This window comes from Schistocerca serialis, chromosome 10 (genome assembly GCF_023864345.2).
Source record: "Schistocerca serialis cubense isolate TAMUIC-IGC-003099 chromosome 10, iqSchSeri2.2, whole genome shotgun sequence".
NCBI lineage: Eukaryota > Metazoa > Arthropoda > Insecta > Orthoptera > Acrididae > Schistocerca > Schistocerca serialis.
This window is the reverse complement of record NC_064647.1, coordinates 200,444,906-200,516,994: the sequence shown is the minus strand read 5'-3', so window position 1 is coordinate 200,516,994 and position 72,089 is coordinate 200,444,906.

Below are 72,089 nucleotides of genomic sequence, written 5' to 3'. Positions count from 1 at the left end.
CAGTTGGAGGTGAGCCGCCAGCAGTGGTGGATGTGGGGAGAGAGATGGCGGAGTTTTGAAATTTGTCATGAACTGCTATATTTGTATATGATGATATCGAGGTAAATACATTGTTTGTTCTCTATTAATATCTTTCATTTGCTAACTATCCCTATCAGTAGTTAGTGCCTTCCATAGTTTGAATCTTTTATTTAGCTGGCAGTAGTGGCGCTCGCTGTATTGCAGTAGCTTGAGCAGCGAAGATTTTTGTGAGGTAAGTGATTTGTGAAAGGTATAGTTTAATGTTAGTCAGGGCCATTCTTTTGTAGGGATTTTTGAAAGTCAGATTGCGTTGCGCTAAAAAAAAAATATTGTGTATCAGTTTAAGCACAGTCATGTATAAATTGTTCAAAGGGGACGTTTCACTATACTGTTGTTCTATCTTTTACCATGGGCTGGGGGGTGGTTTTGGCGGTCGGTGGGAGATGTGGGTGTCCCTTATCGTAGGGCCTTCTAGCTTACACGATTCTGCTATCGACTTCTGTTCTCGTTTCTTCCCTCGGAACTGCGTCTGTTTCACGGTGTGAAGGTATGACATGCATTTAGGCGTTCTTGTGTTAGTCTGTGGTATTGCATTTGCTCACTCGTTGATCGTATTACTTTGGTTAATTTAATGCTAGGATTCATTCGGAGCTATGTGACATACTGCCGGATTTGCTATCACGTCAGGGTTTTCATAGAGGGTGTTGGATTTGCCTGACACCTTACAAGGCAATTTCGAACTTTTTTTCTGCTTTAAATGCGTATTTGCTCTAGTAATACGACACATATGGCCTCGTCAATGTAACTTGTTTTTTGTTGCTATATCTCGATTAGCCAAGAAAAAACGGAAACGATGTGAAAAGCATGCTTTCGTAATCCATTTAATTCCACTTTTACTGTACTTGTATCGATAGCAAGTGAAGCTGGTAGTCGGAAACCTACCCTTATTTCTTACTGGTATTCCATCTCGTTCGGTTCATTTTCAGCTTTCAACTCGTATGCACAATGTTTTTAAGGTTCGCGTTTGCAAAAAACCTACCTATGTGGTCTTTGCTAGACCATTAACGTGTGCAATGAGGGAAGAAGCAAGGATGCTATAGTGTCTTGCACATGTCAACAAAGTGAACTATAATCGAAATGTCAAAGAAACAGAACTGCATAGAGGTATATCTCCACACAGAAAGGAGTTCTTGTTTTATTAGATTGTTAGTGTATTAGCCTCACTCTAGTTTACACATCTTCTCACTTTGAAATCTTACCTATGTTGCGTCATTCATTGTATGGCCAATAATAGCAATTTACGGAGTAAAACAAACGACATAATTTTTTTAAACTTCATCCAGCATTGTGGAATGTTATAAATGTGATCAAGGGAATGGTCTCAAACAGTTAGCCCTCGTAACTGGTTTACCATGTATGTAATTAATTTTTTTTGTATGATAGCCTAGCTTGTGTAACATATAGGCGTCTACCTTTCTGACAGCCATTTTGCTGCACTTCCAGGAATATTCCTCATCAGTAACTCTGTCAATATGTCAGGAACAACCAAACACATCACAACTGGATTGTACATCTACTGTGATCACAAGCTTCATTTTACTTCTGAATTTCATTTTGAGGATTTCAAAGTATAGAAGTCCTTACCACGCATTGTCATATAAAATAGTTACTTTCATGTTACCTGTATCATTTGCACGATAAATTTTGAGATGTGGAACGAGTCATTTTATATTAACATCAATCTTTTTTGTAAATATGCTTCCACACTGACCATTTATTAGTATTTCTGCTTTTTACTGGAAGACAGACATTCATCACCATTTACACATCTGTGGGACAGAAGTAGTGAAAGAGAAACGTTTTCTGCTTATTTCAAATTTTACTTTGCTGTCTGTCAGGCATTTTACATCACAGGATAAGAGATCAAAACATTTGGCTGCAGCATTGTGAACTCCTGTTTTTGCTACAGACAACCTTAATGTGGCGTAATGAATGTCATTCTTTTCCTTTTAGTATTATAATTATGTACATCATTATTCCTCTTGAGGTGCAGTGGACTGTTTACAACAAACTTCATGAGGGAATAACTAAACTGTGAAACCGATAGATTGCTACTCACGCACTGAACAGCAGGCAGCAGGAAGAAAAGTGTGTTCACATAAGTTTCCAGCGAAGGCTTGTTCAGAAAGGTAGAAAAGCACACATGCACATTCATACAATCGTATATCATACACAAAAAACTTAAACACTCGTGATCGCTTCTCCGATTGTTCTATCCAAAATCTTTTTCATATGAGAAGGAAATGTGAATAATTACACAGGTGAACGAAAACTTTTTTTGAAAAACTTTTTTGCTTTGATAGATTTTTACGAGCTGAATTCAAATCTAGACTTAGTTTTTTTGTATCACCCATAGTTTTCGAGCAATATGCTTTTTAGTACATAGCATAAAAATACTATGCTACATGGTAAACGGGGAAATTAATGAAACGCTTCGTTGCAACATAAGCATGGTTTGTGTTTAGAGTAATCTACTTAAAACAATATGTGTTAACATAGATTTCACTTGTCAGCTGGGACTGGTTTGTATTTCATTTCTCTTTTTTCTTTAAAGTTTCTTGTGTAGCTTTTTCTACGATGAGTCGCTTGCTGAACTTCTCAGTGAAGTGACAAACAGTATCCCCCATCATGCTGGTGTTCCAGCTGCCTTGGTAGCGTTTTTCCATCACTTTAATGTCCTGATGAAAACGCCCTCCTTGCTCCTCACTAACATCTCCCATATTGTCCAGGAAGTAATCAAGGTGACTGTTCAAAAAGTGAACTTTCAGGCGCATTAAACATCCTAAAGTTTTAAACTTCTTTAACGTTATAGCTATAATAGAAACAAATTCTGGGTCCTTTACATGTCCTAAGAACTTCCCGCCCCCCTCCATGAACCATGGGCCTTGCTGTTGGTGGGGAGGCTTGCGTGCCTCAGCGATACAGATGGCCGTACCGTAGGTGCAACCACGACAGAGGGGTATCTGTTGAGAGGCCAGACAAACGGGTGGTTTCTGAAGGGGGGCAGTAGCCTTTTCAGTAGTTGCAGGGGCAACAGTCTGGATGATTGACTGATCTGGCCTTGTAACACTAACCAAAACGGCCTTACTGTGCTGGCACTGCGAATGGCTGAAAGCAAGGGAAAACTACAGCCGTAATTTATTCCAAGGGCATGCAGTTTTACTGCATGGTTAAATGATGATGGCGTCCTCTTGGGTAAAATTTTCCGGAGGTAAAATAGTCCCCCACTCGGATCTCCGGGCGCGGACTACTCAAGAGGACGCTGTGGTGTCACCGCCAGACACCACACTTGCTAGGTGGTAGCTTAAATCGGCCGCGGTCCATTTAGTACATGTCGGACCCGCGTGTCGCCACTGTGTAATCGCAGACCTAGCGCCACCACCAAGGCAGGTCTCGTGATACGAGAGAGCACTCGCCCAGTTGTACGAGAACCTAGCTACCGACCAGATGTACGAAGCCTTTCTCTCTCATTAGCCGAGAGACAGAATAGCCATCAGCTAAGTTAATGGCTACGAACTAGCAAGGCGCCATTAGCCATACAGTGATTGTACTTAAAGTCTCCTGTGTATCGTCAAGATCGATGTACCACCATGATTGAGTAAAGTTAAGTATTAAACCTGCTCCGTACTTTTCTTCCTAACATTAATTACGTATCCTGTTCCAGTACTTCACGCCCGTCTGGGTTAGTCTAGCTTGCCTTTTCAGCCATCTCAACTTCACGGTGTCGGCCCAGCTACCGACACAACAGACGCCGTTATCAGGAGAAAGAAAACTGGTGTTCTGCGGGTCGGAGCGTGGAATGTCAGATCCCTTAATCGGGCAGGTGATTAGAAAATTTAAAAAGAGAAATGGATAGGTTAAAATTAGATATAGTGGGAATTAGTGAAGTTCGGTGGCAGGAGGAACAAGACTTTTGGCCAGGTGAATACAGGGCTATAAATACAAAATCAAATAGGGGTAATGCAGGAGTAGGTTCAATAATGAGTAAAAAATAGGAGTGCGGGTAAGCATAGTGAACGCGACATTGTCGCCAAGATAGACACGATGACCACGCCTACTACAGTAGTACAAGTTTATATGCCAACTAGCTCTGCAGATGATGAAGAAATTATTCAGGTAGTGAAGGGAGACGAAAATTTAGTAGTCATGGGTGACTGGAATTCGAGAGTAGGAAAAGGGAAAGAGGGAAACATATTAGGTGAATATGGATTGGGGGTAAGAAAAGAAAGAGGAAGCCGTCTGGTAGAATATTGCACAGAGCATAACTTAATCATAGTTAACACTTGGTTCAAGAATCATAAAAGAAGGCTGTATACATGTAGGAATCCTGGAAATACTAGAAGGTATCAGATAGATTATATAATGGTAAGACAGAGATTTAGGAACAAGGTTTTAAATTGTAAGACATTTCCAGGAGCAGATGTGGACTCTGACCACAATCTATTGGTTATGAACTGTAGATTCAAATTGAAGAAACTGCAAAAAGGTTGGAATTTAAGGAAATGGGACCTGGATAAACTGACTAAACCAGAGGTTGTACGGAGTTTCAGGGAGAGCATAAGAGAACAATTGAGAGGAATGGGGGAAAGAAATACAGTAGAGGAACAATGGGTAACTCTGAGGGATGTAGTAGTGAGGGCAGCAGAGGATCAAGTAGGTAAAAAGAAGAGGGCTAGTAGAAATCCTTGGGCAACAGAAGAAATATTGAATTTAATTGATGAAAGGAGAAAATATATAAATGCAGTGAATGAAGCAGGCAAAAAGGAATACATACGTCTCAAAAATGAGATCGACAGGAAGTGCAAAATGGCTAAGCAGGGATGGCTAGAGGACAAATGTGAGGATGTAGAGGCAAATATCACTAGGTGTAAGACAGATACTGCCTACAGGAAAATTAAAGAGACCTTTGGAGAAAATAGAACCACTTGTACGAATATTAAGAGCTCAGATGGTTCAAATGGCTCTGAGCACTATGGGACTCAACTTCTGAGGTCATTAGTCCCCTAGAAATTAGAACTAGTTAAACCTAACTAACCTAAGGACATCACACACATCCATGCGCGAAGCAGGATTCGAACCTGTGACCGTAGCGGTCTCGCGGTTCCAGACTGCAGCGCCTAGAACCGCACTGCCACTTCGGCCGGCCAAGCCCCCGGGAGTAGACAACTTTCCATTAGAACTACTGCCGGCCTTGGGAAAGCCAGTCCTGACAAAACTCTACCATCTGGTGAGCAAGATGTATGAGATAGGCGAAATACCCTCGAACTTCAAGAAGAATACAATAATTCCAATCCCAAAGAAAGCAGGTGTTTACAGATGTGAAAATTACCGAACTATCAGTTTAATAATTCACAGCTGCAAAATACTAACGAAAATTCTTTCCAGACGAATGGAAAAACTGGCAGAAGACGACCTCGGGGAAGATCAATTTGGATTCCGTAGAAATATTGGAAAACGTGAGGCAATACTGACCTTATGACTTATCTTAGAAGAAAGATTAAGGAGAGGCAAACCTATGTTTCTAGCATTTGTAGACTTAGACAAAGCTTTTGACAATGTTGACTGGAATACTCTCTTTCAAATTCTTAATGTGGGAGGGGTAAAATACAGGGAGCGAAAAGCTATTTACAATTTGTACAGAAACCAGATGGCAGTTATAAGAGTCGAGGGGCATAAAAGGGAAGCAGTGGTTGGGAAGGGAGTGAGACAGGGTTGTAGCCTATCCCCGATGTATATTGAGCAAGCAGTAAAGGAAACAAAAGAAAAATTCGGAGTAGGTATTAAAATCCACGGAGAAGAAATAAAAACCTTGAGGTTCGCTGATGACATTGTAATTCTATCAGAGACAGCAATGGACATGGAAGAGCAGTTGAACGAAATCGACAGTGTCTTGAAAGGAGGATATAAGATGAACATCAACAAAAGCAAAACGAGGATAATGGAATGTAGTCGAGTTAACTCGGGTGATGCTGAGGGAATTAGATTAGGAAATGAGACACTTTAAGTAGTAAAGGGGTTTTGCTAATTTGGGAGCAAAATAACTGATGATGGTCGAAGTAGAGAGGATATAAAATGTAGACTGGCAATGGCAAGGAAAGGGTTTCTGAAGAAGAGAAATTTATTAACATCGAGTATAGATTTAAGTGTAAGGAAGTCGTTTCTGAAAGTATTTGTATGGAGTGTAGCCATGTATGGAAGTGAAACATGGAGGATAAATAGTTTGGACAAGAAGAGAATAGAAGCTTTCGAAATGTGGTGCTACAGTAGAATGCTAGAGAGTAGATGGGTAGATCACATAACTAATGAAGAGGTATTGAATAGAAATGGGGAGAAGATGAGTTTGTGGCACAAGTTGACAAGAAGAAGGGACCAGTCGGTAGGACATGTTCTGAGGCATCAAGGGTCACAAATTTAGCATTTGAGGGCAGCGTGGAGGGTAAAAATCGTAGAGGGAGATCAAGAGATGAATACACTAAGCAGATTCAGAAGGATGTAGGCTGCAGTAGGTTCTGGGAGATGAAGCAGTTTGCACAGGATAGAGTGGCATGGAGAGCTGCATCAAACGAGTCTCAGGACTAAAGACCACAACAACAACAACAAGAACTTTTTAACGACTTGCTTTAATGATACCCATGCGTTTTTCTCATTTAAGGTCATTGTGAATTGAAAGTTACCATCAAACATCAGTTTTCTAATGTCAGGTCCGGCAAAGACGCCATCTTTCAGTTTAGTTTCTGAAAGGTGTGGAAACTTTTGGCAGAGATGCTTAAAACATGGTCCATCTTTAGGTAAAGCCTTTACATACTGTTTCATTAGGACTAACTTTATATGTAGAGGTGGTAGGAGTACGAGTTTTTGGATCTCCAAGGTTTTTGCGTAGAATCTTCTTCTCACCAGGTTTTAAAGACTCCCTCAGAGGCCAATTCTTTCTGCACCAGTGTTGATCCCTAGCCCTACTGTCCCATTCACACAAGAAACATGGAAATTTGGTAAAGCCAGCTTGCTGACCAAGAAGCGTACATGTTACTTTTTGATCACCACATATCATCCAAACATGAGCAGAATAGCCTATTTTACTTAGCACTGTTTCTAGGTTTTCATAGCTTTCTTTCATAAGCACAGAATGTCCAACAGGTATAGATGCATACATGTTACCATTGTGTAATTAAATAGCCTTTAAAGTAGTTTTCGATGAATCAGTAAACACCCTCCAGTCTTTCTTTTTGTATTCAATACTAAACTCATTCATCAGGCTGGGAATGTCTGAGTAGTACACTAAATCACCTTATTTTAAAAAGCTTGGAAAAGTTGCTGATCTCTCTTTCTACACATGTATAAGCTGGTTCCAACTGCCAAAAAAGTTCTTTTCTTTTAATCTAGAGCCGAGCAGTTCAGCTTTTTCTTTCGTTAAGCCCAGATCCCTAACCAAATCGCTAAGCTCGGTCTGAGTAAACAATTTGGGCTCTAGACTTTCTTTATTACGATGGCATTCATCATCATCTGGTTCATCTAAATCACAGTTGCAGTACAGCACTCGTGGCTCCCGCATCGCGGTCGCGAAGTGGGGCCGAGGCAGTTTCAGATAAGTTTTTACTGTCTGGCGATAATTTATGGATTTGTAGTTTTAACTTGACGATGTCCACTATGGACAAACGGTAGTTACTGTTATTCTGAAGAAGGTTGGGTTATCCCAAGTGAAACCTAGGTAAGTTCTAGGTAAACTGTGCAACTGAGGCTGTTGATTATTAAAATTAAAATTAATATTTATACAGTTGCTGACAGGGCCGCGAAATGTTGAAAATATTTAAAATATGGTAAACATACTATGTTTCTGTATTTTGCAGTTTATAGATTAAAAACAGTTTTTTCTTTATAAAATTGGCGTACAGTTTACTTATGGTGTTTATTGCTCATTTCCAAATGTTCTGGTTCACGGCTCTTTCCATCGTTGTTAGAGGAGCTTACAATCCAAATCTTCGATGGACGTTCACCTTCCTCGACTTTTCGGCTGTTCGCACGCTTTCTGTTTTGTTGTATTTACGTTCTTTGTACTTCAATTCAGTATTGAAAAGTTTAGCTTTTCTAAATCTTCACAAAAATTGACTTCGTACACATATTACTGAAGTTTCACCTTTTACGGACTCAGTATACTCTTTAGATGTGTTCTCTGAGTTTTGGTGCAGGTTGTATTGTCAACCTTATGAATTCAAATAATATGCTCTTTTAACACTTTCGTATTCATGCGTGTGTGTGTGTGTGTGTGTGTGTGTGTGTGTGTGTGTGTGTGTGTGTGTGTGTGTACGTGTGTGTGTGTGAGACAGAGAGAGAGAGAGAGAGAGAGAGAGAGAGAGAGAGAGAGAGAGAGAGAGAGAGAGAGAGAAAGAAACAGAGAGAGATTCAAATGGCTCTGAGCACTATGGGACTCAACTGCTGAGGTCATCAGTCCCCTAGAACTTTGAACTACTTAAACCTAACTAACCTAAGGACATCCATGCCCGAGGCATGATTCGAACCTGCGACCGTAGCAGTCACGCCGTTTCAGACTGTAGCGGCTAGAACCGCTCGGTTACGCCGGCTAGAGAGAGAGAGAGAGAGAGAGAGATAAGACTGAAGGGAAGGAGGGGGAGTTACTGTGAAACACATCTTTTCAACACATCTTTTCTGAACAAGTGCTGAGAGCATTTGAGGTATTCATTTTAGTGCCTATGTTTATCACATGTTTTTGCTTCTAGTCTCGTGTAGTTTCAACAGTACGCGCTTGAGCCATTAATTATGATACACCCTGTATACATAAGGTTTTAACAGTCGTCAGGCTCATTTTCTCTGATGTTTCGGGGGATAGCTGCAATTTCGTTTATGCAATTTGTAGCTGGAGTTAGCCCAAACATTGTTTCCCAGTACAAACAAAATTATTTGTTAAGCGCAATTTTTCGTGTCCATTACATACACTAACAAGAAATTAGTGTGGTGCTGTATTTGCTTTATCGATATGTATTAACAGGGTCAGTAACATCTACATCTATATCCACATTTATACTCCGCAAGCCACCCAACGGTGTGTGGCGGAGGGCACTTTACGTGCCACTGTCATTACCTACCTTTCCTGTTCCTGTCGCGTATGGTTCGCGGGAAGAGCGACTGCCGGAAAGCCTCCGAGCGCGCTCGAATTTCTCTAATTTTACATTCGTGATCTCCACGGGAGGTATAAGTAGGAGGAAGCAATATATTCGATACCTCATCCAGAAACGCACCTCTCGAAACCTGGACAGCAAGCTACACCGCGATGCAGAGCGCCTCTCTTGCAGAGTCTGCCACTTGAGTTTGCTAAACATCTCCGTAACGCTATCACGCTTACCAAATAACCCTGTGACGAAACGCGCCGTTCTTCTTTGGATCTTCTCTATCTCTTCCGTCAACCCGATCTGGTACGGATCCCACACTGATGAGCAATACTCAAGTATAGGTCGAACGAGTGTTTTGTAAGCCACCTCCTTTGTTGATGGACTACATTTTCTAAGGACTCTCCAAATGAGTCTCATTCTGGTACCCGCCCTACCAACAATTAATTTTATATGATCATTCCACTTCAAATCGTTTCGCACGCATACTCCCAGATATTTTACAGAAGTAACTGCTACCAGTGTTTGTTCCACTATCATATAATCATACAATAAAGGATCCTTCTTTCTATGCATTCGCAATACATTACATTTGTTTATGTTAAGGGTCAGTTGCCACTTGCTGCACCAAGTACCTATCCGCTGCAGATCTTCCTGCATTTCTCTAGAATTTTCTAATGCTGCAACTTCTCTATATACTACAGCATCATCCGCGGAAAGCCGCATGGAACTTCCAACACTATCTACTAGCTCATTTATATATATTGTGAAAAACAATGTTCCCATAACACTCCCCTGTGGCACGCCAGAGGTTACTTTAACGTCTGTAGACGACTCTCCATTGAGAACAGCATGCTGTGTTCTGTATGCTAAAAACTCTTCAATCCAGGCACACAGCTGGTCTGATATTCCGTATGCTCTTACTTTGTTTATCAGGCGACAGTGCGGAACTGTATCGAACGCTTTCCGGAAGTCAAGGAAAATAGCATCTACCTGGGAGCCTGTATCTAATATTTTCTGGTTCTCATGAATAAATAAAGCGAGTTGCGTCTCACATGATTGTTGTTTCCGGAATCCATGTTGATTCCTACAGAGTAGATTCTGGGTTTCCAGAAACGACATGATACGCGAGCAAAAAACATGTTCTAAAATTCTACAAGAGATCGACGTCAGAGATTTAGGTCTATAGTTTTGCGCATCTGCTCGACGACCCTTCTTGAAGACTGGGACTACCTGTGCTCTTTTCCAATCATTTGGAACCTTCCGTTCCTCTAGAGAGTTGCGGTACACGGCAGTTAGAATGGGGGCAAGTTCTTTCGCGTACTCTGTGTCCTGTGGACTTTCCTCTATTGAGTGATTCCAGTTGCTTTTCTATTCCTTGGACACTTATTTGGATGTCAGCCATTTTTTCGTTTGTGCGAGGATTTAGAGAAGAAACTGCAGTGCGGTCTTCCTCTGTGAAACAGGTTTGGAAAAAGGTGTGTAGTATTTCAGCTTTACGCGTGTCATCCTCTTTTTCAATGCCATCATCATCCCGGAGTGTCTGGATATGCTGTTTCGAGCCACTTACAGATTTAACGTAAGACCAGAACTTCCTAGGATTTTCTGTCAAGTCGGTACATAGATTTTTACTTTCGAATTGACTGAACGCTTCACGCATAGCCCTCCTTACGCCAACTTTGACATCGTTTAGCTTCTGTTTGTCTGAGAGGTTTTGGCTGCGTTTAAACTTGCAGTGAAACTCGCTTTGCTTTCGCAGTAGTTTCCTAACTCTGTCGTTGAACCCCGGTGGGTTTTTCCCGTCCCTCACAGTTTTACTCAACACTGTCAGTGTCGGAACAGAAATTTTCGTTTTGATCTGTTAGGTAGTCTGAAATCTGCCTTCTATTACTCTTGCTAAACAGATAAACCTTCCTCCCTTTTTTTATATTCCTATTTACTTCCATATTCAGGGATGCTGCAAAGGCCTTACGATCACTGATTCCCTGTTCTGCGCTTACAGAGTCGAAAAGTTCGGGTCTGTTTGTTATCAGTAGGTCCAAGATGTTATCTCCACGCGTCAGTTCTCTGAGGAAGAACAATCAAGACGCCAGCAGCGCCTGCCCAGCGCTGTGACATGGCGGTAGCAGTTAGACCACTTAGGCCACTACTGTCGCTGATGGAGTACTCGTTATTCTTCCTGTTTACTGACCCTGCTCTTACATATCGATAAGAAGAATGTTGGAGTGCACTAATAAGGAAACGCTCTGTCGAATGGGCACATAAAATCTCGCTTTAGAAATCATTTTATTTGTAACGGTGAAATACACTCCTGGAAATTGAAATAAGAACACCGTGAATTCATTGTCCCAGGAAGGGGAAACTTTATTGACACATTCCCGGGGTCAGATACATCACATGATCACACTGACAGAACCACAGGCACATAGACACAGGCAACAGAGCATGCACAATGTCGGCACTAGTACAGTGTATATCCACCTTTCGCAGCAATGCAGACTGCTATTCTCGCATGGAGACGATCGTAGAGATGCTGGATGTAGTCCTGTGGAACGGCTTGCCATGCCATTTCCACCTGGCGCCTCAGTTGGACCAGCGTTCGTGCTGGACGTGCAGACCGCGTGAGACGACGCTTCATCCAGTCCCAAACATGCTCAATGGGGGACAGATCCGGAGATCTTGCTGGCCAGGGTAGTTGACTTACACCTTCTAGAGCACGTTGGGTGGCACGGGATACATGCGGACGTGCATTGTCCTGTTGGAACAGCAAGTTCCCTTGCCGGTCTAGTAATGGTAGAACGATGGGTTCGATAACGGTTTGGATGTACCGTGCACTATTCAGTGTCCCCTCGACGATCACCAGTGGTGTACGTCCAGTGTAGGAGATCGCTCCCCACACCATGATGCCGGGTGTTGGCCCTGTGTGCCTCGGTCGTATGCAGTCCTGATTGTGGTCGCTCACCTCCACGGCGCCAAACACGCATACGACCATCATTGGCACCAAGGCAGAAGCGACTCTCATCGCTGAAGACGACACGTCTCCATTCGTCCCTCCATTCACGCCTGTCGCGACACCACTGGAGGCGGGCTGCACGATGTTGGGACGTGAGCGGAAGACGGCCTAACGGTGTGCGGGACCGTAGCCCAGCTTCATGGAGACGGTTGCGAATGGTCCTCGCCGATACCTCAGGAGCAACAGTGTCCCTAATTTGCTGGGAAGTGGCGGTGCGGTCCCCTACGGCACTGCGTAGGATCCTACGGTCTTGGCGTGCATCCGTGCGTCGCTGCGGTCCGGTCCCAGGTCAACGGGCACGTGCACCTTCCGCCGACCACTGGCGACAACATCGATGTACTGTGGAGACCTCACGCCCCACGTGTTGAGCAATTCGGCGGTACGTCCACCCGGCCTCCCGCATGCCCACTATACGCCCTCGCTCAAAGTCCGTCAACTGCACATACGGTTCACGTCCACGCTGTCGCGGCATGCTACCAGTGTTAAAGACTGCGATGGAGCTCCGTATGCCACGGCAAACTGGCTGACACTGACGGCGGCGGTGCACACATGCTGCGCAGCTAGCGCCATTCGACGGCCAACACCGCGGTTCCTGGTGTGTCCGCTGTGCCGTGCGTGTGATCATTGCTTGTACAGCCCTCTCGCAGTGTCCGGAGCAAGTATGGTGGGTCTGACACACCGGTGCCAATGTGTTCTTTTTTCCATTTCCAGGAGTGTATGTCAATAGAAAATCAACCAGGCCATGAAAAATACAGGGTGCGTCAAAAAAATGTATACACACTTTGAACCGTCATAGAAAATTTATCCTAAAATGTTAAATTTCTGGAAATTGAAAGCTTAAATTCCAATTGGAAAAACAAATGTACTTTGCAAATGTGATTAATGTTCGAACTGGTGGCCTTCAGCATCAATACATTTCAGAGTACGAGTCACCACTGATTCCGTACATCGTACTGAAGTGTCCAATGAAATTTCTGCGCACACCGTCTGAATGTCATTCCAAAGTGTGTCCAGGTTACGTGGTTTACGTTTGTACACCTCATCTCTTACTGTGCCCCATAAGAAGAAATCTAGCGGCGTGAGGTCTGGAGAGCGTGCAGGAAACTCGATTGGTCCCCTACGTCCTATCCACTGGCCTGGCACATTGTGATCCGGTATGCTCGTACGTCCCTATGATAGTGCGGCGGGTCGCCATCTTGTTGGAAATAAAACTCATCATTACCGTATAATGCACGAATGGCAGGGAGTATGGAGTCAGCAAGCACTGTTAGGTATGTTTCACCAGTAACAGTACCTTCAAAGCGGAAAAGCCCAATGAGTCCCCTTGCAGACAAACCACACCACACTTTACACCAGGCATATTCACAGCCTTTTCAACTGTAATGTGAGGATTATCTTCAGCCCAGTGCACACAATTGTGCCTATTGACAGTTCCATTGAGTTTGACTTGGGCTTTATCCGACCAAATTATGCTACCCATAAATCCCGGTTCAAGTCTCAACATCTCCTGAACCCATTCACAAAATTCTAACCTGCGATCTGGATCGTCGTCACTTAGCTGTTGCACAAGCCTTGGAATGTACACACGAAACTTGCCTTTCTTCAGAATGCGTAGCACACTACAAGCACTTACATTACTCTCACGTGCCGCTTGCCTTGAAGATTTTTGAGGCGAACGCTGAAACAGTTCCAAGACCGCAGTTGTGGAATCATCACTTGTAGCTGTAGGAGGTCGCCCTGATCGACCTTTATGCACATCACACACTGTTCCATGAATTTCGAATTTGTCTCGTAGACGTGTAATTGTTAACCTTGAAGGTGGTTCTGTATCATACTCACTTCTCCACTGTCTTCGAACCGCAGCTACATTCTCAAACTTCCAGTACCACTTAATTATCTGCTTCCGCGCTTCAAAGCTCAAACGCACGTCCGACATGTTGCAGTTACTTCCTTGCCACTGCTGCCACCTGTTGAAGAAACATAACATTACTTTCTCACAGGTATTTAACCTTGTAGAACGGGAAATAAACTGTCTATGACAGTTCAAAGTATGTATACATTTTTTTGACGCGCCCTTTATTTATAAGCTAAGAAATATGTAAATAACAATTATAGTGTGTAAGAAAAATGTTAGGAAAAATGTTTTGTAACATTTATTTAAGTTCTTTGCATATCGATGGTGACAGTGAAGTAACCGCACCAAGCTCTTTGTTGGCGGGAGAGCCCGCGCATTGATACATAGGTAGAGCGGCGAGAAGCGCGCGGCATTGACGATAGAACACTCTTGAGTCAACTTTTGTGCACTGAAGTTGTGTGTAGTGACAGACCGATGTGCCTGTTCGCCACCAGCTATATATTACTTGAAGAATACTATAATTATATAATTGGTAATTATTTATGAATTATTAAAAATCGACGTCATGAAGACATCAAAGGTATTTAAGAGCTAACTGCATATTGTAAGTTCTTTGTTACATTTTTAATCTGTTTTATGTAAACGATCCCCAAACTAAAGTTTTTTAACTTGAATCATTATAAAAAGTTAAAAATTGATATTCAATCATTTTCAGAATAGATCAGTTTACCTCAGTCAATATCTTATTATATTTCATTGAACCCAGTAACCACAAGATTTAACTTTTGTTGAGTTTTCTCAATTTTTTTATTTAATAATGACATTGAATTTCGCTCCAGTAAATTCAATCAAAAAAGCAAATGAATAATAAGTACAGTTTTAGCTCACATATTTGCAATCCTAGTTAATGAATGCCAAGCCAAATAATTATCAACAACAGATCAGAGTGAGTATATTCAGACATGCAGTCAGATTACGTTATCCAGAGACGACCCACTAAAATAAAAGGTAAGGAAAATATATATGTATGTTTTTAGGTTCACTGCATAGACAACCAGTACTAAGAGCCACGGCGTAATCTTAAGTGTTCATGTCGAAATAATTTTCTTTTGATCACTCACATTAATATTGCTACCAATAAAGGCAAAAGGCGTACAACGTTGTGTACGCTGAAGACTATCAGATCAGACACGTCGTCGGAAGCAAGTCCAGACAGGAAAGCTGCAAGGCACAAAAAGTTCATTTCTCTTTCTTTCTTTCATTAGACGGAAAGTAAGTTAAATTATTTTATTCGAGACGGGAAGGTTATCGTCTAAATGCATTAAGTTCAATCATTATCTCCTTTGTTTATTCGAAGGGAAGGTTTCAATGGGGAAAAAAAAACTTTTTCCGTCGGCACGGGGTGTGGCATGAAAGGCGTGGGAGCACTATTTGTTTGGGCTGACTACAGCTACACACTGCAAACATTTAATTGCAAATGTCTGCCGAAGCACCAGAGAAAATGCGCCTGACGGTTCTTAGGAAGACTTTCCAAATCTATCACACACAAAAATTTGATTCTTGTTGGTCAATTTTTATCTTCCCTCTCTTGTTACTTTTCAATATTCTACATCACCCATCTTTCCCTAAATCTTATACATATTTTTCAGTGAGTTTCATACATCGTGCACCATTTTACGTCGTCGAAAGCGCTTTTTAAGTGAATAAATCTTTTGAACCTGTCTTGATTTTTCTTACGTGTTGCTTCCTTTCCTAAAGACAAACTGATTTTCTTCTAGCAGGTCCTCAGTTATCTTATCCAGTCTTCAACAAGCCTTATTAGGTGCAACAGGCAACAGAAACGGCCAGACGTATTAGCAATAGACACGCCAACTAAATTGCAAGGAATGGTGGAGTACACGTCAAGACCCGAGCAGACTACGTTTCATTTGTCCAATTAGGAGCCTTGTAAGATTTCCACAGAGCTTTTGACACTGTAACTCACAAGCGGCTTGTAATAAAATTGCGTGCTTCTGGAATGTCATCTCAGCTATGCGACCGGATTCGTGGTTTCCTTTCAGAGAGGTCACAGTTCGTCGTAATTGACGGAAAGTCATTTAGTAAAACAGAAGTGATTTCTGGCGTTCCCCGAGGTATTGTTAGAGCCCCTTTGCTGTTCCTTATCTATATAAACGATTTAGAAGACAATCTGAGCAGCCGTCTTAGGTTGTTTGCAGATGATACTGTCGTTTTCCGTCTAGTAAAGTCATCAGAAGATCAAAACGATTTAGAAAACGTATCTGTATGGCGTTAAAATTGGCAATTGATCTTTAATAATGAAAAGCGTGAGGTCATCCACGTGAGTGCTAAAAGGAATCCATTACACTTCGGTCGTACGAGAAACTAAAGGCTCCAAATTCAACTGAATACCTAGTAATTATAATTACGAACAACCTGAACTGGAACAGTTGAAAAGAAACATAGAAAATGTTGTGGGGAAGTTTTAATGAGACTGCCTGCACTAAGCTTGTCCGTCCTCTTTTGGGGTACTGCTGCGCGGTGGGGGATCTTTACCAAAGAGGATTAATGGAATATATCGAGAAAGTTCAAAGAAGAGCAGCACGTTTTGTATTATCGAGAAATAGGGGAGAGAGCGTCACGGACATGATACAGGATTTGGGGTGGATATCATTAAAGCAGATGCGCTTCTCGTTGCGGCGGGATCTTCTCACAAAATTTCAATGGCCACCTTTGTTCTACGAATACGAAAATATTTTGTTGACGCCGACCTACACAGGAAGAAACGATCATAATAATAAAATAAGGAAATTCAGAGCTCGCACTGAAAGATATAAGCAGCGCTTTTTATCTAAAAAAAAAGTTTCAGGATATAATGCAGCGAAAATTACTAAAAACTGCTTTTAACCAAGACGTCATCAACATGTCGAACTACAAAAAATGGTATCGGACTCTTCAGTTGACTTTACTGCTCAAACGAAGCAGGCGATACCGGGAAACACCCATAAATGAGAATGTGGTATCGAACACTTCAGTTTACATAATCTCAAATGAAGCATGCGATTCCCATCAACCCCTGAACAATAAAAGAAAATGGTATTGCACACTTTAATTGACCTATAATACACCTAAAATGAAACAGGTGAGTTCAGTCAACCCTCCGGCATACAAAACAATACAAGTAACTATTACTGAACACATTTCAACCTATAAAACACCGCTAAAAGACAATACAACAAAAACCATCCACACCTATCATGAACAACAACAGAAACTATACTACAAAAATCTTTCGTAACCTTGTTTGGCTCCCGAAATTGCATAGATGATGGATGGTATCCTGTTCTTCAACTGACCCAATTTTTAATACAGCTGAAAGTTTATTTAACTACAAAACTACAGCGTAACTTACCTTGATAGCATTACAACAGTTTTCAAACTGACTTTAGTTCATGGCTGCTGTAGTCTTCAGGCCTTCTTACTTTACTCTTGCTATCAGTAGCAAGATGTCTGCCTTTCATGAACCAAGAGCGTACATAGTCCATGGACTGGAACAACATCAGTGGAGGACCAACCAACTTTATGAACATCAGATTGCTGACTGTGGAAAGATGAAATGAAGCTCTTGTTGGCGAGACGGTCATATTCATTTGGGAAAACCCACGTTCACATTCACTCGTCGATATAGGAACACATTTCAGTACATTCTGAAGAGGAAGGAGGGATACTGGAATTTTCTTCTCCATCAAATACTCCCGAACTGGATGTCAGCGATTCAGTTGTCGAGAACGGTTGCTGCAGCTTCGAAATGCTTGAAACAGTCAATGAAATCGCTTTTCCCACCAAAAACTGCACTGGTATCGTTCCTATTGAAATTACCAACACAAAAAAATGAAATAAAAAATTTACGTCCTTGAAATAAATCTTTGGTACTCTTCCAAGTTCTCAACATCGTAAAAAAATTACTTTGTCGACGAAAAAGTTTAGGGGTACGCATCCCCCAGCGTTCCCCCAGAAAAACAGTTCTAGATATAGGCGTTCGTTCTTTCCGCAGGCTGTTCAGGAGTGGAATAACAGAGAATTATTGAAAAGGTGATGCGATGAACCCTCTGCCAGGCACTGAAGGGTGATTTGCAGAGTATCCATGTAGATGTAGATATGTCACCTGTATGAGACTTGAAAGGCAGGTAACAGTCGACGGCTGCGGCGTAAACCAGCAAACACGCGCTGCGGCACGAGGAAGCAGAAAACTGCCCACACGCAGACTGGTGTTTTTCACGAGGAGCCGCAAACTGGACAGTGGACCGTGCGGGTTGCAGCGTTACCGGGGGACCGCCACTCCGTGAAGCATACAGGAGGACTCTCCCCCCGTTTTCCCGATACCAACGAGTGTACGTGATAACTAGGCCGCGGATTTTACCACGTGCTCATAAAACTCATGTATTATATTTTAACTGTATTGTTGTAGTTCTTGTGTTCAGTCTGATGACAGGTCTGATGCACCTCTCCGTGCTACTCTATCCTGCCCAAGCCCCTTGACCTCCGAATAACAGCTGCAGCCTACATCCTATTGCTGTGTTCATCTCTTGGTCTCCCTCTTCAGTTTTAATCCTCCACCCCGCTTCCCTCCATTATTTAATTCATGATCCCTTGATGTCTCAGAATGTGTACTATAAACCGATGCTTCCTTCTAATCAACTTGTGCCACAAATTTCTCTCTCCTCAATTTTATGCAGCATCTTCTCAATGTTTACATGATCCACGCATCTCATTTCCAGTATTTTTCTGTAGCACCACATTTGAAAAACTTCTGTTCTCTTTTTTTTTCTAAACTGTTTATCGTCCACGATTCATTTCCGTACATGGCTACAGTCCACACAAATACCTTCATAAAAGACTTCCTAATAGTTAAACCTGTATTCGATGTTAACAAATTTCCCTTCTTCACAAACTCATTTCTTCCGACTGTCAGTCTACACTGCATATCCTCTGTTATTTTACTGCTGTAATCGCAAAACTCATCTACCAATTTCAGTGTTTCGTTTCCTTATCTAATTCCCGCAGCATCGCCTGATTTAATTCACCTACATTCCATTACCTTTGTTTCGCTTTCGTTGATGTTCATCTTATATTCTCCTTTCAAGACACTGTTTATTCCGTTCAGCTGCTCTTCCAAGTCCTTTGTTGTCTCTGACAAAATAACATTACCATCGACAAAGCTCAATTTTTTTTTTATTTCTTCTCCTCGTACCATCATTCCTTCAAATTTTTCTTTCGTTTACTTACTGCTTACGCGGTGTACACATTGTATAACGTCGGGGACAGGCTACATCCCAACATTACTCCCTTCTCACTCATTGCTTGACTTTCAGACAGTATAAGCGTTTCAGATGTGGAGTTACAGAAGAGTACTAAGTATTAGATACTTAGATCAAGTAACTAACGAGGACAGCAAACTTCATAATACGAGCATCCGCAGCTAAAGATGCGCATTCTTGAAAAATAAAACCGCAAACATCTGTTGTAAGATACTTTAATAGGACTGTCGGTTTCACAACGTTAAAGTTGCATCTTCAGGTACATCTAATAAAAAAGAATAGCACATGAGGGAATTAAAAATTATAATTTTTTTAGTAGGGGCAAGAATCTAAGAAGAAACATTATACCGTGATGTACAAAATACGTAACTGACAAAGAAAATTACTTATTTTTATATCATGTACAGGAAAAAGTTAAGCGCTTTGGACGTCGCATCAAACTCGTTATAATAAATCCGTCGATTAGGGGCTAATTTTAAAGCAGCTACAATGAAAAAAATGGCTCTGAGCACTATGGGACTTAACTTCTGAGGTCATCAGTCCCCTAGAACTTAGAGCTACTTAAACCTAACTAACCTAACGACATCACACACATCCATGCCCGAGGCAGGATTCGAACCTGCGACCGTAACGGTCGCGCGGTTCCAGACTGACGCTCCTAGAACAGCACGGCCACCACGGCCGGCAGCTGCAATGAAGCAGATGGCGATAGGGCGATAGAGGAAGGTCAGCTGTAAAGAGAACAATGAAGTCGTGAAACCAGAAAAAGAGACTGAAGAATGAACAGCAGTGTTAACCCTTTGAGTACCAGCGGTTCCTCCCTTATACTACTACTGTATTATTATTGTTGTTGTTTGAGTACCAGTGCTTTTAGCATGAAAGCACTGATGCTGTTGCAAGACAGAAACATCTAGTGGTATGCTGAGATACTTCTACGAATGTAGTGCATTGTAACAGTCCCTTATAGCTTCAATAACAACATCGGCGCGGAGATTGTTCTACCTCATTGTAAGAGGTTGTGATAAGGTATCCTTATCATAGCAGCCATACTAAGGTGATCATTGACAGAGAATGTAAGTACATGTAAAGTTATCGTAACATTTGAGCTTGTACTTCTGCTGTTAGCAGTGGTTCCGAAATGAAACCACTGGTGTAGTTAATGCTTTTGATACAAAGCTTATTAAAGTCTAGTCCCCTTTGTGCTTCTTATTCTGAACTGTAATTGGTTTTTGTATCATGAGTTCATGGAGGTAGCGAGACTTCGTTTATATTTTAAATTACCTCGTTGTGATCTTCAGCTCCGAGTAGTCTACGAATCCCCGCATTGTTAAATATTCGTCTTAGCTGTAGAATAACGAAATTTTTTACTAAAACCAGCACTAAGCAACTCAGATCTATTAAAGCTTTTACACTGAAGCGCCAAAGAAACTAGTATTGGCATGCGTATTCAAATACAGAAATATGTAAACGGGCAGAATATGGTGGTGCGTTCGGTAACGCCTTTATAAGACAACTGTATGGCGCAGGGTTAGATCGGCTACAGCTGCTACAATGGCAGGTTCTCAACATTTAAGTGACTGTGAACGTGGTGTTATAGTGGACGCACGAGCGATGGGACACAGCATCTCCGAGGTAGCGATGATGTGGGGATTTTCCCATACGACCATTTCACGAGTGTACGGAGGAAGGGAATCGTTCAACGTGACATAAGTACAACCCCTCCGCAACTGCTGCAGATTTCAGTACTGAGTCATCAACAAGTGTCAGCGTGCGAAATGTTCAACGAAACCAGCAGTATACCTTGGACCTTCACATTGACGATGAAACACAGAAATTGCATCGGAATTAAATACAAAAGGCACAATGCCAACTTAAGTACAAGAGGACTGACTTTGCTATGAATCCTGCAGGGCTGAGCATAAATCCGTAAAGTGTCAGTTCCCTCCAGCACTACTTCAGACATTAGTCGGGACCACGCCGCGTCGTGTTGCGGCAATTCAGCGTGCTCGTGGGGGCCCTATGCGATATTAGACAGGTGTAGCTGCTTGGTTGGTTGGTTGGTTGGTTGTTTTGGGGAAGGAGACCAGACATCGAGGTCATCGGTCTCATCGGATTAGGGAAGGATGGGGAAGGAAGTCGGCCGTGCCCTTTCAGAGGAACCATCCCGGAATTTGCCTGAAGCGATTTAGGGAAATCACGGAAAACCTAAATCAGGATGGCCGGACGCGGGATTGAACCGTCGTCCTCCCGAATGCGAGTCCAGTGTCGAACCACTGCGCCACCTCGCTCGGTGTGTAGCAGTTTGTTTGGCTCTTAAGTGTATTACGCTTTTAAACGCAACACATGTTATATGACAAGTATCTTGTTACAGGAGACCATCTGGGTAACGAATAACAAGCGTTTTTTTAAATACATACATATATACATTACTAATATAAACTTCTGGACCTTGGTATTCCTTGATAGGGTGGCGGTCGCAGAAGACCGTCAAGACTCCAGCTATATCTTCAACCCCCTGGAACGGCAAGGGGACCAGGAGGAACACCTCACGCAAATAATAAAACACGTAATAAATCTTCTTACATAATAATGAAAACTTTATTTTCTGGACTACAAAAATGCCTATAATTCTACTAATAAAGCTTGGTCACTTATATTCAAAATTGGTACCTGATTTCACTTCGAATCAGCTAAATTATTTATTTCCAAATCTGGAAAATCTCGTCCCCTCACAAGGTTAAAAAATGTGGAATTGTCTATAGCAAAAAAAAAAAAAAAAAAAAAAAGCGAATTTGCTCTTAAATATAACACATGAAATAGGGACTGGTTGGAAATTGTATCTCCTAGTAGTTCGAAAACGAAAACACCTGCTTAAAACTGATTGTTTAGTTTCTGCAAAGTTCTTGTTGTATTCGTTGCTTAATATGATGATAAAGGTTAATTTTGTGAAAAAACTGATTTTTTTACTGTTCGGTCTCATAGCGTTAAGTCACGAACAAAAGATAGGACGTACCGAATAGCACCGAAAAGGACCATAGAATAAAATTAGAACGGTAAAGGGATGAAAATAAATGAAAGACGTCTTACGGGAACGGACGTGGGGCTTGTCGGTGAGCGCCGCCACGGGCGGCAGCCAGCAGAATACTGAGCAGCTGAGAGCATGCGCGAGTCACAAGTAAACAGTGCGTCTCTTTGGTGCTATTCACCACGTCCTGTCTTTTGATCGAGACTACTGTTCATTTTTTAGTCCATTTTCTTGGTTTTACAGCTTTATTGTTCTGAAAGCTGACCTCCTTCTATCGCCAATGGGTTGGGGTTGGGTTGTTGTGGGGGAGGAGACCAGACAGCAGGTCATTGGTCTCATCGGACTAGGGAAGGATGGGGAAGAAAGTCGGCCGTGTCCTTTCAAAGAAACCATCCCGGCATTTACCTGGAGCGAGTTAGGGAAATCACGGAAAACCTAAATCAAGATGGCCGGACGCGAGACTGAACCGGCGGCCTCCCGAATTTCTATCACCGTCTGCTTCATTGAACCTGTTTCAAAATTTGACTTTCGCCACTATTCGACGAATTTACTATAACCTCACTGGGAATGAAGGGTCATCCAAAGCGCTCAACTTTTTTCTATATATGATTTGAAAATAAATAAGTTGACTACTATGTTCAAATTTGATTTGCCAGGTATGCACAGGGCGACAATTATTCAACTGTATGTAAAAAACGAAAATTATTTACAAACTACGCCTTGCACACACTTTATTCAACATATAAATGTATTTAGGTTACGACGTGCTCGATACGCCTGCCATCATTGGTGAAGATGTGGTGCAAACCAAAGCGAAATTCTGCATGACCCTCTGAAGTGTTGGAACATCGATGTTGTCGATGACCTCCTTAAGGGTTTTAGAGTTATTGCTGTACATCTCAATACAGCCCCACGGAAAGGAGTCGCACGTGTTCGGATCCGGAGAATATGGCTGCCAATCGATGCCCATGCCAGTGGCCTCTGGGTACTCCAGAACCAAAATGCGGTCCCCAAAGTGCTCCTCCAGGACATCAGACACCCTCCTGCTTCGATGGACTCGAGCTCCGTCCTGCATGAACCACATCCTGTCGAAATCAAGCTCACTTTGGATAATGGGGATGAAATCATCGCCGGCCGCTGTGGCCGAGCGGTTCTAGGCGCTTCAGTCTGGAACCGCGCTACCGCTACAGTCGCAGGTTCGAATCCTGCCTCGGGCATGAATGTGTGTGATGTCCTTAGGTTAGTTAGGTTTAAATAGTTCTAATTTCTAGGGGACTGAGGGACTGATGACCTCAGATGTTAAGTCCGCTAGTGTTCAGAGCCAATTGGATTTGATGAAATCATCATCACGTACCGATCGGTAGCCATTGTGCCATCAAAGAATATCTCACTAAAGTTTTCTATTCCAGTCTTTGATCACAATATCAATTCTTTAGACGATGACCGGTTTCACTCCGTAATGAACATCCTCAGATCTTTTTTTACACCATGTCCTAAAGTGATAAGGCCATGGTGTAAAAAAAGATCAGAGTCTGGTCATTACGGACGGAAACCGGTCATCGTCTAAAGAATTGATATTGTGATCAAAGACTGAAATAAAAAGCATTTGACAGTATTGGATCACTGTTTGTATACGTGACTATGTCGCAGTTCGTGAATATCACACTAATTACTCCGTAACTGGACATTGCACACCACACAGTCTTTCTTTGAGGGTGGAGAGACTTCTCGATCGCGAAATGCGAATTGTCGGTCCCCCAAATGCCCCAATTTTGCTTTTTGACGAACAAAGCCAGATAAAGGAGGGCTCTTCGCGAAACCAAACTATGGATGCGCATTGTTGTTGTTGTTGTTGTGGTCTTCAGTCCTGAGACTGGTTTGATGCAGCTCTCCATGCTACTCTATCCTGTGCAAGCTTCTTCATCTCCCAGTACCTACTGCAACCTACATCCTTCTGAATCTGCTTAGTGTATTCATCTCTTGGTCTCCCCCTACGATTTTTACCCTCCACACTGCCCTCCAATACTAAATTGGTGATCCCTTGATGCCTCAGAACATGTCCTACCAACCGATCCCTTCTACTGGTCAAGTTGTGCCACAAGCTTCTCTTCTCCCCAATCCTATTCAATACTTCCTCATTAGTTATGTGATCTACCCATCTAATCTTCAGCATTCTTCTGTAGCACCACATTTAGAAAGCTTCTATTCTCTTCTTGTCCAAACTATTTACCGTCCATGTTTCACTTCCATACATGGCTACACTCCATATAAATACTTTCAGAAATGACTTCCTGACAGTTAAATCTATACTCGAAGTTAACAAATTTCTCTTCTTCAGAAACGCTTTCCTTGCCATTGCCAGTCTACATTTTATATCCTCTCTACTTCGACCATCATCAGTTATTTTGCTCCCCAAATAGCAAAACTCCTTTACTATTTTAAGTGTCTTATTTCCTAATCTAATATTCTCAACATCACCCGACTTAATTCGACTACATTCCATTATACTCGTTTTGCTTTTGTTGATGTTCATCTTATATCCTCCGTTCAAGACACGGTCCATTCCGTTCAACTGCTCTTCCAAGTCCTTTGCTGTCTCTGACAGAATTACAATGTCATCGGCGAACCTCAAAGTTTTTATTTCTTCTCCATGGATTTTAACACCTACTCCGAATTTTTCTTTTTTTTCCTTTACTGCTTGCTCAATATACAGATTGAATAACACCGGGGAGAGGCTACAACCCTGTCTTACTCCCTTCCCAACCACTGCTTCCCTTTCATGTCCCTCGACTCTTATAACTGCCATCTGGTTTCTGTACAAATTGTAAATAGCCTTTCGCTCCCTGTATTTTACCCCTGCCACCTTTAGAATTTGAAAGAGAGTATTCCAATCAACATTGTCAAAAGCTTTCTCTAAGTCTACAAATGCTAGAAACGTAGGTTTGCCTTTCCTTAATCTTTCTTCTAAGATAAGTCGTAAGGTCAGTATTGCCTCACGTGTTCCAGTATTTATACGGAATCCAAACTGGATGCGCATACTACGAATAATTCCCATCACAGCCCGCGGCCAACTGTGCAGTTTGAACGTCCTAACGCAAACCGCTCAGAAGTAATGACGATTCTGTTTCAAGTATCTCAATAGTTGTCACCCTATATTTTGTACATGATGTTATAATTTTTCTTGCTAGACTTTTGCCCCCATGTCGGAAGTTCGAGTCCTCCCTCGGGCATTGGTGTGTGTGTTGACCACAGCGAAAGTTAGTTTAAGTTAGATTAAGTAGTGTGTAAGCTTAGGGACCGATGACCTCAGCAGTTTGGTCCCCTAAGACCTTACCACAAAAAAAAATCTTCTTTATTAGATGTAACTGAAGATGCTACTTTAACGTTGTGGAACCAGTAGTGCCATTACAGGATTATACAACAGCTGTTTGCCATTTATTTTTCAAGTCGATGTACATACAGCTGCGGATACCCATACTATACAGCTTGCTGACCTCATTAGTTGCTCGATCTAATCATCTAAACTTCGCACCCTTCTGTAGCACAATATTTGAAATGCTGTGCGGCCCAAAGTGGTGTCATGGGTAAAAAAGAGCAATATTTTCTTTTCCAAATTTTGCAGTATTTTTCTTGCCACTACCAGAGCGCCTCCGTGGCGTGATGTACGTTACATAAGCACGAGGATGGATCCAACGCTTGGTTCCGCAGAGCTAGGGACGCTATACACGGGGCTGCTGAGCAAGTAACGCGGTTCAACGAGGTTCAAAGCCAACCAATGGGTGAGCAGAGATCGGTCACGTGGGGTGTGCGTAATGGCGGGGCGAGGCAGTGGTTTATCTGGGAGTAGGCATTACGAGTGATTTAAAATAGAATGACCGTATAAAATTCATCGTCGATAAAGTAGATGCCAGAATGAGATTCATTGGAAGAATCCTAAGGAAATGCAGTCCGAAAGCAAAGGAAGTAGGTTACAGTACACTTGTTCGCCCGCTGCTTGAATACTGCTCACCGGTATGGGATCCGTACCAGATAGGGTTGATAGAAGAGATAGAGAAGATCCAACGGAGAGCAGCGCGCTTCGTTACAGGTTCATTTAGTAATCGCGAAAGCGTTACGGAGATGATAGACAAACTCCAGTGGAAGACTCTGCAAGAGAGACGCTCAGTAGCTCGGTACGGGCTTTTGTTGAAATTTCGAGAACATAACCTTCACCGAGGAGTCAAGCAGTATATTGCTCGCTCCTACGTATACCTCGCGAAGAGACCATGCGGATAAAATCAGAGAGATTAGAGCCCACACAGAGGCGTACCCACACTTTCTTTCCACGAACAATACGAGACTGGAATAGAAGGGAGAACCGATAGAGGCACTCAAGGTACCCTCCGCCGCACCGTCAGGTGGCTTGCGGAGTATGGATATAGATGTAGATGTAGTACGCGTTTAAAGATTTTTATAAGTATCATGGGATATACTACTCCCGTCCGGCCGAGGGGGCGAGCGGCTCTAGGCGCTTCAGTCTGGAACCGCGCGACCGCTACGGTCGCAGGTTCGAATCCTGCCTCGGGCATGGATGTGTGTGATGTCCTTAGGTTCGTTAGGTTTAAGTAGTTCTAAGTTCTAGGGGACTGATGACCTCAGAAGTTAAGTCCCATAGTGCTCAGAGCCATTTGAACCATTTTTTTATACTACTTCCTTTTCCATAGAGAAGATCTGAAACTGCCTATGATTTAGTAGGCTTTCTTGACGTTTAATTTCTGCTAAGTTGGTTTCTCTTCCGCGGTTGTCATTTACGCTCCCTGTCACGGTTCGGATCTCTTTGAGGTTCGCCGATGACATTGTAATTCTGTCAGAGACAGCAAAGGACTTGGAAGAGCAGTTGAACGGAATGGACAGTGTCTTGAAAGGAGGATATAAGATGATCAACAAAAGCAAAACGAGGGTAATGGAAAGTAGTCGAATTAATTCGGGTGATGCTGAGGGAATTAGATTAGGAAATGAGACACTTAATGTAGTAAAGGTTTCGCTATTTGGGGAGCAAAATAACTGATGATGGTCGAAGTAGAGAGGATATAAAATGTAGACTGGCAATGGCAAGGAAAGCGTTTCTGAAGAAGAGAAATTTGTTGACATCGAGTATAGATTTAAGCGTCAGGAAGTCATTTCTGGAAGTATTTGTATGGAGTGTAGCCATGTATGGAAGTGAAACAAGGACGATAAATAGTTTGGACAAGAAGAGAATAGAAGCTTTCGAAATGTGGTGCTACAGAAGAATGCTGAAGATTAGATGGGTAGATCACATAACTAATGAAGATATATTGAATAGGATTGGGAGAAGAGGAATTTGTGGCACAACTTGACTAGAAGAAGGGACCGGTTGGTAGGACATGTTCTGAGGCATCAAGGGATCACAAATTTAGCATTGGAGGGCAGCATGGAGGGTAAAAATTGCAGAGGGAGACCAAGAGATGAATACACTAAGCAGATTCAGAAGGATGTAGGTTGCAGTAAGTACTGGGAGATGAAGAAGCTTGCACAGGATAGAGTAGCATGGAGAGCTGCATCAAACCAGTCTCAGGACTTAAGACCACAACAACAACAACTCATTACTGTACTGTCTACGCTCCGTAATGGTCTCGGGCAAAGTGTTCTGCACGATCAATTCTCTGCGTTCCAACTTGGCAATTCTCTCGTGTACTTCTTTTCTCCACTGAGGGATGTCCTCAATGAGTTCCTGCTGGACTTGGCTTAATTCCTCACTCAAACTTTCGATAGGTTTGGTTCTAGCTGCTAGTGCTTCTCTAGCGACACTTTGTACAACGTTATTTAATTCCATAGCAACGTGTTCACGTGTTTACTAATCTTTTTCTTGTAACCACTTGGTTAATTCACTTTCGACCTTTACTCCTTGGGTTTCGAGACACTGATAAAATTGATGAGTTAGTTCCAGTGATAACTGGTCTAACCTCACAGCAACATCTTCTACTTGAGCGCTTAGATCGTTATGGTTATCTTGACACTTTTTTAACCGATCAGTAACTTCGTTAACAGTCTCTGGTACGGTACTGTAAGCCTCTTATATGGCTTTGATTTCGCTTTTAATCGGACCTAACTTATCATCCAAGTTCTAAATTAAAGTTTCATCTCGTTTTGCTAAGATTTCATTTAGCTGAGTAGTCATGTATTGGTCCCCCTCTCTTTCTCTCTCTTGTATATGTTCATTAAATTGTGCAACAAATGCTTATTCCTTTGCTTCTGCTTCTTCCTGTTGTTCTGCGAACTTCTGCAGAAAGAGATTAATAAAATCACCACCTGGTACACTGGTTGATGGTATATTTGTTAGACTAGCCTCTGATCTGGCCGCAGCAGACGTAGAAGCTTCTGTATTTCTTCCATTACCTAAGAAATATATTTCGGGTTCCGGAATTATCCGGCATTTCGTTTCTGTTTCCGGTAGTATTTGTTGCGTATTACATTTTGCCATAGCTTCGCTCTGAACTGGCAGCTCACAAGGGAACCTCCCCATCGCACCCCCCTCAAATTTAGTTATAAGTTGGCACAGGGATAGGCCTTGAAAAACTGAACACAGATCAATCGACAAAACAGGAAGAAGTTGTGTGGAACTATGAAAAAAAATAAGCAAAATATACAAACTGAGTAGTCCATGGGCAAGGTAGGCAACATCAAGGACAATGTCAGCCTACGAGCGCCGTGGTCCCGTGGTTAGCGTGAGCAGCTGCGGAACCAGAGGTCCTAGGTTCAAATCTTCTCTCGAGTGAAAAATTTAATTTTTCATTTTCAGATAATTATCAAAGTTCAAGATCTCACACATAGTCAACTTCGCTCTCCAAAATTCCAGGACATGTTCAGATTTGCTTGGACATATACAGGATTTGACGGTCTAGGCATGGAAACATTTGAAAACGTAAAAAACATATGTTTTGACAGAGCACAGGAAAAACTGTGCGATTGTGAAACTGTTGCATTCATTTGTTGCAGTTTATGTGACAAACTCTTATGTTTTCTGTTATATAGCTAGAGAAGGCCGAAATGCACGCTATAAGCTCACGCAGGATGGCGTGAGGTCTGAAACAGGATACGTAATGAATGCTATAAAGAAAAGTACGTAGCTTCTGGAATACTTAACTTTAATCCATCATTTGTATACATCGTTCTTGATGAGACATGCTTCATACGATAACTATCAATTGCTATGGCGCCTTGCTAGGTCGTAGCCATTGACTTAGCTGAAGGCTATTCTAACTATCTTCTCTGCAAATAAACGAGGCTTCGTCAGTGTTGCATCGCTAGCTAAGTCGTCCGTACAACTGGGACGAGTGCTAGTAAGTCTCTCGAGACCTGCTGTGTGGTGGCGCTCGGTCTGCTATCACTGACAGTGGCGACACGCGGGTCCGACTTGTACTAATGGACCGCGGCCGATTTAAAGCTACCACCTAGCAAGTGTGGTGTCTGGCGGTGACACCACATTTTCATCACTTTTTTGGGAGTGATTATCACATCCACAAGAAAACCTAAATCGGGCAAGGTAGAAGAATCTTTTTACCCATTCGCCAAGTGTGCAAGTTAGGTGGGTCGACAACAAATTCCTGTCATGTGACGCACATGCCGTCACCAGTGTCGTAAAGAATATATCAGACGTGTTTTCCTGTGGAGGAATCGGTTGACCTATGACCTTGCGATCAAATGTTTTCGGTTCCTATTGGAGAGGCACGTCCTTTCGTCTACTAATCGCACAGTTTTGCGGTGCGGTCGCAAAACACAGACACTAAACTTATTACAGTGAACAGAGACGTCAATGAATGAACGGACAGATCGTAACTTTGCGAAAATAAAGAAAGTAAAATTTTCACTTTAGGGAGGATTCGAACCAAGGACATCTCGTTCCGTAGTTGCTCACTAACCACGGGACCACTGCGCTCATGAGTTAACATTGTCCTTGATGTTGCACATCTTGCACATGGACTACTCAGTTTGTATATTTTGCTTATTTTTGCACAGTTCCACACAATTTCTTCCTGTTTTCTCGATTGATCTGTGCTCAGTTTTTCAAGGCCTATCCACTGTGTCAATTTATAACTAAATCTGAGGGGGGTGCGATGCGGAGGTTCCCTTGTCAGTTATATTATCGACTGACTCAGAATAGGAGTATTCAGTCCCTTTCCTAATCTGCTGCCTGGTTCTTGCTCGACTTTTGTTACAAATTAATATACAACTTTCAGAAGTACTGGTAACTGACACTTTCCAGCTATATTGTAACCAGGAGTTATTTCTATAAAATCTATCACAACACCAGGTGCAGAAGAAATTTAGTTGTAACTTCACATGCATACAGCAGCCTGTCGCTGTATGAAACACAATACACAAAATAAATATTCCCAGACACACCCTTGACGTATCAAGCCAAAAATAGAACCTACTCGCATAAAATAGTAAAATAACACACAGTGGTGCCCTTACCTTATGTACAGTCTGCAATAGATCCAGGACTACTGTGATTTACGCTCGCAATACACAGCATACGCGAGCGAGGTTTTATTCCAGCCACAAGTCGTAGATAACATGAAAAGAAAGACAAACTTGCATTAATACACACATAAATACAACAAGATTACACTAGAAACATAATAAAATTACACTAACCTATACTATGATTGTATTATTCAATCGAGCCTTGCAGTCAACGGGCGCCAATCGTAGCATTACCTCCTTCCTGCGTAATTGTTGTGGTGTTGAATTAATTTAGTTATTCCGTATAAGTCAGTGCAGATTGCTACGTGTGGACTGAAATACGCGCGCAGACGTTAGTTGCAAACTACGGCGATTATAATGCAACCTGGCAGTTCGAATACTAAATATTGTTTTTGGGAACGCCACGTGTATTCTGAGCGCGAGTAAATGCGTCTTAAATGTAGGTAGCGTGACGTAATCTCAATATGCAGGCAAAGAGTTATTTAATATTTATGGAAATGTTACGCTTTTTTCAATGAGTGACAACTATTCAGCGATAATATGGAGCATTCATTGATTTCTTTTCCGAGCAAAGTAATCTAATTTTACACAGAAAGAAAGAATGGTACAAACATCTGTGTATTTTAAAATAATTGCAAAGAATAGCTTTAACTTCATGTCTTTAGGAATTGAGTTAACTTTTAATCTTTTGAATTAACTGAAAAATTTTTAAATCAGAGCTGAATCCTGGCCTATGCCTTTCGATGTTAAACCTCTGAATAAGTTACGTAATCAAAAATACGAACTAATTTTAATATTGATAACTGACTGTAAACATTCATAAGAGCATTTAGAATTATTACTTGCAAACACTGAAATTTTTTTAGTACTCGTAATGGCGAACTCAGCGTCACCGAAACAGTCGAAGCCAGATGGATAATCGACAGCAATATTATTATTATCTTTAAGCAAAATTCACGTGTAGGGAGAGGTATTTTTGAAAGGAAACATAAGATACTTTCAATTGACAATACATTATAACCATAAAGTACAGACAGTGAGTTATACATACATGGACCCACAGGCGGGAAAGAACAAGCGAAAAACAGAGAATAAACTGGGGCCAGCAACGTGGCTCTTGTGTATATACAGTATACAGGGTGAGCACAAAGTCTTGCCCTGATTATAACAATTTATTACAGAATAACCGTTTGACATAATAATTTACATTTGATGCCGTTACATAGGTTAGTGTTACAAGTTCTTTTAAAGACCACTTACGTTAGTAAACGTCAACGCGTGCTCCCTTGGTAGCTCGGAGAATGTCGAGGCGGTATTTCAGTTCCCGCCAGGTGTTTCGTAACGTGTCTTCTGTCACAGTGACCACAGCAGCTTGTATCCTAGCCTTCACTTTGTCGACGTCAGAAACTGGTGTGACGAAGACTCTGTCCTTTATATAACCCCAGAAAAAAATGTCAAGGAGCGTAATGTCTAAAGAGCGGGGTGGCCAGGGTGTTGGACCGTTCCTTCCAATCCACCAATTCGGAAATGTTTCATACAGGAAAGTTGGGGGTGCTCCATCTTGCTGGAAAATTATCCATGGTTGATGTTCTTCTGACTGTGAGGCAATGAACTGTTCCAAAACGTCTAAGTAAATGTTAGCGGTAATAGATTTTTCCGCGGAGAAAAACGTTCGAAAAACCTTGTTATGCATGAGGCCACACCAAACATTCACTTTTTCGCTGTCTCGCTGTAACCGTATAGTAGCATGTGGAGACTCTGAACCCCCTGAGAAGCCCGAAATTTACACTGAACACTGATGGACGATTTCGTTGCTCTTTCTCCTGCTTCGACACCATTTCGCCAGCAACTGACGTGACTAACAGACCGCGTCGGTGATGTGGAGCACTAGCGCCATCTATTGGTCACAACCTCTGTAACGGCATCAAATGTAACTTATTATCTGTAAGGGTTATTCTGTTATAAATTTTTATAATGAGGGCAAGACTTTGTGCTCACCCTGTATTACACTTGAAGTTCCATGCGGTCATAGGACACGTATTGAAATACAGTATTTTTAATGGAAAATATTTACACTATTTGTTACAAAATATTATCAGACTCGACAAAATGAGGTATAATATTACAGATATAACTTCCTTATTTTGCATTACCTTCACCTCCTTCGGTTCCCCCCCCCCCCCTTTTGTTTTTCCTCTCCTCTCCTCTCCTCTCCTCTCCTCTCCTCTCCTCTCCTCTCCTCTCCTCCCTGTTTTCCCCCTCATCTGTCCAGGTGTCCCCCCCCCGCTCCACCCCCCCCCATCTGCCTTGGCTATGGTGTGTCATCTTTGTGCCGACATTTGAGTGCAGTGTTTACGTGAGTGTTCAGTGTTGTGTGTCTTTTCTTAAGTGTTGCGAACGGACATCATACTGTCGCTGGGTGTGATTTTTATATCTCTTGTGAACAGAAACCAGACTGTCGCCATGTTTTTTTTTTAATTGTCTGTCTACTATGTTACCTGTCTGCTTCCTGTGTATTTTATTAGCATTGCCATCCCTTTGTTTTATGTTTTAACTTTCCACAATTTTCCGCCGTTTCACTGTTTAAGTCACCATTTTATCGCCTGCTTTTATTGTTTCTTATCTTTTTCTTACGTTTTAAAAAGTCTGTAGGCTGCAGAGCAGCGTAATAAGCTGCTGCCAGCCCGCCCCCTTAGGGGGGAATCGAAATTCAGTAACGGAAAAAAAACATTACCTTCATATCGGTTGAATAATACGCGGCATTCATTAGATAGGCTTCCAGATAACGTCACAGTGTCTGACTCTTGAAGCTGAAAATCAAACATCAGGTCGTCGCGTTTGGTTCGAACTAAATAAATTTGAAGAGCGTTGTTGAAGAATTTTTTACGTAAATATATTTTCCACTGATTTTTTTCTCACCTATTAGCATATCATACAGCACTTTGATTTTTCACATTACAAAGCCGAAATTACATTGTTCGCACCTATTATACAAAAATACGTCCGATCACATCAGAGGCAAGCTTACAACTCACACACTCTGCGGAAATAACAATATTCCAAAGAGTTTACAATTTTTCTTAACAAATGAATTCCCACTATTTTTCGTTAAATTATTAAAATTATTAATTCCGATTATTATTTTGTAAATGAATCCAGAAATAAACATAGTAAACAGTACAGGATTGCGTAATTAACAATAGAAATTTTAAGTGTGCAAATAATTCGTAACTTCAAATGTTTCTAAAAAAAAAATAATTTTAAATGTACACTCAGAAATAGTACTGATCGATTATAACATCGAAACTAATATATTTTATTAAGTGATTCTTTTTCATAAATTATTGATTGAAATATAGCTTACTGTGTATAAAATTACATGAAAGTTTTCAGAAAAGCAACTGAGATAATATTAACCTGTACAGAATTCGAAAAATAAGACTGGTATCGACAACTACTGTTGAGGAAAAGTAATGCCAGAGGAGGATGTCACGTTACAAGTTCCCGCCATACGACGCTAATCTCTCATTGGGTTATCAAACTTTTTTTTCCTCGGCGTTTGTTGTTGGTGGTAAGTATAATATGTGCGGACAAAAAAATATTGTCTTCTTCCGTGTTGCCCCAGCTGGTCTGCTCTGTGGCGGCGAGCTGTTTCCGACTACAGGTGGCGTTTTGGCCGGCAGCTGCCACAGAGACGGCGCCGCCTTTGACATTCACCCGCCTGTAGCGAGCGCTCCAAACGCTTAGTCGGCGGGTAAGAATAGAATAGCCGGTACCGGCGCTTCGGGAAGCGGCGTATATGTTGCAGAGTATTGTCACGTCCGCAGGGTGCTGAAAACCCAGTTCACCGAGAAACTAGTGGCTCTGTTTCCTTAATCCTGCAGTGGTCGCGATCTGAACAGAAACATAAGTGGTCGCATGGACTACATTTGTATGCCACTTTCCCAAGTAAAGAAAAGAGGCCACAGAATTCTGAAAACTTCTTCATTGAGTGTTTTATGTCTTGATCATAGTGACTATCCACAAAAAGTAAACATATTACCTCATCCAGAATGAGATTTTCACTCTGCAGCGGAGTGTGCGCTGATATGAAACTTCCTGGCCGATTAAAACTGTGTGCCCGACCGAGACTCGAACTCGGGACGTTTGCCTTTCGCGGGCAAGTGCTCTACCATCTGAGCTACCGAAGCACGACTCACGCCCGGTACTCACAGCTTTACTTCTGCCAGTACCTCGTCTCCTACCTTCCAAACTTTACAGAAGCTCTCCTGCGCACACTCCGCTGCAGACTGAAAATCTCATTCTGGAAACATCCCCCAGGCTGTGGCTAAGCCATGTCTCCGCAATATCCTTTCTTTCAGGAGTGCTAGTTCTGCAAGGTTCGCAGGAGAGCTTCTGTAAAGTTTGGAAGGTAGGAGACGAGGTACTGCCAGAAGTAAATCTGTGAGTACCGGACGTGAGTCGTGCTTCGGTAGCTCAGATGGTAGAGCACTTGCCCGCGAAAGGCAAACGTCCCGAGTTCGAGTCTCGGTCGGGCACACAGTTTTAATCTGCCAGGAAGTTTCATATTACCTCATATTTGAAAAAACAACAAAATTTTAATAAGTCACAATTTTAAGTAACAAGCGGTGGCCATGACGTTGGTATCAGGGATTTACTTCAAACTTTGTACATCCTTAGTGAGCCATCAAGACAACATAATTTGAAAGTAGTACGGTGCACTACTCAGGTAATTCCAAGAAAATCGGAACAGATGTTTTACGTGTCCATCATGTAACGGATATAGCAACAAGTGTCATAGGACGTCCGCCCCGAACAAATACGGTGATCAATTACAAACAAAATGGGATAAAAAAAGTGGTTAGCATTTGAGCTTTGTAAAGAGAAACGTGTATGAGACGACGTTCTGCTCCTGCTGCAGCCTTCATTTTTGTTGTACAAGTGTAAATTCTGTGATATCCAAAAAATTTGCACCTCCAGTATTCGTCCTTGCTATATTAGCAGGTTAACTGCCAATTGGGTCCTACCTCTGTGCCTGCAGCTCGAAGCGTCGAGGCGGAAAGTAGTTCCGGGTACATTACCAGTTCACGTGTACTAGGGATTTCGCAAATCACGAAAGGCATACATTTTCAAGAAAACTCTATGCGTTTCTTCATTTACTAGTCCATAGTTATAAATATGTTTATTCTAATAATTAAATCTAATTCAAATAGTAAGTAGTCAAATAACATGACATTCACTAAAACTTCATGCAAATACACGTGGTTCTCTTTCATTATATTACCTCTTAAATGTCATATCAATTAAATAATAATACAAGGAATGAAGGAAATGTAGATTAAAAATAAACTTTGAACGGGGGTCGAAACGTTGCCTCATACACGTTCGTCTTATGTAGCTCGAACGCCAACCACTTTTTCAACGATATTACAGAGCTTGACCACGTTAAAAAATATTACAACTCATACCATTAAAATGAAAGACGTTCGAGAGTGCCCAGCAGCAGACTGAACTACACTTTTAAAGACGTAGATGACATTCATTATTAATTCCATTATTTCACTGTAAGATCGTAATCGCTGTAGGAGATGTACAGCTTCAGGCTTCTTCTTAGGACGACAGCCGTCGATCAGGTGGGTGTTGTATCCGCGTGAAGTGTGTCTGCAGCCGTCTACGCTCGCCATCGCTGTATGAGAAATCCCAGCTCAGTGACTGCTTCAAGTTGGCCTTCTCGAAGGGTAGTTTCTTGGTTTTCCGTTTCGTGTCAGGTATGTATCCACATTCTGCTTTCCTGAGTTTGGATTTCTCTGTTTGTCTTCTCTGAATTCTAAGCGTCTCGCTCTGGAAAATCCTTTCTCCCTGCTTGGGTGCATCAGAATATGGGAAGGGTATCACATTCATGTGGTGGGTTTCTTTTTTTAATATCGAAATGAATGTTGCGCATGAATGCTATTCACAACAAATACAAGTAAAGAAAAAGAAAGTTGAGTCTTCTGTGGTGGTAGCTTCCCACCATTTGGAAATGAAATTTACTTCGCAGCATTATGTAACCGTCAGTCTAAAATAATGAAAATAAAAGCAAAGAAAAGATTTCTCCAACAAATTACATATAATTCCTCCTTTGACTATTTATAGTTTTCTTGACTGGCATGTGTACGTGTGGGTTTGTCGCGCTTGCACTCTCAACTAATGCGTAAGTTGCTTTTGAGAAATGAAGTAATAGAGTGAGGTAATAGAGTGAGGTAAATTGCAAATAAGGAAGTTTTTGAGCAACTGTTTATACTTAGGATGTTTCTTCAAATTATGATGTTGTTCCTGACCATGAACTCTTACATGAAGCATCTGCGCATCGATACATACGTTACATCAGACGCGTGGAACTTATCTTCCGATTTTCTCTGCATGTCCTGAGTAGTGCAACTTACTACTTATTTTTAGCGGCCTACTAAAGGTGTACAAGATTTGAACTAAAGCTGTGATCACAACGGCGTGGCCTCCCCTTCTTAAGACGATTTCATTGGAATTTCCTGACAGATTAAAACTGTATGCCGGACCGAGACTCGAACTCGGGACCTTTGCCTTTCGCCGGTAAGTGCTCTATCATCTGAGCTACCCAAGCCCGACTCAAGCCCCGTCCTCAGAGCTTTACGTCTGCCAGTACCTCGTCTCCCGAGTTCGAGTCTCGGTCCGGCACACAGTTTTAATCTGCCAGGAAGTTTCATATCAGCGCACAATCCGCTGCAGAGTGCAAATCTCATTCTGCATGATTTCATTGAGTATGACTTAGTTTCAAAAAATACATATTCGTATAAATACGAAGCTAATCTTGGTTTTGGGAACAAGACATACAGACTTCCTGGCAGATTAAAACTGTGTGCCCGTCCGAGACTCGAACTCGGGACCTTTGCCTTTCGCGGGCAAGTGCTCTACCATCTTTTTTTTTTTTTTTTTTTTTTTTTTTTTTTTTTTAAATGAACCGCTGCCGGAGCAGGACGACGGGCAGGGCAGGGGTCGACACCCGAAGCCTGGCCAACCCGCCGCCACGCTCAAGCAACGTGTTCGAGTTCGAGGATCGAAGGATCAGGAAGAGGATGGAGTGGGTTTGTCGATGTTGTTCTTTTTATTTATTTATTTATTTTATTTTTATAACATTTTTTTTTATTATAGATTTATTTTTGTTTCATTACAAAGAAAGATCCTACAACTGCCGTAGCCGAGCGTCCGAGTCGTCTTCTCGTCTGTTGGGAGGGGTTCCCCCCTATTCCGTCCGTAGAGGATCAATATGCTCCAGGATTCTTCTTCATTTTCAGCGTCTCATACCCGGAACGCCCCAGTGAGCAGGAGGATCTGCAAATAATGAACCTAAATAATTTGCGAAACGAGTTCTGTACTTCGGGTGGCGGCTGAAAGCTGCATGTCTCGTCATCAATAGGGACCAAAAGTCGAGTGTGCCTTTGGGAGCATCGCAAAATATGTAGTAAACGGCCATGCCTTTTAGCCAGTTAACGGCGTTCGTTCTGGTTGATGGAAAGTATACGACGTCGGGGCGCAATACGTCATCAGGGGAAATAGACTCCGGCAATCGCCGCAAGATTAATGCCAGCATGCGCTGCGTCAGTAGCCAGCACTCGCTGGTCGCGGCACACGTCAGACGGTGTGCATCCGAGTCAGCGACTGAGCATGTCGGACACAAGGGGTCGTCCGTCAGATGTATGGAATGTAACCTCTGACGAGTAGCGAACTTCCCATTCACAACTACGTACCACAATGAACGCACCGTCGTAGGTAGAAAAGGCGTGTGTACCGCTCGCCACACCGTGTTCCAGGCAACTTCAGGGTGTCTGTGGGTGACCTTATTTACAGGTAGCCGCTGCTGATAGAGGCGATAATAGTCTTTTGTGCTGGGCTTCCGTGTCGTCGGAAGTTCTGAACGTAAGTAGCTGAAGTCAATAAAGAAGTCTCTGATGTGGGTGAGTGCCGGTGAAATGTGTCCTACAGAAACCGGGGGATGCAGAGAGTGTGGTGCCACTTCCGCTATCAGGGTGCCCGTCAGAGTGGCGTGGGCAGAGGTCCACGTGCGACGCATAGTGTTGAGATAAAGCGATCGCGCACGGTTATATACGTGAATTAAACCGATACCGCCCGCCCGCTGCGGCAGTGTCAGGGTGGCGTATCGGACTTTAAAAACCAGACCGGTGCTTACGAAATGTCCATATGCTGCTTGAAATCTGTCGGCCATCGTAGCTGTCAAGGGAAGGATATGCGCAAAATAGTTCAGTTTTGAGACAAGATAGGTGTTGACATAACGTGTTCTGAGGAGCATATCCAAGTGACGCAGTTTGTTGTCCTGCAGCAGAGCACGTGTCTGGTGTAGGAGCCGGCGGTACGTAGCCGCCGCCGTGCGGCGGACATTGCTATAGAATTGCACTCCTAAACACTTGAGTACGGGCACCTTGTCAAAGGGCACCGCCGTTGTGTGGGAAATCCCCCCTCCGACATCCATGTATTTTGTCTTCTTCACGTTGATGACGCTCCCAGCGACCGCCCCGTACTGGCGTAGCCACTGTAGCGCCATATGCATTTCATCCTCTGATCTGGCCAGGAACACCACGTCATCGGCGAATGCACCACAACAAAAGGTCACGTCCCGCAAGGAGATACCATTTAATCGCTGTCGTAGACCATGTAAAGCTGGTTCAAGTGCTGCAGCAAATAATATGCCCGACAGGGGGCACCCTTGTCGCACTGACCGTCCAACAACAATGTGACCAGACTGATAACCGTTGACCATCATGCGGGAGCGCGCTCCGTGGACCAGTCGAAGGACCACCTGTGCAGACTCCGGAGAGAGGCCCATGCGATGCAAAACTGCGCGTAAGAAGCCGTGATCGACGCGGTCGAATGCGTGGTCAAAATCTACGGCGACAAGGGCGCCTCGTATTTTGCAGGCCGCCGTCAAGGCAATTACGTCGCGGTATGCTCCTAACGCCGTATGAATGTTGCTGACACCACCTAAACATGTCTGATCGGTGTGGATGGCTTTCCCGATAGCGGTGTGGAGACGCGCGCGGAGGATACGGGCGAAGATCTTGTAGTCGGTGTTGAGGAGTGTGAGTGGGCGAAAATCCTGCCACCTACAACCACCATTCGGTTTCGGAACTGGGATCAAGATGCCTTCTGTGAATTCTGTGGGGACAGTGAAATCAGGGCGGATCAGGTCTTGAAACATTTGGAGCCACTTGTCACCCATAAGGTTGTAAAATGTGCGGTGGAATTCCAGGGGTAAACCGTCCGGTCCAGGCGACTTGTTCGGTGCTCCGCGTGCCAAGGCCGATGTCAGCTCGTCGGGTGTAATGGGCAACAGCAGACTATCATCGGGTGCCACGTCCCGAGGGGCGGGAAAATCGTGCAACAGCCCGTCATAATCACGTACATTTCGCGGATCTTCCATGTACAAGGTCCCATAGTGTCTGGCGAACGTGTGCGCGATGTCCGTTTGTGTCACTGCGCGCCCGCCGTCCTCCGTGTTTACCGCTGTAATGAGCTGACGTTTGCGGTGGCGCCTCTCGCGCACAATGTGATACACTGACGCTGTTTCGTTGGGGATACAGTCTTGCACTCGCGCACGGATGCGGACACCGTCTAGCTGCTCTGTCCTGATGCGAAGTAGACGAGCTTTGATGCGTTGTACGGACATCTGACGTTCGGGAGACGGCGGTTGCGTCGCCAGCTCACGTAACGCTGTATAGTAAAATTCCGATGTTGCCCTTGGCCAGTTAGATCTGTCACGCCCGTAGGCCATCAAGGTCTTTCGGAGGGCAGGTTTGACACATCCCAGCCACCACAGCAACGTGGAAGCATACATAGGCAGGCGCCTGATACATCGACGCCACGTGTCAGTGACTGCTCGCCGACACGCTTCCTCGCGAAGGAGGGAGACGTTCAGCGTCCACGGGCCCCTGCTGCGTCTTGTGAGTTGTCGGGGCAATGTGACAGTGCAGATGTACGCGAGATGGTCCGTGAAGGCCGTCGGCCAGAGTTCTGCATCACGGGTTGCTGTGCGGAGGGCACGCGAGACGTATATCCGGTCCAGACGACTGGCAGAATGGCTGGTAAAGTGCGTATATCCACTCTGGGTCCCATGATGCAAGAGCCATGTGTCGTGGAGCGCGAGGTCACGTATCAGTGCTTGTAGAGCGGGGCATGGGACGTAATGCGGTATCTGGTCCTCGGGCCGCAGAACACTGTTAAAATCGCCGCCCACTATGTAATGGTCCATATTTCCTTGCAAAAGTGGGGCCAACTCCTCCGAATAGAAGACATGCCTGTCACCGCGGTGCGAATTACCGGAGGGAGCGTAGACGTTAATGAGGCGCACTGCGCCAAGTGTGAGTGCGATGCCTCGCCCGTTCGGCAAGTACGTCGCGTCCGTCGCGTCTATGCCATCTCGGAGAAGGATGGCCGTTCCTCCTGCGCCATCACCTACGGGTAGGCTGTACGTGGTGTAGCCATATAGGTCTAAACACAGCTCGGGACGGACCTCCTGGAGAAGGGCAATGTCCAAGTCTGCCGCTCTGATCATGTCGTGTAACATGCGGGTCTTGACAGTGGAGTGGACACCATTTACGTTGACTGTTCCCACACGGTATGACTGAGACATATCAAGTGGCGGAGGCAGTGTGCCGGTGCAACCCCACAGTGATTTCACACACCACACAGCCATCCACCTGCATGCTGTGCATTACTGTGCCGTAGAAGTCCCTGACTGGCAGAGCCCTCCGGGCTCATTGTCAGCCATGGGCTCTGGTGGAGATATCGATGTTTGCTGTGCATCATCTGCCTCCATATCGTCTGCCCAGTCACCAAGAGACGATTGTGATGTCATTGGGGGCTGGACGCTTTCACAGGAGCCCACATTTTGGGAGTCGACGCAGTGCGCTTCGTTTTCTGGGCCACCAGATTTAGGAGAGTGTTCCTTGTCTTCAGGCACCTTCTGGTGAATGATGCCACTGGAGTCCGTTGCAATTGTGGGCGAGTCAACGAAGTCGATGTCTTCCGCCGGCTTCACATTCCTGTCCTGTTCGTCAGCTGACAATCGCCTCTTCTTGTGTCGCTTGGGTGATTTTTGCTTTCGGGTCCGAGATTCGACATCCACTGGAGGGCGGGGCTCGACACAGTCTCGGTCGCTAGGAACCCCTGTGTCTGATCCCGACAGTGACGGTGGCTGGGTGCCCACGACGCTGCGGAGGGCGGAGGCTGTAGGAACCTCTGCACCGTTGGGCTGCGGCGTCGTCGACGGCGCTGACTCTCCAACGGAGCTGGCAGCGGCTTGAGGAGGTAGCAGGTTTTGATCATCCGTCACATCACGTCGTGCCACCTCCACATATGTTAGCGGGAGAGAGGTCATAGTGGATCGTTGGGGAAGTTCATTGCGGGGCACCTGAACGAGGCGGCGCTGCAGACACTCAGTTCTAACATGGCCCTCCTGGCCGCAGCCCGAGCAGGTCCTCGGTTGTCCATCATATATAACAATTGCGCGGCAGCCACCAACGAAAACATACGATGGAACGTGCTTCTTAAGTTCTATGCGCACTTGTCGTACCCCGTTAAGGACCGGGTACGTTTCGAATGTGTTCCATTTCTCCTCTGTGTGGCTCAGAACTGTGCCGTATGGCCGCAGCGCATCAACGACTAGGTTGGCAGGGACTTCGAACGGTAGTTCAAAGATGCGCACGGTACGCACCCCCAGACCAGCATGGTCAACTCCTACCACGCTCACGTTACCGTCTGCGTGACAGAAGCGAAAGCCGTTTGCAGATCGTTGGAGTAATCTGTCGCAGGCCGCTTCGTCAATCAGTTTGAGGTACACTGTGCTGGTTACAATAGACAGATGAATTCCTATCAGTTCTTGTGGTTCGATGTGCATGATGTCTCGTAGAAACCGTTCAATTTCATGGGCCTTCGGTCTCGTGTACGATGCGTTGAACGTTAGTTTGATTGTAGCTTTTCGATATGAGAACGCCATGTCGGGTCGGTACAGGTGCTATACGGCAAGACAACGACGCGACCGCGCGCTAGCGGGTAAACAACAACACCTGCGGAGCACTGCCCGGCGCGCCGAGCCCGTCCGCACGGTAACACGGCTGAAAGCCGACTGCCCATCTGAGCTACCGAAGCACGACTCACGCCCGCTACTCACAGCTTTACTTCTGCCAGTATCTCGTCTCCTACAGGAGAGCTTCTGTAAAGTTTGGAAGGTAGGAGACGAGGTACTGGCAGAAGTGAAGCTGTGAGGACGGGGGGTGAGTGGTGCTTGGGTAGCTGAGTTGGTAGAGCACTTGCCTGCGAAGGGAAAAGGTCCCGTGTTCGAGTCTCGGCCCGGCACACAGTTTTAATCTCCCAGGAAGTTTCATATCAGCGCACTCTCCACTGCAGAGTGAAAATCTCATTCTGTCAGTTCCACCTCTTTAAAAAAATACTGATGGCAGCGCTGTAAACAGCTGTTTCAGTTTTCTGCTTTTTTTCTAAACATTGATTTCATAGCTGTTCAGTTAGTAATTACTTCACGTAATATGATAAAATGAGTGAGTTGATAGCGTGTGTAGTGTTGATTACGTGAACAAATCACCTGAAAGAAAACCCGCTGGCAGCCTTCATTATATGAAATTAAATCTCCCTCTCCTTCTTACTGAGGCCGCTAGATGGTCAGCTGCAGCCGAACTGTTAATACATAAACGGTGGAGTAGAGAGTTTTACGATATTGCAGTGCCTGTGTTGTTCTGAATTACAATGCAAGATCCCCCTGGAAATGCCTGCGTATCCAAAGGGACTTAGCATCGTAATTCAGGGTAACGTAGGCTCTGCAATATCATATTTAATCGCCGACACGGGCAGGCGACTTTCAAGTAAAATGTCTGACCTGTACGGGAATATACGAGGTTTGTTTTTTAAGTAAGGGCCGTTTTTATTTTAAAAAAAAGATACAAATACTTTTGTAAAAAAACTTTTATTTTCTGATTCTACACACTTTTACCTATTTTTCTACATAGTTGCCTTGTTTATTTAAGGAAATGGAAAGAGATCGTTGGTTCAATTAAAAGGTTCTTTTATAAAAATTGCTTTGAAATCAAAATTATTATTGGGGCGATTATTGCACAAATTAGTTACAGTTAATTTACATTATTAGCTGAGCGCATTTAAAAATAATATACCTCATCCTGTATCTTGACCAGAATGCCATGTCGACGCCCGCCGACTCCTCACACACAACTGCACTCGACTGCTACTACCGACATACTCCACTGCTCACAGACTGCCCACTGACAGACTGCTCGCACGACGACTACAGACCGACTACTACCGTACCGACGACTACTGACCGACTTACTGGACGCAACTGAACTGAGCTACTGCTACCGACAGAGTGCTGCTCGCAACTCTCGCGCGGTCAAGCGCAGACTAACCACGATAAAAGGCTCTCTGGTCAAAGATTTTATCATGCCTCACCATCGCTGCTACGTTACATACGTGTTTCAAGCTTACTGATGCTCGTGACTCAACCCTACGTCGCCATACTAGTACCGGTGCCTAAAACTAATAAGAAAGCAAATTCTGCAGCGTACTGTCCGAACATCATGCTTATCAGTCTGAGTACCCATACGGTAAACACAGCGAAGCGCCAAAGAAACTGGTATAGCCACGCGTATTCAAATAGAGAGATATGTAAACAGGCAGAATTCGGCGCTGCGACCGGCAACGCCTGTATAAGTACAACAAGTGTTTGGCAGTGTTGTTAGGTCGGTTACTGCTGCTACAGTGGCAGGTTATAAAGATTTAAGTGAGTTTCAACGTGGTTATAGTCGGCGCACGAGCGATGGGGCGCAGCATCTCCATGTAGCGATGAAATGGGGATTTTCCCGTACGACCATTTCACGAGTGTACCGTGAATATCACGAATCCGGTAAAACATCTCCGACATCACTGCGGCCGTAAAAAGGTCCTACAAGAAAGGGACCAACGACGGCTGAAGAGAATCCTTCAGCGTGATGAAGTGCAACCCTTCCGCAAAGTGATGCAGATTTTAATGGTTCCAAATGGCTCTGAACGCTATGGGACTTAACATCTGAGGTCATCAGTCCTCTAGAACTTAGAACTACTTAAACCTAACTAACCTAAGGACACCACACACATCCATGCCCGAGGCAGGATTCGAACCTGCGACGGTAGCAGTCTCGCGGTTCCGGACTGAAGCGCCTAGAACCGCTCGGCCACCACGGCCGGCTACAGCACATTTCAATGCCGGGCCGCTGGACTTGGGCAATTCCAGCAGGACAATGCGACACCCCACACGTCCAGATTTGCTACAGAGTGCCTGCAGGAACTCTCTATTCTTCTGAGTTCAAACACTTCCGCTGGCCGCCAAACTCCCCAGACAATAATACACTCCTGGAAATGGAAAAAAGAACACATTGACACCGGTGTGTCAGACCCACCATACTTGCTCCGGACACTGCGAGAGGGCTGTACAAGCAATGATCACACGCACGGCACAGCGGACACACCAGGAACCGCGGTGTTGGCCGTCGAATGGCGCTAGCTGCGCAGCATTTGTGCACCGCCGCCGTCAGTGTCAGCCAGTTTGCCGTGGCATACGGAGCTCCATCGCAGTCTTTAACACTGGTAGCATGCCGCGACAGCGTGGACGTGAACCGTATGTGCAGTTGACGGACTTTGAGCGAGGGCGTATACTGGGCATGCGGGAGGCCGGGTGGACGTACCGCCGAATTGCTCAACATGTGGGGCGTGAGGTCTCCACAGTACATCGATGTTGTCGCCAGTGGTCGGCGGAAGGTGCACGTGCCCGTCGACCTGGGACCGGACCGCAGCGACGAACGGATGCACGCCAAGACCGTAGGATCCTAAGCAGTGCCGTAGGGGACCGCACCGTCACTTCCCAGCAAATTAGGGACACTGTTGCTCCTGGGGTATCGGCGAGGACCATTCGCAACCGTCTCCATGAAGCTGGGCTACGGTCCCGCACACCGTTAGGCCGTCTTCCCCTCACGCCCAACATCGTGCAGCCTGCCTCCAGTGGTGTCGCGACAGGCGTGAATGGAGGAACGAATGGAGACGTGTCATCTTCAGCGATGAGAGTCGCTTCTGCCTTGGTGCCAATGATGGTCGTATGCGTGTTTGGCGCCGTGCAGGTGAGCGCCACAATCAGGACTGCATACGACCGAGGCACACAGGGCCAACACCCGGCATCATGGTGTGGGGAGCGATCTCCTACACTGGCCGTACACCACTGGTGATCGTCGAGGGGACACTGAATAGTGCACGGTACATCCAAACCGTCATCGAACCCATCGTTCTACCATTTCTTGACCGGCAAGGGAACTTGCTGCTCCAACAGGACAATGCACGTCCGCATGTATCCCGTGCCACCCAGCGTGCTCTAGAAGGTGTAAGTCAACTACCCTGGCCAGCAAGATCTCCGGATCTGTCCCCCATTGAGCATCTTTGGGACTGGATGAAGCGTCGTCTCACGCGGTCTGCACGTCCAGCACGAACGCTGGTCCAACTGAGGCGCCAGGTGGAAATGGCATGGCAAGCCGTTCCACAGGACTACATCCAGCATCTCTACGATCGTCTCCATGGGAGAATAGCAGCCTGCATTGCTGCGAAAGGTGGATATACACTGTACTAGTGCCGACATTGTGAATGCTCTGTTGCCTGTGTCTATGTGCCTGTGGTTCTGTCAGTGTGATCATGTGATGTATCTGACCCCAGGAATGTGTCAATAAAGTTTCCCCTTCCTGGGACAATGAATTCACGGTGTTCTTATTTCAATTTCCAGGAGTGTAGTATTGAGCATATCTGGGATACCTTGCAACATGCAATTCAGAAGAGATCTGCACGTCCTCGTACTCTTACGAATTTATGGACAGCCCTACAGGACTCATGGTGCCAATTCCCTCCAGAACTACTTCAGATATTGGTCGAGTCCATGCCATGTCGTGTTGCGGCACTCCTGGGTGTTCGGGGGGGCCCTACACGATATTAGGCAGGTATACCAATTTCTCTGGCTCTTCAGTGTAGTATTCCGTCTACACTCGCTCAAGTAGCGAAAGTTTGATTATAACCATCCTCTAATTTTTTGGCCAACTGACCATGAGTACGACACAGAACAAAAACAATGAAAACATTTAACTTACTCCATGACAATATTTGTGTCGTATTATTTATTTATTATTGTGATTCGAAACATAAACGACAGCTCTTAATAATATTTCGTGTACCTTTGAGAAATCATTAAACATAATTCAAAATAAATTCGGACTTTATTTTTTAAATTTAGGTTGCATTTTTTAACAGGCCGTAAATCAATAAAGTTTATAGAATCAGTAAAACATAGCATAATTACTTAAGGTCAATGTCTGTTTGATATAATATCAGTAACATCCCTGTAATGGACTGACGTCAATCCTATAGAACACGTTTGGGATGTTTTGGAACGCCGACTTCGTGCCAGACCTCACCGACCGACATCGATACCTTTCCTCAGTGCAGCACACGGTCAAGAATAGGCTGCCATTCCCCTAAGAAACCGATCAGCACCTGATTGAACGTATGCCTGCGAGAGTGGAAGCTGTCATCAAGGCTAAGGGTGGTCCACTTAATACTGAATTTCAGCATTACCGATGGATGGCGCCACGAACTTGTAAGTCATTTTCAGCCAGCTGTCCGGTTACTTTTGACCACATATTGTATCTACAGCAACAGTTGCCGAGGTTGCCATTTCGTCAGGAGGAAGCCATGGAATTTCGGACAGTGAGAAAGAAGTGGCAGCTGGAATATTCGCATTTCTGCTAGATGAGTCAATGTAATGTGAGGTGTCGTATACGCTCGACTGTGCGGAGAATGTACATGAGTAGTGAAGTGATGACGATAGGCACTTAGCAAATGAAAGTGATATTGAAATAGGTGTCGAACCATGTAGTTCACCATTCTTGTCGGACAGGGAGCCACAAATCGGATTTCCAGTGAAACCTAGTAAAGGAAGAGCATTGCCCAAGGAGTGGATAGTAAACATAATTACATATATGGAAGATCATCTGCAGCATAGTACAAAAAAACAATTATGAACACATTTCGAATAAGTCCGCAGCAATATGACAGTGTAATGCGTAGGAAAATCTATGGATATTCAAGGGAGGACAAGGCGTAAATGTTACAAAAAAGTGGAGTTTGCACATTTTAAGGATGCTCAAGGTGACCCGCTACGTTATGCACAACAAACTACGGGTGACATAGATTAGAGTGATTTGAACTGAAGCACTGGATGGTCGCATAACTTAAAACAGTGCTACAGAATTGGAAGACGTAAGATAACGAAATTTCAAACAAAGCGTCAATTTGACAATGCATAGGAAACTGCGGAATGAACCAGAAAATTTATAGATGAGGTATACAAACTTATCCCATCGTTCAGTAAGGTATTTGTTTTCAACTCCGATCAACTGGAATGTCAGGAGGAAATTCATATGAAAGGAACCCTGGATATCACAGGTAGGAAGAGAGTTGTATGAAGATCGACTAACATTACCGTAACGCATTCGTATACAACTAAGCCGAACGTTAATCTGGATGGTAAATTGGCTGGAAGTTATTTACTTTGCTGCGAGAAGTTGGAGGTGCTCTGGCCCCTACGATCCTTTCTCGTGTGCGTGATCTTGCAAGGACAGTACAGTAAAGAATGTTAATACGAGGGTAATTCCAAAAGTAAGATCTTTTTATAGGTATATAGATCTGTTTATTTCTACAATGGTTTACATCAGTTTACAGATTGAACATTTAGCTATTTTTCTACATAATCACCATTTCTGTCGATGCATTTTTGTCGACGCTGTGGCAGTTTTTGTATGCCCATGTCATACAGCTCGCCGCCATGCTGTTCAGAAAGTTATGAACCTCTTCTTTCACCTCGTCGTCGAAGCTTAATCGCTAGGACCACAATTAACGCTGACAAGTTCTGTAAGACTCTGAAAAAACTCGAACGGGCAATTCGGAACCGGAGAAGAGGAATGTTGAGCAAAGGCGTACACATTCTCCATCACAACGCTCGCCTACACATCGCTGGGATAACCGTTGCTCTCCTGCTACAGTTTCAGTGGGACATAATCACCCACCCAACCTATAGTCATGACTTGGCGCCCAGTGACTATCACCTGTTCCCTAGGTTAACAGAACATTTGGCCAGAAAGCGATTCAGATCCGACGACGAGGTGAAAGAAGAGTTTCATAACTTTCTGAACAGCATGGCGGCGAGCTGATATGACATTGGCATACAAAAACTGCCACAGCGTCTACAAAAATGCATCGACAGAAAAGGTGATTGTGTCGAAAAATAGCAAAACGTTCAAGCTGTAAACTGACGTAAACCATTGTAGAAATAAACAGGTCTATTAACACATAAAAAGATAGGAGACCTTACTTTTGGGATTACCCTCATATCACATCAAGCAAGGGAATTGCAACCACGGTATGAGTAGTGCTTTTGGCCAATAGCTGGTCAAAATAACTTCCTTTCGCTTCATTCCTCGTCTGTGTATAAAAATCATACTCCTTTAGAACCCACTAAACCTCCTGAGAAGTTTGTAACATTGCAGTTCATACCACCTGGAGCAACTGGACAAATCCACCCTCTGGATATTTGCTTCTTTTTTTTCGTGCCTATAAAACGTTTTATCGTACTATCTGCAGTTGCGCCTTAAAGGCTAGCCAGATTGACAATAACCTCCACGACAGACTGTTTCACATTCGGTTGCATGGCATCATGTTCAATCAGTTCTCATCAACCCGTGACACCAGTATGATTCTATACGCCTTCTTTAAGAGTGGATATCTAGCTGAACGTCGCACACGGTTTGTAACGCCCAAGTACACTCATGCTCATAAATGAAGAGAATACTGATATATGGTGAACAACGCTCTGGTGGGCGATTTGCGTGATTACATCACCTCGGGGTATGACCATGCGTTGCATTTGACCTGCGCTCGTCGCACGGTGGCGCTGGCAGCAGTCCACATACGCAGAGGTGTGTTGCTGCATGTCAGAGTACGGTGCAGCGAGTAAATGTGCAGACGTTTTCAGACGTGCTAATGGTGACTATGTGTTGAAAATGGCTCAAAGAACACATATTGATGACGTTATGAGGGGTAGAGTACTAGGTCGACTGGAGGCTGGTCAAACACAGCAGGTCGTAGCACGGGCCCTCCGTGTGCCACAAAGTGTGATCTCAAGATTATGGCAACGATTCCAGCAGACAGGAAACGTGTCCAGGCTCTACAGTACGGGACGTCCACAGTGTACAACACCACAAGAAGACCGATATCTCACCATCAGTGCCCGCAGACGGCCACGGAGTACTGCAGGTAGCCTTGCTCGGGACCTTGCCGCAGCCACGGGAACAGTTGTCTCCAGACACACAGTCTACAGACGACTGAGCAGACATGGTTTATTCGCCTGGAGACCTGCAAGGTGCATTCCACTGACCCCTGGTCACAGGAGAGCCCGTAAAGCCTGGTGTCAAGAACACAGTACATGGTCATTGGAACAGTGGTCTCAGGTTATGTTCACGGACAAGTGAACAGTGATACTCGCCGGGTTTTCATCTGGTGTGAACCAGGAACCAGATACCAAGCCCTTAATGACCTTGAAAGGGACGTGTATGGAGGTTGTGGTTTGATGGTGTGGGGTGGGATTACGATTGGTACACGTACACCCCTGAATGTCTTTGACAGAGGAACTATAACAGGTCGGGTGTATTGGGACGTCATTTTGGACCAGTATGTCCGCCTTTCCGCCTTTTCAGGGGTGCAGTGGGTCCCACCTTCTTCCTGATGGATGATAACGAACGTCCCCACCGAGCTGCCATGGTGGAGGAGTACCTTGAAACAGAAGATATCAGGCGAATGGAGTGGCCTGCCTGTTCTCCAGACCTAAACCCCATCGAACACGTCTGGGATGCTCTCGGTCGACGTATCGCTTCACATCTTCAAACCCCTAGGACACTTCAGGTGCTCCGACAGGCACTGGTGCAAGAAAAGGAGGCTATACCCCAGCTGCTGCTCGACCACCTGATCCAGAGTAAGCCAACCCGTTGTGTGGTCTGCGTACGTGTGCATGGTAATCATATCCCACGTTGATGTCGGGGTACATGCGTAGGAAATAGTGGCGTTTTGTTGCACATGTGTTTCGGGAAAGTTTTCTCAGCTTATACCAATACCGTGGACTTACAGATCTGTGTCGTGTGTGTTCCCTATGTGCCTTGCTATTAGCGGCAGTTTTGTGTAGTGCCACGTTGTGTGGCACCACATTCTGCAATTATCCTTAATTTATGAGCTTGAGTGTAGTTCGCCTTCGATCTTGATGGTGCGAACCTTTATGATGACTGTGACTCGCCATTTTTCTTTCGGTGTTCATGTTGCAAGGTAAAGGTTTGTTTTGAACATTTCTTGAATGTCTATGATGTCCAATTTGTGAAGTGTAATACATACATCCCATAGGAGGTTGACGTCTGCACACTCATTTTCTGTCGCCCTCTTAATGTCCATGGTGAGTCATCACCAGCCAATATTCTTCCTGTCAAAATTGTTGACACAACAATTTCAAATGAGGCTTACTAAAGACTGAACGTGCGGCGTAGCACTGGAGTGGTTCCTTGTAAGTAAAGTTTGCCGCTTACGTCAGGGACAGAATGGCATGTAGCTCAGCCACTGCGGAGCCAGTAGTATTCAGAGGTGAATATTAAGTCGTTTGTCGTTCAATGGTGATAACTCACCAGTGTGAACACCGATCAGTTGCTGAGGTATAAACGTCAAACGGAAGTAAAATGGATTCGTGAATGCGCATTTAGAGACGGTCATCTTCAAATGTGTCACATGCTTATGGCACATGCTTCTAGCACGTAATAGGAACTCAATTTAAGTCTGTTGTAGCACAACGAAATGAGTAAATGAAAAATAACATTCAAATCATTTAGTAAACATTTGCGATCGTATCTCATATTACAGTTTATGTTATTAATTAATAAAGCATAATTTATGTATGTTAACAGTTAAGAATAAGATTGGTAGGGGGAGTGGCTAGGGCGGGAAGTGTGGCCATTGCATATTGTTTGGCCTGAACTACGCCGCTACCTTCCGAAACGTGGTCGCATTAATTCTAATATACGGGGTGTTCAAAAACTCTCCACAGTGCCGTGTGATTGTTAGCCGCGCGTGCCGACGATTGTTCGCCTGCCTGGGTTAGGCCGGTATTACACTATCAAATTTCTTTGTCAAAGATTTGATCAAATATGTGATCAAATATTCCGTCCAATATATTTGACAAAGATCTTTGACGTAGCGCTAGACGGGGTATTACACTGTCATCATATTATTCGTCTAAGTTCAAGATGGCTGACAACAACAACAACTTGTTATTAACCGCAGCAGTTGCATGTACCACAATTGCACTGTGTGCACATGCGGAGGAGAAGCGAAGGAAAAAAAGGAAACATACCCGGGTGAAGCCGTGGGTTTTACGACGACACGATAAAAGCATTCAATAAAACTTGTTACACGAGCTTATAGTGGAGGACGTCAAGTCGTACATCAATTACTTAAGAATGGATGAGCATACATTTCTGTAAGTGCGCAATGAAATGTATCCTCATATCACAGAGCACAATATTCACTTAAGAACTGCTACATCTGCAGAAGACAGGCTCACTGTAACACTCCGATTCCTTGCTACAGGAGAGGGTTAGGTTAGGTTAGGTTAGTTTAGGTCAGGTCAGGTCAGGTCTCCAATCTTCTTAATCTATTTCTGTATTCAGCATGCCTCACGTTGTAAAGCGCCTCATCAGCTTCATACATCTCTATTAATTTCGTAGTTGTCGGCACACACCAATTGTATTTACCAGCAAACTTTATAAAAACACTACAGACGACAGAATGCTGCAGCGATGCTAGCGCTCCATGTGGTAACATATCACATTGCAGAGAACAGAAGACAAGCGACTTCTTTGATCAAATCTACAGCGAGGCCCTAGATTTGATCAAATATTGGACGACATTTGACAAAGTTCCCTATTACACCATCAAATATCTTTGACAAAGATATTGGACAAAGATATTTGACAAAGAAATTTGATAGTGTAATACCGGCCTTACTTCCCAACGTTCCATTGTTTCGTTTATCTCAGCCAACGTCAATAGTATCGTTGGTGTGTGTCGTTACGTGTTGACGTGAACGTTTAAATTTAGTTCCTTTGTTCGTCTGTTTCGTTTTTGTCACTGTTAAAATGCTAACTATTGAAGAACGTGTGTTTTTAGTCGAACAAGTGTTCAAAGCTGGCGCTAAATACACAGTTTCAGTTCTTCAAACATTTAATTCAGTTTTCCCGGTGACAACACTCCCACATCGCGATACTGTGCGAGATTTAATTAACAAATTTCGAAGTACGGGTTCAGTGACAGACGCACCGAGAAGTGGTCGTCCTAGCGTTTTGTCTGAAGATAAACTAATCGATATTTCCGATAAAATGTCCATGAGTCCGAACAAGTCAGTAATAAAAGTCGCCCAGGAAATGGATGTTAGTGTCGGAACGGCCCACACAGCTCTAAGGAAAAAATTAGAACTTTTCCCGTACAAAGTTACAGTCGTGCAAGAACTGAAAAATACTAATCATCGCAAGAAACTGCATTATTGTCAATGGTTCAAAAATTTCGTTCAACAAAATGGAAGGGATAATCATAATGAAACGTTTTTCACTGATGAGGCGCGATTTCATTTATCCGGCTACATGAACTCGCAAAATTCTCGTATGTGGAGTACTGCAAATCCATTGTCTATTCACGAGGGACCACTTCATTCTGTGAAAATAGGAGTTTGGATTGCAATTTATAGACGTCGGACAACGATACTGCAGTGAGTTTCATTTCAGTATATTCGCTGTGGCATACTGCACGCGCGGCAGACAATCATACGGCACTGCGGAGAGACTTTTTGAACACCCTGTACATCGACATTGTTGTTAGTGAGACTTACAGAGCAAGCTTGTTACGTTATTTTTTAGTAAAGACTTTGTTGTTTTTGAGTCGTCTGATATGCGGTAAGTCATTTATATTTTTTGTGTTACCTCACTTGCATGGAGAGTAGTAAATTTTTTATGATATCAATATTTAAACAACGTCTTTTGGCCTGTAAATGCAGTTCTGTGTTATTCATGTCCGTTTGATAGTTTCTTCTGTGGATCACTAATGCCGACATGACGTCCAGTGGGAAAAGTGGCCACTGTTCGTCGGCAAGAGTGGCCAATATGTTCATCCCAATAAAACTACTTCCAAAAAACACGCATAATACATCAGCTCTTTTACGAGGGGAAGTCAAAAAGTAAAGGGACCCTTTTTAAAAGTAATATTTATTTTAATGATAGAAATTGAAACAAGTATTTTTTTTCTACATAACCTCCCTGCACGTGAACGCACTTTGTCCAACGATCGACAAGTTTTTTGATTCCATCGGAAAAAAGTTTTTGGTTGCACCAGTAACCAATTTTGCACCGCACCAATGACTTCTGCATCGGTTGCAAATATCTTCCCCTGAACACTTCCTTCAATGGTCCAAACGCATGGAAATTGCTTGGAGCCAGGTATAGACCGTATAGTGTTCCAGCAATTCGAATCACAACTCCTTTATTGTTTCGGCCGTTCGTTTGACAGAATGTGGCTGAGCGTTATCTCGCTGCAGGACGACACACTACCACAGTTTTCCGCGACTTCAGGATCTGATTGCAGGTTTCAGTTTAGTTCGCAATATAGTTCTCACTGTTCACTGTTCCGCCTCTTGAAATAAACGGCAACCATGCCTTCCAACGTCCAGAATAGTTTTAACATAATCTTACCAGCTGATGGTTGACGTTTAAATTTCTTAACTTCTGGTGATGGTGGGTGTTTCCAAACAATGTTCGCAGCCTCACTTTCCGACTCGTGACGATGCACCCACGTTTCGTCTTCAGTAACGATTTACTGTAAAAACCCATCTCCCTCGCAATGATAAGAGGCCAGATGATTACGAGAAATGTCCACCCTTTGCGCATTATGCTGCACTGAAAATTCTTTCGGTACTCTCCTTGCACACACTTTCCGAAGATTTAGCCTGTCGTGTAAGATGGAATACGCTGAACCACGACTGATATGTAAATTACTGGCGATTTCGTCCACTGTGGTTCGTCTGTTTTCCATCACCATACGCTCAACGACCTCCAAATTGTCCTAAGCTGTTGATGTCGATGGCCTGCCCGGTCTTTCCTCGTCACATAGAGAAGTTCTTCCCTGAATGAGATTTTCACTCTGCAGAGGAGTGTGCGCTGATATGTAACTTCTCGGCAGATTAAAACTGTGTACCGGACCGAGACTTGAACTCGGGACCTTTGCCTTTCGCCAGCAAGTGCTCTACCAACTGAGCTACCAAAACACGACTCACGTCCCGTCGTCACAGCTTTCCTTCCTTCCAGGAGTGCTAGTTCTGCAAGATTCGAAGGAGAGCTTCTGTGAAGTTTAGAAAGAAGGAGACGAGGTACTGGCGGAAGTAAAGCTGTGGGGACGGGGCGTGAGTCGTGCATGGGTAGCTCAGTTGGTAGAGAACTTGCCCGCGAAAGGCAAAGGTACCGTGTTCGAGTCTCGGTCCGGCACACAGTTTTAATCTGCCAGGAAGTTTCAAGTTCTTCCCTGTTTGAAGCGCTCTATCCATTGGTAGGCCTTGCTTCGCGATAAACGGCTGTCACCACACTTCGCTTGCATTCGGCGAATGATTTCCGCAGGTTTGACACTTTCCGCAAACAAAAAGCGAATCACTGCACTCATTTCCTCCTTTCTGCAGATAGGAAATGGAGCCACCATATTCCGCGGCGCGGTGTACCATTCACGACTATACTTCATTCAGAACAATATTCACGACGGCATTAATAAAAAAAGGACTTCATCGATACTAAAATAATAATAATAAATAAATATTGTCAGTGACAGAATTTAATTTTCTGTGAAAATTGTATCTCAGACAATACTTATGGAAAAAGATAACGGAAATCTTCATCTTTTGTTACCTATGATTCTTCTAGAATAATCCTTCTTCTTGTTCGAACTTATGTAATGATCGGACGCGATTGATGTCTTGTAGCACTGAGGTCGGTAAAAAACTCTATTATGTTGCTACGTAATATTCTAAAAACAGAGTTTCTGTACAACTGTAATCAATACGTGTGTTTAAATTTTTATTTTAATATGAATCTCGTCATGTTAAGTTTTCTGTTGAGCTACAATGGAACGCAGCCATTAGTGCTATCGATCTACAGCGCGAATTACTGGTAAAATTCTGAATACTGAGTGATTAACATAGAGAAATACTTTTAAATGTTAATGCATATAGTTAAGGTACAGAACAGATTTAATATATATTATTTGTTGAGAGTGAACAACGCCAGAACCAGATTCAGTGAGCGATTGTCTTATGTTAGCCGCCATTTTAGTGAAATATTGCAGCAGCAGTTTTAAATCAAACTACTAAGGACACATGAATCTTGATGCTCAATTTTCGCGATAATAATTGTGTGTTTGTGGCTCAGAACCCACACATAAATCATAAATTCGACTTCGATTATGAACAATCTTTAAATATGGTGCAAACAGCATCTTACGTGGTGAAGTTGTTCTCTGATAATGTATGAAACCTGATTATTTCGTGAGAACTTTTAAGAAATAATTTTTGACAGGAAAGAATACATTAGTCTTGTGCGCGTGTGGTATTGTGTGTGAAAATAGTTCATTTTGTTTAATGGAAAATCGTTGCCTCTTGGAATAATAGTTCGCTCAATTGTGTGAGATCACTCTTATAAAAACATTTAGTGCCATTTACACTGCTTGACAGACAACATTGGTACACGTTCCCAGGTGGAGATTTCTTTAACTGGATAACTGTCTTAAGCCGAGAGAGGCAGCGATTAAAAGAAACCTCGTGTTATGCTTTGTTTTGTTGTAGTCCTGCCCACGATTTGTAAAATACCGCAATCCTAAACGCACGCCACAGCGGCCTGCTACAATACGAAGACTAACGATGGAATAGGACGACAACACTTCATCCAGAATATTAGATGTGTTGCCAAGCCCTTTGGCGAGAAATTGGAAAATTCTCTTTACTTTTTGACTTCCCCTCATGTATACAAAGCTATTAACGACATTCTATCCCTTTTTGACAATTTTGAATTAATTAAGCTGCATTATTTAAAACAGTCTCAGTTCTGCTATATTTGGCCTAATACGAAAATCCGATTGAAAACGATTTGCTGCCGCTGTATGGTATTCTTCACAGGGCGTTAAGATGCCTGGAAAATCTGTGCGGACAGCAGAAATATAAGCATGCAATCCTATTGTGATGGCTGTGGCCACAGTACCGCTTAGGAACGAAAAAGTAGTCACTATGTGAGCCTTCAGAAATATGCTTGTAGTTCCAATATAGTATTTTCTTTTTCATTTAAAAATGTTTGGTGTAATATCTTAAGACATGTAGATCCAAATAGTAAACCCGGTAAGGCTCTATCAACAACAATGGTTTGGTGAAAATTGAATTTCTCTTCGGGTGTCCAGTTTACCGCCTCCTTCCCCCCCCCCCCCCTCCTCCTCTTTTCTATGCACCCGAAGCGTCGCCCTACGATGTCAGTATCGGTTTTAAAGCAAAATGATTGACGATCACTGGTCTAGGCGGTACTCAAAATCTCTCCCTGTGTTTGCCGATACGTTTTCCTGTCACCGTCTCTACAGCATGTCACACGCGTGTTAAGATTTCGCACATCGTGAACTGGTGAACAGAACGCTTTAACCTTATTCTAACCACACCAAAAAGTGAAGAGGGGTTTTGTATGTCAGGTGAAGGTGGAGACGAAGAGGTAGGACTGTCTGTAGCGATCCATCTGTTAAGAAAGGCGATAGCAGTGGAGATACTATCGAAGACAGTGCTGCCAAAGCAGTTACTAAACACAGCCTTCCAAAATGCCTTCACAAAAGAAGACGAAGTACATATTCCAGAATTCGAATCGAGAACAGCTGCCAGCATGAGTAACGTAGAAGTAAATATCCTCGGAGTAGTGAAGCAACTTAAATCACTTAATAAAAGCAAATCTTCTGGTCCAGACTCTATGCCAATTAGGTTTCTTTCGGAGTATGCTGATGCATTAGCTCCATACTTAACAATCATATACAACCGTTCACTCGACGAAATATCCGTACCCAAAGACTGGAAAGTTGCACGGGTCACTGCGATATTCAAGAAAGTTCGTAGGAGTAATCCACTTAATTACAGGCCCATATCATTTACGTCGATATACAGCAGGATTCTGGAACATATATTGTTTTCGAACATTCTGAATTACCTCAAAGGAAACGGTCTCTTGACACACAGTCAACATGGCTTTAGAAAACATCGTTCTTGTGAAGCACAACTAGCTCTTTATTAACGTGAAGTTGTAAGTAGGCTGTTTAGGTTTTTTTATTGGCGTTTATGTAAGTAGGCTGTTTAGGTTTTTTTATTGGTAACGCCACCTCTGTATGAAAATCACTGGCTGTGCTGTGTGCAGTCTGTGGCTGCTTTGCATTGTTGTAATACTCGCCATTGTAGTGTTAGGCAGCTGGCTGTGAACAGCGCGTAGCATTGCGCAGTTGGAGGTGAGCCGCCAGCAGTGGTGGATGTGGGGAGAGAGATGGCGGAGTTTTTAAATTTGTCATGAACTGCTATATTTATATATGATGATATCAAGGTAAATACATTGTTTGTTCTCTATTAATATCTTTCATTTGCTAACTATCCCTATCAGTAGTTAGTGCCTTCAGTAGTTTGAATCTTTTATTTAGCTGGCAGTAGTGGCGCTCGCTGTATTGCTGTAGCTTGAGTAGCGAAGATTTTTGTGAGGTAAGTGATTTGTGAAAGGTATAGTTTAATGTTAGTGAGGGCCCATTCTTTTGTAGGGATTATTGAAAGTCAGATTGCGTTGCGCTAACAAAATACTGTGTGTCAGTTTAAGCACAGTCATTCGTAATTGCTCAAAAGGGGACGTTTCATATGGCGACTGACCTGTGAAATATTTTTATATGAGACTGTCACTGTAGCAGAAACTGGTGTTGTAAATATTTCGGTAAGAAAGTTAAGTGACCACCTGCACGTAATGCGTCGTGGGCACGCAGCTGTGTCAGACGACGGGAGAACAAGTCATTAGTGAGTGTCGCATCAGAAGGACAGGTAGAACAAAAGAAAGGGGAGGCCATTGTCCTCGCTATTGACATTTCCTTGTTGAAAGCACACTGTGGAGCTCGTAATTTATGATATTTACTAAAATGCCTAATGAAATGATTAGAAACATTTTACATCTATTGTCTTTGTAGTTAATAGATTGCTCTTTTTGTTTAATATCTGGTTTCCAGCTGTGTTGCAGCATTGGTTTTATAAAATAAACTTAAATGCATCTGCTAATGTGAACACTTTCTGTCAACAGATTTATTAAATAATTATTTTCTGATCCACATTCATCGAAAAAGGAGCTCTTGGAATGGAGAGAACAATAAGAAGGGACTAATAACAGTAACTGCATCTATAATTTTCTTTTCAAGTACTTGGTAATTTCTTTTGTAGAATAATTTGTGGTGCACCACTTTAATTACATAGACATTAAGATGTGAATATACATTTCCCTTATCTACATTGTTGTTTTTACTGTAATATTTTTTCTGCTTGAGCTGTGTCATGTTTAGGTATAAGTTACTGCTGTTTGCCAGGCATAGTGTTACTGAATTTGACTTTGTGTTACTCTGCTAAGCCAGTTTTACTACTGATTTATTTTTCTTGTTTGCTGCTCATTGCCTTATATTAGTTGTAATTTATGCTGCTTGCTTTGCCTATTTAAATTTTTTGTCATTGATGTTTGTGTAAATTGTTTTATGTGCTGCTGCATTGCCTCGTCCCTTAGTTTAGCATCTGAGCTCAGTAGATTTAAGTTAGCTTAAGAGGAGGTAGACTATATAAGAAACTGACTATGGAGAATAGGTAAAGATTGCATTGGGAAGTTATATGAAAACGATTTGGGCCCAAATGAGTATTGTACAATCAGAAATAATTATTTTGAAAGAAATATGAACAGAATACAGAAAGCAGGTATAGATAGGACTTTTTGGGAATAATGATGAACGAAGGGAGATCTCCAAGAACAAAAAAGGTTTTGTTCGCAAAATACTGTAGTACCAAAAGTTACACTGAAAACGAACCCTGTCCTTTCCATTGTGTTATCCCCCTATGTGTTTGTGTACCCTTGTGTATTTGTTTTCTTCCTGTCTCTGTGTACTGTTTCATTGAACTTTTTCTCTTCTAATACTAAGTTACATTCACTATGATGAGGAATACTGTTATCCTCAAATACAATTGGCATTAATAATGTGTTATTTACTTTGTAAAGATGTTTAGACATTATTTATTCTGTTTTGTGTTAATGCTCATGTGTGAAGTTGATGTTTCAAAAGTTATTGTGATCTTTTATGTATGTACTCATGTCATAATTCCACTGATGTATATGTTAGTTCGATTCTTTTGTAAAGCCTGTACTACAAATGTTATCTGTATTTTTATGTTTTTAATGATGTATTTTGTACCTTTGTTATTGTATTCTTATGTTATAAAATTGTAATTGTCACCAGTTCATGATATTATTAACTTGTAAGTTACATTTCACTGCACACATTTCCGTTGGTCATAGTATATGGACAATATGTGAGAAGTAGGGACTGTTAGAGTTTGCACGTGTGTTAATGATTCAGCAAGGGACTGGATAACAGCATTGCTGGTTCTAAGGACAATTCCAAAAAATTTGTGAGTGCACAAGTGGTGGTTTATGGACTTGCTACATTATCCGCAAGACTCTTCAGTGGTGATTGTGCACCTGCACAGTCACAACAGATGGCTGGCCATCTCTACCAGGACTACAGTGGGTCTGCTCTGTGATGACCTACCCACCAATATTCTTCTGAACTTCGAGTGACTCTGCTGTGGGTTTGTTCTGTTGTGGCGCATTATCTGTTAGCATGTCAAGAGTCAGCACTGTCTTTCCGTTGGAAGGACAATGCTACTTCTTCAGGACTGCATGGAAATCCACTACTTCCGTGTGCATTTTCTTCTACTGCTCAGACTTTGAGGAAAACACTACTATTTTACCTTGATGAACGATCAGGACTGTCTTTATGGACTGTGAGAAAATTTGAGCTTTTGACCAACATTGTATCAATAAGTGTGTGCATTTGATTTCTTTGTTATTGTAATTATGAAAATTTTTTCAAATCTGTATTGGCCACTGACCAAACCAATTTGTAAAATTTTTTGTGGGGAGCATGGGGGCTATGTAAGTAGGCTCTTTAGGTTTTTTTATTGGCGTTTATGTAAGTAGGCTGTTTAGGTTTTTTTATTGGTAACGCCACCTCTGTATGAAAATCACTGGCTGTGCTGTGTGCAGTCTGTGGCTGCTTTGCATTGTTGTAATACTCGCCATTGTAGTGTTAGGCAGCTGGCTGTGAACAGCGCGTAGCATTGCGCAGTTGGAGGTGAGCCGCCAGCAGTGGTGGATGTGGGGAGAGAGATGGCGGAGTTTTTAAATTTGTCATGAACTGCTATATTTATATATGATGATATCAAGGTAAATACATTGTTTGTTCTCTATTAATATCTTTCATTTGCTAACTATCCCTATCAGTAGTTAGTGCCTTCAGTAGTTTGAATCTTTTATTTAGCTGGCAGTAGTGGCGCTCGCTGTATTGCAGTAGCTTGAGTAGCGAAGATTTTTGTGAGGTAAGTGATTTGTGAAAGGTATAGTTTAATGTTAGTGAGGGCCCATTCTTTTGTAGGGATTATTGAAAGTCAGATTGCGTTGCGCTAACAAAATATTGTGTGTCAGTTTAAGCACAGTCATTCGTAATTATTCAAAAGGGGACGTTTCATAAAGTGTTGAGTGCTATTGACAAGGGATTTCAGATCGATTCCGAATTCTGGATTTCCAGAAGGCTTTTGACACTGTACCTCACAAGCGGCTCATATTGAAATTGCGTGCTTATGGAATATCGTCTCAGTTATGTGACTATATTTGTTATTTGCTGTCAGAGAGATCACGGTTCGTAGTAATTGACGGAAAGTCATCGAGTAAAACAGAAGTGATTTCTGGCGTTCCCCAAGGTAGTGTTATAGGTCCGTTGCTGTTCCTTATCTATATAAACGATTTGGAAGACAATATGAACAGTAGTCTTAGGTTGTTTGCTGATGACGCTGTCGTTTAGGGACTAATAAAGTCATGAGAAGATGAAAAGAAATTGCAGAACTATTTAGAAAAGATATCTGAATGATGCGAAAATCGTCAGTTAACCCTAAATAACGAAAAGTGTGAGGTCATCCACATGAGTGCTAAAAGGAACTCGTTTAACTTCGGTTACACATTAAATCGGTCTAATCTAAAAGCAGTAAATTCAACTAAATACCTAGGTATTAGAACTACAAACAATTTAACTGGAAGGAACATATAAAAATGTTGTGGGTGAGGCTAACCAAAGACCGCTTTTTATTGGCAGGACACTTAGAAAATGTAACAGATCTACTAAGGAGACTGCTTACACTACGCTTGTCCGTCCTCTTTTAGAATACTGCTGCACGGTGTGGGATCCTTACCAGATAGGGCTGACTGAGTACATCGAAAAAGTTCAAAGAAGGGCAGCACGTTTTGTACTATCGCGAAATATGGGAGAAAGTGTCACTGAAATGATAGAGGATTTGGGCTGGACATAATTAAAAGAAAGGCGTTTCTCGTAGCGACGGAATCTTCTCACGAAATTCCGATCTCCAGCATTCTCCTCCGAATGCGAAAGTATTTTGTTGACACCGACCAACATAGGGAGGAACGATCACCAAGATAAAATAAGGGAAATGAGAGCTCGTACAGAAAGATATAGGTGTTCATTCTTTCCACGCGCTATACGAGATTGGAATAATAGAGAACTGTGAAGGTGGTTCGATGAACCCTCATCCAGGCACTTAAATGTTATTTGTAGAGTATCGATGTAGATGTAGATATAGATCAAAGAACGACAAACAAAGAACTCCAGAAGCGATGCAACATCTTGTTGGAACAGTACACATGCCTTAAATTCCTGTAACTGAGGTCATTTTCGTGAACCACATTGAGATGCAATTCCTGAAAAATAACCCTGATATCGCAAATAAAATCATATATTACAAGCGATATGTAGATGATACATTATTACTTTATAATGGTTCAAAAGATGAAATTGAGAAACTTGCTATAAAGTTAAATTCTATGCATCCGAAGTTACAATTTACAGTTGAGCATGAAAATCGAAAATCTATTAATTACCTAGATCTCACTATAACTAATAACAATGGGAATCATTTATTCTCCATATACAGGAAACCTACAACCACTGATGTTATTATTAATGCCACGTCATGTCATCCTGACAAGTATAAAAAAGCATTTTTTAAGTCCATGATACACCGAATACCAAAATTACCGCTAGAAGCTAATGAGATCAAAAAGGAAATGACCATCTTAAAACAAATTGCAAAAACCAACTCTTTCGACACACGACAGGTAGATATCATTTTTAATAAAGTACAACAATCACAAAGTACTCCACTAATAGGTAATCCAAAATATATGAAGTTGACATATATGCGAAACATATCAGATAGAATTACTAATTTATTCAAAAATTCTGGAATAACAATAGCATTTACAACTGACAGTACTTTACAACAAAAATTAAGACATACCGTAAGTAAAGATAATGGAAAATCTACCAGATCAGGAGTGTACAAGATTCAATGTAGAGACTGTGAGAAAATATATATCAGCCAAACAGGTCGAAATTTTGCAGTAAGGTACAAAGAACATACGTCGGGTACCTCACGAACAAAGTCTGTATTTGGCCATCATATAGCATTCAATAATCATGCTGAGGGGGCAGTAGAACAGAATTTACAAGTTCTTCATTATGCAAATAAAGGCTTACTTATGAATATCCTAGAAGAAATCGAGATATATGCTCATTTGAAAACCAAATGCTGCTCAATGAACAATTAGATTTTCGCGACAAATATTATTACGACCTTTATGACGAAATTTTATAATAATAGCATCTACTCTTTTGTTTTTTAAAAATATAAGACTAGTTATACCCATGGCAAAAGCAATGTATGTAAAATATGCTGCACAACATAAAAAAAAATTATTAAATTTACATTGATTATTATAAAAACTATTAGATCGATGATTTAAAAAAAAATTTAATCAGCAGTCTCATCAGTTATTTAGATATACATAATGTGGAATGTACTCGTGGCTGCTACCCTACTGCTATAAAGAATATTGCTATAAAAACTACAGTTAAAATAAGACAATTCTGCAGCATCCAACAAAGATGCAATTGTGATGTAGGCGACTCGGTATAATCGATATATACCACAACCCCAAGGACTGTCACATCTTTGATGTAACTGGCACTGTAATAGTATTAAGATTGCCCGTAGAGGGCACAACTATTACACATCGTAGTTCACTATTTTTATCTAAAATTTAAATAAGCTGTAGACATACTAACTATCTGTTAATCAGACATATAAATGAATCAATTTTATGTTATTAGTGTATTTCCTACTTTTATACTTTGACGATGGCGTCATATTATGAACGCTGATTGGCAGTTGTGAAGTAGTGTGACAGGAAGTAGGCGGAGCCTCTGCATATTTAAGCTCGTGCTCAGCACTCATAACCATCAGTTGACTGCGTAACAGCGAGGAGAGCTCCGCCTACCATCCTAAGGGAGCCATGGGTATAATTAATTTTATTTTATCTTGTTAAATTTTGACATCATTAGACACTTTCATTTTATTTAAAGATTGGTATCTAGTATTTCTTAAAATTTATCCACATGTCTGATGATGGTTTTGTAGAAAGAACCGAAACCGGTTACCTATATTATTAAAACATACATGATGTGATCAAGACTGAACTTTAGTCAAAATATAACAATTAATTGATCACTGCTTTCCAAAAATGTTTACCAAAATTGTCTAATGTAAAGTTCCAACATTTGCAGGTGAACTGTTGGTATGCTCAGTGAAAACGGAAGTTCCAGTAACTGTGTCGTGGATTAAGCCACACTACGCATTCACTTTCGCGCTGTACTTTAACTGCTGTATTATGATATGTGATTTCTCCGACCCCCATATCCAGAGGGATTTGTACGTGTCGTCTGGGTAGAATGGTTCGCACACGTCGTACTAGGTTAAGGTGCTCTGAGGTGGTCGGGGGAACTGTGACAGAGTAAACAATTTAGTGACGCTCAAATATACACTTTATTGTGCTGCAATACTTGACTAAAACTATACAGAAACTCGCTGGATGAGCTTGCGAACAGATACAACTAAGCAGTGGCATGTCAAGGCGAGCGTTCTGAAAACATGTCAACAATACTACCCTACTGGCCATTAAAATTGCTACACCACGAAGATGACGTGCTACAGACGCGAAATTTAACCGACAGAAAGAAGATGCTGTGAAATGCAAATGATTAACTTTTCAGAGCATTCACACAAGGTTGGCGCCGGTGGCGACAACTACAACGTGCTGACATGAGAAAGTTCCCAACCGATTTCTCATACACAAACAGCAGTTGACTGGCGTTGCCTGGTGAAACGTTGTTGTGATGCCTCGTGGAAGGAAGAGGAATGCCTACTATCACGTTTCCGACTTTGATAAAGGTCAGATTGTAGCCTATCGCGATTGCGGTTTATCGTATCGCGACATTGCTGCTCGCGTTGGTCGGGATCCAATGGCTGTTAGCAGAATATGGAATCGGTGGGTTCAGGAGGGTAATACGGAACGCCGTGCTGGATCCCAACGGCCTCGTATCACTAGCAGACGAGATGACAGGCATCATATCCGCATAGCTGTAACGGATCGTGCAGCCACGTCTCGATCCCTGTGTAACAGACGGGGACGTTTGCAAGACAACAACCATCTGCACTAACAGTTCGACGACGTTTGCAGCAGCAGGGACTATCAGCTCGGAGATCATGGCTGCGGTTACCCTTGACGCTGCATCACAGACAGGAACGCCTGCGATGATGTACTCAACGACGAACCTGGATGCACGAATGGCAAAACGTCATTTTTTCGGATAAATCCAGGTTCTGTTTACTGCATCATGATGGCCGCATCCGTGTTTGGCGACATCGCGATGAACGCACATTGGAAGCGTGTATTCGTCATCGCCATACTGGCGTATCACCCGGCGTGATGGTATAGGGTGCCATTGGTTACACGTCTCGGTCACCTCTTGTTCGCATTGACGGCACTTTGAACAGTGGACGTTATGTTTCAGATGTGTTACAACCCGTGGTTATACCCTTCATTCGATCATTGCGAAATCCTACATTTCAGCAGGATAATGTACGACTGCATGTTGCAGGTCCTGTATGGGCCTTCCTGGATACAGAAAATATTCGACTGCTGCCCTGGCCAGCACGTTCTCCAGATCTCTCACAAATTGAAAACGTCTGGTCAGTGGTGGCCGAGCAACTGGCTCGTCACAATACGCCAGTCACTACTCTTGATGAACTGTGGTATTGTGTTGAAGCTGCATGGGCAGCTGTACCTGTACACGCCATCTAAGCTCTGTTTGCCGGCCGCGGTGGTCTCGCGGTTAAGGCGCTCAGTCCGGAATCGCGCGACCGCTACGGTCGCAGGTTCGAATCCTGCCTCGGGCATGGATGTGTGTGATGTCCTTAGGTTAGTTAGGTTTAAGTAGTTCTAAGTTCTAGGGGACTGATGACCACAGATGTTAAGTCCCATAGTGCTCAGAGCCATTTGAACCATTTTTTAAGCTCTGTTTGACTCAATGCCCAGGCGTATCAAGGCCGTTATTGCGGCCAGAGGTGGTTGTTCTGGGTACATATTTCTCAGGGTCTATGCACCCAAATTGCGTGAAAATGTAATCACATGTCAGTTCTGGTATAATATATTTGTCCAATGAATACCCGTTTATCATGTGCATTTCTTCTTGGTGTAGCAATGGCCAGTAGTGTATGTCCATTCTTGAAGCCACAGTGCCATTCTGTAGTAAAAACTCGTCCTTAAGCATAGGCTATAGACGACTCCATTTGTAGTGTATGTCTCGGAGGCTGATCTCCACTGCGAAGTGAAACTATGATCTACAGCCTTGGAACTCTGTACTTGAACTGTAGTACGCCAACGCCGAACATGAACCATCCGTTGATGGCTGTGGCCGCCGCTTACCACAACTTGGAAGTCCATCTTACTGGTGGCTGCACGGAGGCTGCTGTTTGGGCCGCGCTTGTTGTTTGTGGCGAACTTCAAAGCGCCGCCTGTGACGCCGGTCGGAAACTGTCTTCGAGCAGCCGTTCCGGTTGTGTCCATTGTCGAGGACACATCGTGGATATTATGTCTGTTTACTTTTCCGGACACGTGCAAAATCGCCTCATCGGAAAAACAAATTTTTTTATCAGGCTACCTTCCATTCAGAAGACTGTTGCACTCAGCGACTGTTATATTGACTTGTAAATAATAGATTTCAGCTATCAGTCCGTCCTTTTTAAATTTTTTATTGGCAGATCTAGATTTCAGCTAGAAACTAGCCACTCTCAATGCTAAGAATAGAAGAGATACATAGTAAGATGATGTCATAAAAAAGTTGCAGCTAATGGCTTAACTCATATGGTTTGCATATTACATACCACTATCGTTTTTGATCAATGCATGTAAAGCCTGTTGGTCGGGCTTCATGCACAGTTCATTGAATACTACTGTTTGCGGGAGGCTGGCTGTATGGAGAACACATGGGTTGGTTACACGTTAACTACGTATAAACCTCAAGGGAAATATACCACTTCAAATTTAATTACATAAAATGAAATGTAAGTAAAATTCTTACATTGTCGTCCGACATATTTCATATTTATCACTCCTTGTGAGTCCGTTATTACTATTAAAACATTTAAATTACGTCAGGTGGATAAAACTTTTTTAAATTTCATCTGGTCCCAGCAAGTTTCTATCAAATTCAGCACGTCTGGCCCTATCGTTTGGCTGCCGCAGTTACAGGAGTGGCACTTTGTTCGCATGGAAATGCTGCTAAAATGTTCAGCGAAATGTTCAGAGACATGCCTGTTTCTCCGGCAACACGACGCGTCGATTTCCGTGGCCTGCTTTGAAATACTTGATATCAACAATGTCGTCATCCACTATACGCCTGCCTTCTCTTCTCTTGCCACAGATACTGTCGTAGACAAAGTTCTTCTCGCATTGACTTTACTACTTTATGTACAGAAGAAAAAGAAATCAAGACGCTGATCTTCAGAGCTGAAATCCATACACGTTATAGTAACTTACGTACGTACACAGAGGGGATAGATGTATGCACGACCACATTTCAGGCCACAGACAATGCGGTGGCCGGTGGCCTCCACTTAACGACCGAGAGCAGCGGCGTTTGCGTAGAGCTGTCAGTGATAAGAGACGAGAAACACTGTGGGAAATAACACCAGAAACGAATGTGGGACGTACGGCGAACGTATTTAGATCAGTGTTGCGAAATTTGTCATTAATGGGCTATGGCAGCAGACGACGAGTCGAGTGTCTTTGCTAACAGTACAACATCGCCTACAGTGCCTCTTCTGGGTTCGTGACTATTTCAGTTTGACTAATCAGATGGGTCCCCATTTCATTTGTTAAGATCTGATGGTAGGGCCCGAGTGTCGCGTAGACTGCACGAAGTCACGAACCCGAGTTGTCAACAAGGCACTGTGTGAGCTCGTGATGGCCCCATAATGTTATATGCTGTGTTTACATGGAATGGACTAGGTCCTATGGATCGTCGGCTACTTCAAGACTATTTGCAGCCATTTAGGGATGACGCGTTCCCAAACAACGATGGAATTTTTACCGATGACAGTGCACCATGTCACTGGGCCACAATTGTTCGCGACTGGTTTGAAGAACATTCTGGACACTTCGAGAGAATGGCTCGGCCAACCAGATCGCTCGACATGAATTCCATCTAACATTTATGTGACAGAATCAAAAGGACACTTCATGCACAAAATCCTGCAGCAGTAACGCTATCGCAGTTATGGGCGGTTATAGAGGCAGCATGGTTCAATGTTTCTGCAGGGGACTTCCAACGACTTATTAAGGCCATGCCTTGCACGAAGCCGCGGAAAAGGAGGTTTGACACATTAGGAGGTCTCCCTTGACTTCTCTCACGTCAAATTTATGTATATTCCATGTCTCCTCCAAAGTCACTAGGCTGATTTCTTCGTAACTTACTACGAGAGAAGAATCGCTGCGGGAATAAGAACCACCTACCTGTCAGAGAGGTAGGGGTGGGGGTGAAAATGTGGCGTAGCCCACGACGCGTGAATACCCATACTTAACACATCCAGTATTTGAGAATCAGATCACTTAGTTACTTGTGACAAACATTTACAAAACATTTTCTCGGTGACAACCCCTACACAATAATGAAAGGAAAAAATTTAACGCTTACCACATTTTCAGTGTTCAAGCAGTAAAACTGCCCATTCATGCATGACGCTCGAAATGATTACATTTTTGGTACTAATTCCATTCACAACACACTTCGTAGACAGTAGACACAAAATGGCTCTGAGCACTATGGGACTCAACTGCTGAGGTCATTAGTCCCCTAGAACTTAGAACTAGTTAAACCTAACTAACCTAAGGACATCACACACATCCATGCCCGAGGCAGGATTCGAACCTGCGACCGTAGCGGTCTCGTGGTTCCAGACTGCAGCGCCAGAACCTCGCGGCCACTTCGGCCGGCGACAGTAGACAAATATACACTGAAGTGCCAAAGAAACTCGTACAGGCATGAGTTTTCATACAGAGATATATGAACAGGCAGTATACGGCGCAGTGGTCTGATATTTTTGACATGTCCGAAAGAACACACACACACGTAAACATTACATTTAAAGGCTGCAAGTGGCTCGTAACAAAACTCTACGGCATAACATACTTCCAAACTGCATCGGTACCAGTAAATGACCTACATGTTCTTTACTAAATAAAACGTGTGAAACAAAAAGGTACAAAACGAAATAAACACAAAATAAGAACCGTTTTAGATTGCTTACAGCGAGAACAATAATTTTCTAACTTCTCCATTTACATCAGATCACATTCACAAAAGGTGTTCGAAAACAGAGCAGCTGAGAAGAGCGATGTCTAGCACAGCCGCCTTGCAGCGAGGGTAGGATCATGTAAGGCGTCGTAACGGCTATACGATACATGAATGCCATCCTCCTAGCGATAGTGCAGCCATATCTGCAGCATACTGGCGAGGCATTCGTCTTCAGCGTCCCCATCGTGCACATCTTGCGAATGGCTTCTTTCAGGCCGCGCGGTATTAGCCGAGCGGTCTCAGGCGCTGCAGTCATGGACTGTGCGGCTGGTCCCGACGGAGGTTCGAGTCCTCCCTCGGGCATGGGTGTGTGTGTTTGTCCTTAGGATAATTTAGGTTAAGTAGTGTGTAAGCTTAGGGACTGATGATGACCTTAGCAGTTAAGTCCCATAAGATTTCACACACATTTCAACATTTTTGAACGCATGTAAGCATTCTGTCTCATCACCAGCATCCATTCTTGTCCATTGTACATTCCGACGGGCTTGGGCAATTCCAGCAGGACAATGCGACACCCCACACATCCCAAATTACTACAGAGTGGCTCCAGGAACACTGTTCTGAGTTTAAGCACTTCCGCTGGCCACCAGACTCCTCAGACATGACCGTTATTGAGAATATCGGATGTGCTTTGTAACGTGCTGTTCAGAAGAGATCACCCTCTCGTAACGTTATGGATTTACGGACAGCCCTGCACGATTCATGGCGTCAATTCCCAGCAGGACAATGCGACACCCCACACATCCCAAATTACTACAGAGTGGCTCCAGGAACACTCTTCTGAGTTTAAGCACTTCCTCTGGCCACCAGACTGCTCAGACATGACCGTTATTGAGAATATCGGGTGTGCTTTGTAACGTGCTGTTCAGAAGAGATCACCCTCTCGTAACCTTATGGATTTACGGACAGCCCTGCACGATTCATGGCGTCAATTCCCTCCAGCGCCATTTCAGACATTAGTCAAGAGCATTCCACGTCGATGTACTGCTGTGCTAAGGGGTCGTGTTACGCACAGTCCTTGCCGTGGGGCCATATGGTAACAGCAGAACCTCTTGGCATCCTTACACCACAGCAGTACTTCGACGATATTCTACGGCCCGTTTTCTTGCCCTTCATGGCAAGCCATCCTGGGTTTAATGTGATTTCCCTAAATCGTTTCAGGCGAATGCCGGGATGGTTCCTTTGAAAGGGCACGGCCGATTTCCTTCCCCATCCTTCCCTAACCCGAGCTTGCGCTCCGTCTCTAATGACCTCGTTGTCGACGGGACGTTAAACAACACTAACCTAACCTAACCAATGGGCTTAACTTCAGCAATACCATGCCCGCTCACACATGGCAAGAGTTTCTACTGTTGGTCTTCATACTTTCCAAACCCTACCTTAATCAGAAAAGTCGACATTTTCTCCCTAACTGGGAACGTTTGGAGCATTATGGGCAGGTCCCACAAACCATAACGGGGTTTTGACGATTTAACGCGCGAAATGGATAGAATCTGGCACGATATCCAACAACTCTGTCAATCAACGTCACGCCGAATAACTGCTCTCATAAGGGCCAATTTCTCCATCTGTCCAAATTTGCAGTACCACTTATGTTCGCTGGGCCCGGTACTGATACCTCGTTCAGTCATTACAAAATAAACTTTTACAAAAGAATATGCTTCGTACAAAATTGTTAAGGCTTTTGTGGCCACTTGTTGACAAACTGCCTATTGGCTTCTCTCTCGGCATCTTCGGCCGACGTTCATCTAATGATTTTACTGGCGTTTCGCCAGCACGAGTGGCTGACATTGTCAAAGCTTCACCCTCCATTGGCGGTGGTGAACTGGAG